This window comes from Falco rusticolus, chromosome 7 (genome assembly GCF_015220075.1).
Source record: "Falco rusticolus isolate bFalRus1 chromosome 7, bFalRus1.pri, whole genome shotgun sequence".
Lineage (NCBI taxonomy): Eukaryota > Metazoa > Chordata > Aves > Falconiformes > Falconidae > Falco > Falco rusticolus.
Window position 1 is genome coordinate 27,005,487 of NC_051193.1, and position 63,581 is coordinate 27,069,067.

At 46.2% G+C, this 63,581-nt stretch overlaps 5 protein-coding genes across 6 annotated transcripts; 2 read left to right on the plus strand and 3 right to left on the minus strand.

Moving 5' to 3' along the window:
- Nucleotides 1-922: 922 nt before the first annotated feature.
- RPS29 (ribosomal protein S29) lies at nucleotides 923-1,505 on the minus strand. Its single transcript, XM_037395186.1, has 3 exons — nucleotides 1,371-1,505; nucleotides 1,123-1,222; nucleotides 923-1,039 (listed from the first exon to the last, which is right to left on the minus strand). Exons 1-3 carry the CDS (start codon nucleotides 1,430-1,432, stop codon nucleotides 1,031-1,033), a joined length of 171 nt encoding a protein of 56 aa, XP_037251083.1. The 5' UTR covers nucleotides 1,433-1,505; the 3' UTR covers nucleotides 923-1,030.
- A 2,900-nt stretch (nucleotides 1,506-4,405) lies between these two features.
- On the plus strand, nucleotides 4,406-13,470 carry LRR1 (leucine rich repeat protein 1). 2 transcript variants are annotated; one of them, XM_037395184.1, is made up of 4 exons: nucleotides 4,408-4,792; nucleotides 4,882-4,980; nucleotides 9,125-9,852; nucleotides 12,457-13,470. In XM_037395184.1, the coding sequence occupies exons 1-4, from the start codon at nucleotides 4,613-4,615 to the stop codon at nucleotides 12,707-12,709; spliced, it is 1,260 nt and encodes a 419-aa protein (XP_037251081.1). In that variant the 5' UTR covers nucleotides 4,408-4,612; the 3' UTR covers nucleotides 12,710-13,470. The 2 variants fall into 2 exon arrangements, with proteins under 2 accessions (XP_037251082.1, XP_037251081.1); XM_037395185.1 differs by lacking the exon at nucleotides 4,882-4,980 and having other exon boundaries at nucleotides 4,406-4,792.
- A 4,519-nt stretch (nucleotides 13,471-17,989) lies between these two features.
- MGAT2 (alpha-1,6-mannosyl-glycoprotein 2-beta-N-acetylglucosaminyltransferase) lies at nucleotides 17,990-19,526 on the plus strand. The gene has a single exon (XM_037393579.1). The coding sequence runs from the start codon at nucleotides 18,034-18,036 to the stop codon at nucleotides 19,396-19,398; it is 1,365 nt and encodes a 454-aa protein (XP_037249476.1). The 5' UTR covers nucleotides 17,990-18,033; the 3' UTR covers nucleotides 19,399-19,526.
- Nucleotides 19,527-21,146: 1,620 nt separating this feature from the next.
- On the minus strand, nucleotides 21,147-37,436 carry DNAAF2 (dynein axonemal assembly factor 2). The gene is made up of 3 exons (XM_037393577.1): nucleotides 34,802-37,436; nucleotides 24,809-24,955; nucleotides 21,147-22,616 (listed from the first exon to the last, which is right to left on the minus strand). The coding sequence occupies exons 1-3, from the start codon at nucleotides 36,437-36,439 to the stop codon at nucleotides 22,044-22,046; spliced, it is 2,358 nt and encodes a 785-aa protein (XP_037249474.1). The 5' UTR covers nucleotides 36,440-37,436; the 3' UTR covers nucleotides 21,147-22,043.
- A 114-nt stretch (nucleotides 37,437-37,550) lies between these two features.
- Nucleotides 37,551-59,381, minus strand: POLE2 (DNA polymerase epsilon 2, accessory subunit). The gene is made up of 19 exons (XM_037393578.1): nucleotides 59,260-59,381; nucleotides 56,673-56,773; nucleotides 54,291-54,366; nucleotides 52,775-52,852; nucleotides 51,455-51,548; nucleotides 49,291-49,365; nucleotides 48,000-48,083; nucleotides 47,385-47,441; nucleotides 46,933-46,981; nucleotides 45,854-45,926; nucleotides 45,096-45,268; nucleotides 42,941-43,030; nucleotides 42,683-42,737; nucleotides 41,425-41,484; nucleotides 41,250-41,327; nucleotides 40,721-40,829; nucleotides 38,751-38,927; nucleotides 38,549-38,616; nucleotides 37,551-37,720 (listed from the first exon to the last, which is right to left on the minus strand). Exons 1-19 carry the CDS (start codon nucleotides 59,325-59,327, stop codon nucleotides 37,702-37,704), a joined length of 1,584 nt encoding a protein of 527 aa, XP_037249475.1. The 5' UTR covers nucleotides 59,328-59,381; the 3' UTR covers nucleotides 37,551-37,701.
- Between the last annotated feature and the right edge of the window lie 4,200 nt (nucleotides 59,382-63,581).

Below are 63,581 nucleotides of genomic sequence, written 5' to 3' on the forward strand. Positions count from 1 at the left end.
ACCCCACAAAAGGCTATTAGGGATTTCCAAACTAGATGCAGAGCACTTAGCTGGAAGGGATCAGCCCATTTGCCATTTCAGGCATCATCAAGACATTCATCTCATCAGTAATCTCACATACAGCAGCAGAGACACTCCAAAAAACAGCCTAAGCAGCAGGACAGCACTGTATGCTTTTAATCCCCTTACAGGGAATTCAAAAGCCTCACCCCAGGTCTTTGGCACAACTGAGAAGTGTTTGCCCAAGTAACTTCAGTCTTATCATACCACAACCTTTATGTGGCTGGAGACCTCAGAAAGTGGCAGATTAAGTGGAAGCGGTGTGTAGCTCCAGCCATATTAATTCACTTCCTTCAGAGGAAGTGAGGAAGTGCAGACAGTACAGCCCATCACACACAGGCTCCAGCAAACATCTGCCCTGTCCGAAGGCTGCCACGGGCTCTGGATGCTGTTACCTTAACTTATTTTGCTATCAGTTGTAACCTTCCCCACAGCTTCCCATACCAAGAAGCACTAGGCATCCTAACAAGTGAAGAAAGCTTGGACACATTTCAGGTAGAGCTCTGTACCCCACACACACTGCAACATCACCGTTTTCTGCATTAGCAAGAGCACAGTTTGCCACCACCTAATGCAAGCACAACCATTACCAGCAGCTACACTCCAGCAGACTGCCTGGCCATTCACCTAGCAGTCATTTGAAGCAGACCATTCTACCACTCTGCTTGCAACCCTGAAGGCTAAAGGGCATCATAAAAGCATCAACACTCCTGAGACCACCTCATTTTGTACGGGAAGACTGTAGACAGCAGGGCAGGCTTGCTTAGGCCTGTCCCCAGGGCAGCACCCCTCTGGCAGGACCACTCTGAGGAAGTGAAAGCCCTATTGCCATTAGGACCTTTACAAAAGGCAAACACACACATTATCAGTCGGGAAGGGAGACTATTTATTGAGTAGGGCTGTGCCACGATGCTACAGATGTGTCAGGGAGGCCCAGGGAGTTCTGGCGACAGCCTCATCCTCCCGGCGCTCAGTCCAGCTGCAAGAGAGCGAGAAAGGAGAGGAGTCAGCGTAAGGCGATCCACCCGCCCCGCCCCGCACGGCTCGGGTACCGGCCTTTACCTTGATGAAGCCGATGTCCTTGGCGTACTGCCGAAAGCACTGCCGGCACATGTTCAGGCCGTACTTGCGAATGAGGCCGTGGCGGTTGGAGCACACGCGGCTGTAGGGGAAGAAAAGAGCAAGGCCGGTCAGGACGGGTAATGGCGGCGCAGGGCGGGGGAAAGGAAGGGGGGGGGGAAGAAGGGTGAGGAAAAAGGCAGCTGCCGCGGGCCAGAGGGAACCCAGGAGCCACACGGCCGCGCACTGACCAGGAGCGGGAGCCCTGGCCGAACTTCCTGGGGTGGCTCCAGTAGAGCTGCTGGTGGCCCATACTGCCCGCTGCGCGCCTGGCGGCTAGAGAAAGATGGCGGGCCGCGCACGCGCTAATCAACCCTACCCCGCCTCCCGGCCTGCACCGCGGCGCGCCCGCCCGGCAGTGCGCAGGCGCGCGGAGGGAGAGGGGCGGGGGGGCGTTGTCTGCGCGGCCCAGGCCCCGCCCCCGCCCCGCCCCCGCGGCGTGACGTCACGGCGCGGCAGCACTAGGGGCGGCGGCGCGGAGCTCGCAGCGCCGGGCGCGGTGGCGCGTGCCTGTAGTCCCAGCTACTCGGGAGGCCGAGCCCGCCGGATCGCTTGAGCCCAGGAGTTCTGGGCTGCAGTGCGCTATGCCGAGCGGGCGTCCGCGCTAAGGCCGGCATCAATATGGTGAGCCCCGGGGAGCCGAGGCACACCAGGTTGACTAAGGAGGGGTGAACCGGCCCAGGTCGGAGACGGAGCAGGTCAAAGCTCCCGTGCCGGTCAGTAGCGGGATCGCGCCTGTGAATAGCCACTGCCGCGTAGCCTGGGCAACACAGAGAGACGCGGGCTCCTTTTCCGACCCCCCGCAACAACGCTTTTGCCCTACGCGCACACCGGCCCCTGCCGCTCGCAGCACCGTGCATGACCCCTGCCGCCCACCCACCGCGCACACCGCCCCCTGCCGGCCGGCTGCAGCACATCTGCCATCTGCGCATGCGCTGACTCCAGAAAAAGAAATTGCTTTGCAAGAATTAAGAGATTAAAAAAAAATAATAATTACAGTTTAAGCCTAAACCTTAAAAAGTTCACGTTGAAAGCAAATATGGAAAAGATTCACTTTTTTTTATTTTGTCTTTTTTGAGGGAATTTTTTATCGTTTAGAATTTTTTTTTGTCCTTTTTTGGGATTTTTTTTTTTATTTTGTCCAATTTGGGGAATTTTTTTGGCATTTTTTCATTGTTTTAAACTTTGTCCTTTTTCGGGATTTTTTTTATTATTATTATTTTTGGCAGCTTGTGCCGGTGCTTGACAACCCCTTTGGCAAAGAAATTTTTTCTCATGTTCTTAAACCTGCCCCAGCACAACTTGAGGCCGTTGCCTCTCGTCCTGTCACTTGTTACCGGGGAGCAGAGGCTGAACACCCCCAGCCCTGTCACATTTGTGCTGGACCCCCTGGCCAGGGCTCCCCTCTGGCAGCCACTCCCCTGAGCCATGACATCACACTTTTTGGAATTTTTTTAGGTTTTGGATTTTTTTAGGTTGTGGGGCTTTTTCTTAAAATTTTTTTTTTGAAGTTTGGGGACTTTGGTTAGTGCAGTGAAAGCTGACTTTTGGCAGGCAGCAGCGAGGCTGGCTATGCCTTCACCCTCTGCATCCCCTTGGCACACAGCCCCCACCCAGCCTGCACCACGGACCCAAGAGTTCTGTTAAGTTCAGCAGTTTTATCCCAATTTCTACTGCAGCCAAGCTGATAGCAACTCTTTCCAGGTGCTGAAATTTCACTGTTGGAGGTTCCCAACCCGCGCTCTCTTCACCAATATGCTTTAATGTTGCAAATTCCTCAGTTTTTCTAATTTTTCACTTTACTGAATTTCTCCCTGTTATTTTGGTAGCACTTCTTCCGTAAGGCCCCGCATTCTCCTATGGCTTAGACAGCCTGAGCTGCCATGAAGAGTAGGCAGATGATAAGGGCTGGCACAGGCATCTAAATCAACCAAACAGCAACTGTACGCCATAGCAGATGAATGTATCTTTTTACCCGGGCTTGGTTTCCAAACACCCACAACTCTCATTCCTGGTGACATTTCCTGAGCCTCTTTTAGCAGCAAACCCAGCCTCAGCCCAGCTGGCCATGCCGGGGCCAGAAGCCACCACAGGGTGATGGCAGTCACTGGCAGTCATTCCTGCTGTCACCACGCTGGGCAAGACTTGGGGCAGCGCTGGGAGCACTGGTACCTTTGCAAATGAACACACAGAAGGATTTATTGTAAATTTATATCTATTTTTTTACAATTAATTCACAGGATCCCGGACTGGTGAGGGGTGGAAGGGGAGCAAAACCTCCCCAGATCTAAACTACAGTGAACCTTTTTTGAAATTGCTTCACAAGAAAGACTCCACTTCTTAGGAACTGATTGTCCATCCCTGGGCACTGGCCAGGCTGCCCGGAGAGGTGGTGGGGTCTCCTGCTCTGGAGACATCCAAACCCACCTGGACGTGGCTCTGTGCAGCCCACTCTGGGAGACCCTCACGGTAAAGACGTTTCTCCTCAGGTTCAGGTGGAACTCCCCGTGTTGCAGCGTGTGCCCGTTGCCCCTTGTCCTGTCGCTGGGCACCGCTGAAAAGAGCCTGGCCCCGTCCTCTTGGCACCCGCCCTTATATATAAATACATATATATGTATAAAAAAGATATTTGTATGAAGCAGTACGATCCCCTCTCAGTCCTCTCCAGGCTCACTCTATTCCTCTGTTACATACAATTGTAGAAATCGCCCAAAAGATTTGCCTGCAGTGTGGACCCAGGGCACTGAGCCGCTCCCTGCGGTGAGGCCAGTCAACCCTTCCGCCCGTTCCCTGTGCCTCACACCCTGGCCTGGGCTCCCCGCTGTGGCCAGCACGGGCGGTGTGCCACTCCCGCTGCCAGCCCCCCGTCACCGAGCCCAGGGGGCACCGGGGACCGGCGTGCCCACAGGGCTGCGCTCCCGTGCCCCTTCAGCTCCCCTGTGTCTGCTCACCCCCGCCACCTCCCTCGACTCTTTCCGCCGAACGAGCCGAGCCGGGCCGAGCGGAGCCGATGAGGGCCGAGCCGATGGGGGCCGAGCCGAGCCGAGCCGAGCCGATGGAAGCCGATGGGAGCCGATGGGAGCCGATGGGAGCCGATGGGAGCCGATGGGAGCCGATGGGAGCCGATGGGAGCCGAGCGAGCAGCGCCGAGCAGAGCCGAGCCCCCTCCAGGGGGCGCCGGCGCAGAGCCCACGCTGAGGGCCCCTGGCCGGGGCTGGCCGCTGCTGCCGGTGCCGCCGCCGGTGCCGCCGCTCTCCCTTCCCGCCGGGCGAGCCCTGACGCCGGGCGGGCGGCCCCCAGCCGGGCTGGCGGCGGCAAGCGGGGTATCGGGGAGACAGGCATGGCGGCGGGCAGCTGTGCGCGGAGAGCGCGGGAGGCCCCCGGGCGGTGCCGCCAGTGAGCGGGCCGTTGGTCGGTGGCGGGGCGGGCGGAGATGCGGCTGCAGTGCGAGGTGGAGGTGGTCAGCCGGCTCCTGCCCACCTGCGGGCTGCGGGGCCGCGGCCGCGCCACCAGGGCTCTCCTCTCGCTCGGCCGCCCGCCCGGACGGGCGCGGGGCGGCGGCGTTTACCTCATGGTGTGCACGGCGCGGGACCGGGTCGGTGCTCGCTACAAGGTGGGGACGGCGGCGGGGAGGGGGGAGACCGGGCCGGGGCGGGTCCCCTCGCCCCGCCGCGGCTGCTGAGCGCCCGCCTTGCCTCGTAGGTGCAGGAGAACATCGAGCGGTTCTTCACCCGGTTCGTGGAGGAAGGCAAGGCCACCGTGCGCCTGCGGGAGCCCGCCGTGGACGTCTGCCTCAGCAAGGTGGGGGGGCGGCCGCGGCTGGCGGCTCGGGACACCGACGAGGGATCGGTGCCGTCCCGAGCTCGGAACCGAGCGGGTGTGGAGGGGCCGGGGTGCGCCCCGCCACCGTGCTGGGGGGAGCCCGGTGGGTGCCCAGGCTGCCGGCTCGAGGTCCGGCCCGCGGACGCCGCACGGCGACTGACAGCGCAGCTTCGGCACCGGAGGCGTGCGGCGGCACGGAGCTTGGCTTTGTGTGTCCTCAGCAGGCTACGGCAAAAAGGAGAATAGGAGGTGCCTTGCTCACTTTGTGCCAGGAAGGCTGAGCCCAGCTTCTTTGCTGGGCTGTGTTCTGATTCTCCCACCTTCTGCTTCCTCTGGGGAAACAGCGGGAGCAGAAAGTCCATTTTTCATGTTGCTGTTCATCGCTTGTGTAGAGAGAAACAACTCTTTTCATCTCTCTGATACGTCATCTTGCTCTTTTGTCCTAAATTCCATGAAACGGTTAGTGCTTACTCTCTTTCTAATGAAGAGAAAAAAAAAAGGAAAAAAAAGGAGAACACTCTTGTCTTAGTGGCCAAGCAGTGTCCCCACTGGTTTTCAAAGCTGGAGACACATAGTAAGGATCAGCGCTACAGGCACTGTCTTGCCTTAATGCTTAGCTGATAGTGGGACTCACCAATGTATTTATTTCCAGTTCATAAGGTATTTGAAAGCTGTAAAGTGTTTTTAATAATGATAAACACACCAAAAAGATCACGTTAACATTCAGTTTTTATGCTGGTTAAGGGTTGGGTTTTTTCTTGCACCTGTTCCAGTAATCTTATGTAGCCTTTCAGAGGAGGAAAGCAGGACAGCTTTTCTAAAACCTTAGAGTTAGGATGTGTAAATAAAAGCCAATAATATTGATCTTTTTATTGGGAAAATAATTTTTACTTTCTGTTGCAACTGATTATTTGGCCTGAAGAAGGAGATCCTTCAGTAATTTCAGTGATGTCGGACTGAGCAGCTGTAACTGTGAGTGGTGAAGCTTATTCCTTCACAAGCAGAATGCTTTCTCAAAGGGTCTGTCTAAGGAGAAATGCACAGGGTGTGTTTAAACTGCAGCTGCAACAGGCACTGACGAGAATCTTTGCCAAAGCAGAGTGGAGCTCAGGGCAGGCTGCAAGGTCTGCTTGAGAAACAAGGTGAATGAATCTGTATTTGGGAGGGTGATTTGCTGAAAAGAAAACAAATGTGACCCAGCAAGGGAAAAAAAAAAACACCAAACACTTTATTGGGAATAAGACTAGTAACTAAACATAAGCCTGAATATAACTGTGATAGGTCAAGATTTTGCAGAATGTGGCACAGTGCTGTGGTGGTCTGGAAATACCTTATCCGTGCAAGAGTGAAAGCTGTAGGTAAGGGAAGTAGCCTTAATATGATGAAGAAAGCAGTTCACCTGTACAGGGTTGAACAGAAAAGAAGCTCTGTATGTCCTGATCCAATTAATTTTTCTCTTGTCAGAAGCAAATGCGCTCTGTATCTTGCAAAACAGAAAACTCATGCACTAGATTCAGAGTATCTTCTTGTTCTGCATCCTTTACTCTGAACAATTCAGCTGAAGCCTGAGAAGTCAAAAAGTTTATCTCAAAGCAAAGGTACAAAAGCAGGCTTGTTGTAAGGGGATCTACTAGTAGTGTAAAATTGGGGAAGAAAGGTCTGTGGCTTAGTGCTACAAGATCTAACTTCGACTGTTCGTAGGGCCTGTAGGAAAACAGTTTGACAGATACTCTTTCAGTGTGGGTAGTAATTTAATTAACACTTACATCCATTGTTTTCTGTATGATAAGATAGCCCAAAACGTTGTTAGACTAAGTCTCAACTGAATCTAATGAAACAGGGCTTAGAATAATGACCAGAGTTTCTCCAAGGAGGCTAGATCCTCACTCCCCATTTTAACATAAGGCTCACCCTTATACTGTCAAGCTCCAGAAACTAATCCACTGAATTCTTCCAAAATCAGTGATATTATATATTTCTTTTAAAAGCTCCAAATCCAGAAACCAAATTTAAGATGCTTGGTAACTCTTCTGTAGTGTTTCTGCTAGTCTTCCATGATTTCTTTACAGAAAGGCTTCTTGACTCTCAAAGGTGGACAAAAGCTTTGTAGAAAAGAGATTTCCAGGTATGACTATAGCAGTTGTATGCAACTACTGTGCAAAATCCATCTTTGAGTTCTGCCAGGCAGTGCAATTTGCTGCATTCAGCCACATCAGAAATTTAAGTTGAGAAACATCGGTCTGGAGCATTCAACCCTGGAACAAAAATAATAAAAGTCACTGTGTTGGGTTGTTGGGTTTGGGTTTTTTCCTTCAGCAAGCCTGTGCCTGCTGCATTGCACACAAGGTCTGAAATCCATGTAATCTCCAATTGCCTTGTCATCATTCATTTAGCTCTGAAACAAGAGACTTGTTAAGGCATCAGCGCAGATTAACCTCTTCTCCTGACATCTATTCTGTGGTTGAGAGTTCAGGCTTGTGGCAGAAAATTGCATCCTGAGTGCTTCCATCTAATTCTTTGGGTTTTTTCTTAGTATTTTTCTCAAGGTATTCAAGGTTCCTCAACAATGGGTTTACAGATACTACGTTGCCTTTATGAAGGTATCGCGGAGGAAATTTGATGCAGAGATATCTGTTGTGCTTCATGCTTTGAGTGCAAAGAAATGTTGCCTGTAACTTCATTATAACATACAGTCATTTCTTTCACTTGGTCTTTACAGATCTGGAGGACTTTTTCTCTTCACTTCCAACTTTAGTTAGCTACTTATTACCCTCAGGAGCATGACAAACCTGCCTGTAGTTAGGGGGAGTTCTATAGCTGAATGCTTTTGTTGGATTGGCTGAGATAACGAATGCTGGTCTTGGATACAAGGACTTTTTATGTGCACCTTCCCCACCTCTGGAGGATATCACATCGGGAGTTAAGAGAATAGATGTGCATTAAATGCTTAAGGAAGGCAATCATTTTAGATTGCTGATGCAGTGAAATATGTTTGACCTTTATGGTCTTTATTTATGTCACCTTAGCATCCAGAAGTCTCCAGGGTGATTGCTTTGGTGTGGTAGGTGCTTATATTATGTTAGCTAGTTCTGGACCCTCTAGAATTTGGTATAAACAAATACATTTAGGAAAAAAAAGTCTTTCAGGTGCGGAAATGGGCATCACTAGGCCTGGGCAAGTTACAGCTGGGAACAAAGTGCAAACCTCTTGACCCTGAGCCATGCCAAAATGCCAAGCTTGTTCTTTCCTGCAATGAGAGGTGACTTTTACTTGTAGGGATGCATTGTGCTTGTTATTTTAGAATTCACTTTATAGCTTAGCGTCTGTCAGCCGCACGTCAGCTTGACTAGGGACTTGCTAGAAAATTTAGAAGATAAATGTTTGGGCACCCCCCTGTTCATAAAAGTTAATTATATCAGTACAAGTGGATCACGGCTTTCTCGACCGTTATTTAAAATACAGGTCATCTGATACTCCATTGATTTGACTCTCTGTCCTTACTGCCATTATATTGTATCCCACTTAAAGCAAAATTGCTCAGTTGTTTACAGAAGGACTGCAAATAATTATCCTCGTTTGATGCTGGCACAACCAAACACAGCTCTGTGTGTGCGACCAGAAGCACTGACTTAACCTGCCTTGAAGCTTTCTACCTACCTTTACGTTGAATTTAGCCTCTGATTTCATCCTCTTCCTTCCTAGCAACTTTCAGAAATTATCACCTCCAGCTTTGGATCTCTGATTTTCCCCCTGTGTGTTTTTATAAACTGTCCCTTTATCCTGTTGCAGGTTAGGAAGATCACAGTGCATCAGGCTTTTTTTCTGTGCTTCAGTTTCAGCTGTGAATTCAGTGCTTTGTTCCTTTTCTGAGTAATGCAGCCTGGTTTGTTTGATCTAGATTATTCAGAGAGGTCGTTATGTCTCATTCAAATTGCATGCCATTTGTTCTTAAATGCTGTAAACAGCACATCAACCTAATAAGCCCGAGTTGTTTCCCTTTCTCATTTCATTGCCCTGCTGAGTTAGTAGCTCCAGATAGGGGTACAAAATAGTTCAGAAAGTGTTAGTACAAATGAGCACAAGAATAATTAACTTTTAATTCCACCTTTGTGTTTTCCTGTAGGCAAATGCCAGCAATTTAAAGAATTTCCTTTCAGCTGTGAGGCTGGCTCACCAAGGGACCGACATAGGAGCTCTCCCTCTCTCAACTTTGGTACCAGCAAAGAACTCGGAGGTGGAAAAACCAAAGACAAAAATGATCATAACCTCAAGAAGGGACTATCCTCTCACCAAAAACTTTCCTTACTCCCTCGAACATCTCCAAGCCTCGTACTGCAAACTTGCTCGGATTGACACGCGTGTACTTTGTTTGAAGAAACTCCGAAAACTAGACCTAAGTCATAATCATATTAAGCAGCTGCCAGCTACTATTGGTGACCTGATCTGTCTTCAGGAGCTTATTTTGCATGACAATCACCTGGAGTCCTTCAGTGGGGCTCTATGCAGCTCCACCCTTCAGAAGTCTCTTCAGTTCTTGGACCTGAGCCAAAACAAAATCAAAGCCCTTCCAATTCAGTTTTGCCAGCTGCAAGAACTCGTTAATTTAAAGCTGGATGACAATGAGTTGATTAGGTTGCCCTTCAAGATTGGCCAGTTATATCATCTGCGCTTTCTGTCAGCAGCTCGAAACAAACTTCCTTTCTTGCCCAATGATTTTAGGAAACTCTGTCTTGAGAACTTGGATCTCTTTGGAAATCCTTTTGAACAGCCTAATCCACTTGTTCCCAATATACAACTGAAAATACCATTGACTTTGTTAGAGTGTGCTGCAAGAGCAACCATAAATTACAGGTAAGAGTAGCATGCTGGGTACGCATTGCACCTATTCAGTTTCAAACCTGTCGAGTTTAAACTTTACTGACTTCTTTTTTCCTGTCAGCAGCTATTGCTCTTCACCTGTTAAAAACTGTAAGGTTAAAGTTGCTTTGAATTCCGCTTGTAAAATCATCCCTTCATTATGCAGGATAACGCAGTAAATTGGTGACGTGGAAGCGTTTAGAGCAAGCTATAGGTTTAAATGCTTTTGTCCACAAAATGGGGGCACCGTAACAGAAGATTCTTGCCCAAAGAGAATCGGTTCTACAACCCAGAACAACTTCTGACATTTTGTATTGAGGGGTTTCCGCTACAGTAGAGTTTGTGGCACTGATCATATTTTGTGTTGGGCTCTTGGACATTGCTTTCAAAAATGGTTCCCCTTCATCTTGTGCTCACATTAAAGTACACTAAAACTGTGTGTAATGCCCATTAGCCTGTGTGAGAGCAGTGTGTTGGCAAACGGTTAACTTCTGCCGTGCAGCTCCTAGTTACAGACATGGACCGGTCTGCCTCTGCTTGAGATGGGACCTCACACAAGCTGAGTAGTGTTGGAAGGGTACTGCAAGGTGGCTTCTCAGAGGGCAAGTGTCACACTGGAGTTGATATGACCTACTGCAGGCTTCTCCCTACCTTAGGTTTTCCCTGATGTTTATTTCCTTTGGTGTTGGAGTAAGGTTACTCTGTCTTATGTGGAGAAGCCCAGTTCTGAGGTAATTTTAAAAAATACTATTTCACCAAGTGAACATCACCCTTGCCAGGCTGCTGTTTGTTGTCAGTTCTCTCTCCTTCTCCAACGCGGCTTGCATAGCTCTGCCTGCGTGCCGCTGCCTCTGATCCTTTGGCACCAGCTGCTGCTACTCCCTCCCTGTTCTGGGTGCAAAGGGAGCAGGAAGATGGAAAAAGAGTCACCAGTACAGAAAGGGGGTGAGAGACAGACTTGAAATGTTCCAAATCTACGTTCTGTGTCCATTCCTGCCTTAGGGGTGGGCAGCGCCCCATAAACCTGGGTTAATTGCTCAGAAGTCTCTGCTAAAGGTGTCCACAGGCATGCAGGGCACACCCTGGAAATGAGCCGAGCAACCAAATGTTCTGGTTCAAATCTTACCCTGATTTTATTAGAGTAATTAAACTCCACATGTCTCCTTTCCCAACTTTATATAGATTGCAGTGGTTTTGTTATAAGTATTATTAAGGCTGGGGTCTTACTTTCCTGGAGAATATAATCCCTCATCACTGGTCAGATTTTGGTGCTCAGTTACATTACCGGAGTACCTAAGGATACCTAGTCATTAACCCAGGCCCCATGCAGCAGGCTTTAAGAAAATGGCACCACACAAAACAAAAAAAACTTTCTGCTCCAGGAGTCTGGTGAGACGAGAGGCAATGAAAACAGTCCCCTTGCCCACAGATCTGTGGTTATTAGGAGACAACTTTGGTCAGAGTGGTCCTGATTATCTTAAGTGTAAAAGAAAAAATAGTCAAGTCTAAGAAGTGGGCAACAGACATTGTCTGACATTCACTGGATGTGAGAATTAACAAAGAATGAGAAACAGGAGTGATGATGGGCTGTAAAAACCTTGAGAATGGAAGAAAACAGGAGGAGGGAAGATGTGAAAGCAAATGTTTGGAAAATCAATCTTCGTAGTAGCAGTCTGGGCAAGTACCAAAGCTGTGATTATGCTTTTCCTGACCGGAAAAAAGGATGTCCTGAAATTGAAGTGGTAAAAAAAAAACAAAACAAACCAACCACAGGAGTCTTAGCTATGTGAATGATGGTATGTAGAAAGAATTGGGAATGTGTAGGTGTAGTCAGGATGTGAGTCAGTGAGACCTATTCTGTGAGTCTCAAATGACAGCTGGGCACTGGTGATACCCACACTTTGAAGTTAACTCAACAAAGTACTTCGGGGAAAATACTTATTTTGTACCCCAAACACAAGGCCACTCTGCTGCGAATTTAAAAAGAAGCAATTCTTGTTCCTGTCTCTGGATGTCGTTATTGCCATGATGGATGAACAGAGTGGTATATCAAAAGAACCTTAATTTATGGCCTGCAATGTAGTACTACTGTAAAAAGGCTCTTTTTGTCCTCTCTTTCCTCTAGATACGGTGTTTTTATGCTACTACCACTTCTTCATATTAGAGAGTGAGAAGTAGATGGTGGGTGCTTTCTCAGGCCAGGATGAAATACAGTGATCTTCCTGGCTAACATGAGGGAAGAGCAGATACGTGCCCAGTTGTTTCATTATTCATAATCTTCTTTTTAATTATCTGTCACTGTGATACAGGCTGTTATGATTTCTGTGAACTCCCTGGTTCTTGCTGCAGTGTCTTCTGGAGTTCAGGCCCTTTGTACTTAGGGGTCAGTAACATGGTTGCATGTGTTTAGCGACTGTCTTGGAAGGTGGTGTTTAATTACTAACTGGTTCAATATTGCAGGTGGCAAAATTTCAGATTTGCCTTGTCTGTGATTTCAGAATGGTGTTTCTTCCAGCTGGTGCATATGGCATGTCGCTGCGTTTGAGTGACACTGGTTAATTTTGACGTGAATTCACACTTACTCCTCTTGTTCAACAGAATCCCTTATGGTTGTCATCTTCTTCCTTCTCACCTCTGCAAAGATCTGGAAGTGGCTAAAACGTGCCAGTGCGGAAGTGCCTGTCTGAGCAGCTTCATTCAGATCACGGTGACCATGAATCTCCACCACGTAGCTCACACCGTGGTCCTTGTGGATAATATGGGAGGTACAGAAGCACCCATCATCTGCTACTTCTGTTCTCTAGACTGCTATTCCCAGTTTCTGGATAGGTGCCTGCAGAGTAACGGGTGACCATTACCAGGTGCAAAAGCTCTGCCTGAAGTTCTGTCCAGTGACGGAGGAGCCTGAAATTGTTTTCTGCGTGTTACCCACACGTGCTGCAACAGAGCATTTGCTGCAGATAGCAAACGTCAGTCTTGCAGTGAGGGGGCTCTGTCAGCCTGATCCGGTTGCCTGACTCTTCCTCCACCGCTAGCATCTCCCTTTGGTTTGAATAAAAATCAATGCTTGGCTTGAATGAACCTTCCTTAGAATGTATTTTGCTTTCCCCTATTACTGTGATTCTGTTTGGAGTATCACGACAGTTTTCTTTGTTTTGTGGAGTAAGTCGTTTCTTCTCACTAGGGGAAGGAAGGTGAGCTTATATTGAACTGCTTTGCTTACTTACGCTTGAGGCTCTGAACGCTGCCTACAGAAGATGGCTGCATTGGCTTTTATCACTGGACTGGGCTCTTCCCGACCTGTTTACTGTAGAGCAACTTGGCAGGCTGTTATGAGAAGTAATTACAGTGGGAGCAGTTCCAAAACTGGTCATGTAATTCCAGGTGCTTCTTTTTTAAAAGTTCTGTTACAGCATTCTCACTTCAAGTGGGGACCAGCATTGCTGGTTGTTTTTTTACCAGAACAAATGGGTTTAGTTTTATCTCTTTGTGATACAAGAAATTACTTTTTCTAAATATGTGACCTAAACTTTGTTTTTTAACTCTCATGTTTTAAAGGTTCTAGAGTTGTTCACTGTGTCAACTTATTAAATTTTGAAACCCTTCTATGTACATGTGAATTGTGTTTTCTCTAATGAGTGTCTCATCCAGTGTATTCTAGGGATTAGCTCCTGGCCTTTTTCCTGATGAAGGTACCGAAATACTTGAGAGTATCCACACACCCTTATTTCACATCTTGTCAGCTGGTCCATGGCTGGGGTATTGAAACAGCACGGAACAAAAGTCCCTTGAGAAGTCTTTAGGCATCCCGTGCCCTGAGACATGTGATGGCTTGGAGCGAGAGGGAGCACGTCACACTGTTATTTTTGAAGCGGTATTGAAGCAGGAGCAGCAAATTACACACTTTGCATGTCTTCGGGTTATAGATAAGTACCCTGCTGTGGCAGTCATGTCGTTTCAATGGGAAAACAGGATATCTGTACTTCCTGAGCACAGAACTGATCTAGACTGGGCTTCAAGTGACAGCTCGATGCGATGTACAGCACAAGGAGCAGCCTGGAAGGCAACAGCAGGCTTTGGAAGAAGGTACTGGCTTGCAGGTATAGCTTAATGTCTCCTGTGCGAGCACAACCTTTGTCCACGTTCTAAAAATCGGCAGTTTCAAACTCTTTACTAATCCAATTAGTAGCATTCACATTCATAGTAGAAATAAATATTGAAGCACACCTATGAAAGGGCTTTGCTCAGACAAGGGCAAAAGACACATCTTCCTGAGGAAGAGGATCCCTTATTCTAGAAGTATCGAGTGTCATTAAAACTTTCTGTGAAGGTCAGGATAACTTGACCATGTTCTTTTGATACAGTATTCATAAAACCGTAACTCTTAAGCAACTACAGGAAGAATTGGATGAATCATTCCTTATATGTTGCTCTTCAACTAGAGAGAACTTGTGAAGGAGGGAGGCAAGTGTGCCTGTTTACCTCAACAGCAGCCTTTGGAAAGCACTGCAGAGCTCACCCTGGGAGTTTTTGAATAGTTGTATGCTAATGCTGTTGTAAAGGGAGAGAGATCTTGTCCTAATTGCAGCAGCGTAAAGATTACTCATTTGGAAAAATACCTTTTAGGTGGAGTGCATGATTAAGGGGAGGGGAAGAGAGTACATGCAGAAATTTGGCCTCCTGTGGGACTGGGGAATTTCAGATGCAGATGTGTGGGTGTCTGCATGGCTGAGGGCCTGCCAGGGGGGCCAGCTGTGCTGGGCGGAGGAGGGAACTGCACCTGCATGGCCCAGGGCGTGAGCAGCCGGGCTGTGAAGTCAGGTCCAAGCCCTGCTGTGCTGGGAGAAGGGATCAGCTGGGGGGCCAAAGGCCAAGGTGAACAGGGCTGCAGACCCCCCTTGGCGGGGAAAGGAGACTGTGGGAAAGGGCTTTTTGTACACAAATAGTTTGCTGTCAGCTCTCCGTGTGCGCTGGGTTGGTTGTTTTTTTAAACCCCATGTGTGTGCACTGGGCTGCCATTACCTCTGAAGCGAATGCCATCCCCAGAACTTGACTTGGCTTCCCTTAATCCTCTGAAACTACGGCAGCTGACACGGCGTGGAGGAGGGTGGTAGGGTGCTGGAGCCCTGTGCTGCAGAGGTCACTGCATTAGCACCAGGGCACCTTCTAGCAACGCAGCAACGTCCCCAGTGTGCTGTGATCTTGCCGTCTCCACAGAGGTCAAATGTGAGGAGGAGCTTTCTGAACTCCCTGCTTTCCCACCACCCAGCAAAAGACAAAGAAAAGGGAAGTCTTGTGCAGCCAAGCAGAGGGGTCGGAGGGATGTACGATGTCCCCAAGTTCCCTTGGGAGTCTGTTCCAGCCAGCTCCATTTTCTGTGTCTCACAATCCCTGCAAACAAGCTCTTTCCGTGCTGCAGAGCGTTTGTCTCGGTAGGGTGAAGTTCCCCGATGGCAGCTTCATCCCAGAGGTGCGAGGTGCGCGGGGAGGTAGCTGGGCTCTGAGCCGGGGGGCTGCAGAGGGGTGAGCAGCCGGGGCAGCTGCTGCAGCGCTCCGTGCCTGCGCTCCCGGCCCGGCGCTGCCGGCTGCCAGCCAGCCAGGAGGTGGCGGGGGAGCCAGAGCCGAGGCCGCTCTTCCGAGTTAGATAGAGGGCAAAGCAGAAATCGCTTCTTTCAGGAGCATCTTCTCCGGCGGTTTCCCTGGCGTGCCAGCAAGACGGACGCGGTGCCCGACATCTCCTCCAGCTCGCTCGTCTGGGGAAGAGGCCGACTGGCAGGTGCGGACGCCGGTGTAGATGGCAAAAGACGGGCACAGTTCTGCTGGCTGACAATGCAAGCACAGGAGCGTGTGTGGCCCGACTGCTGTGCCCAGGGCTTTTCGCAGACAAAATGGGACCAGGCAAAAATTGTTCTCATGAGAAACTATTCTACCTCATTTATTGTACTTGTGGGGAACTGTTGGGCCGGTTACATGGTGTTTCCTATTTGTAGCAACACAATTTGATTGAATCAAACCAACTTTGCTGCAGAGTCCAGCCTCTGTCTTTTAAGCAATGCTCTTTTTTAATGCCTCGCTTGAAAACCACCAGTTGTGCCTGCATGATTCGGAGAAACTTGCTGAGTTACACGAAGCTCAGCAAAGGTCAGGCTGTGAAACTGTCATTAAAAATGCGTCCTAAACATAGAAGCATCACTGTGGTCACTTCTCGTTAACCTTGTACCCAAGAAGTTTTGTGTTTGCCTTGGATGTTGTAGAGTCAAGTCCTGCAGGGTTACTCTCATGGGGTTAAAGCAACCGATGGCTCTCACTCAGAATTTGAGGACACTGTCTGATGTGAGACGCTGTTAAATGCAGTTGAAACCTGTATTTACCTGTCTCGTCTTGGGGAAAAAGCCTTGATGGCAGATCTCGAGTTGATGCTCATGAATGCTGCTGCAAGCGGGGCTGGTGGCAGGCGGGGTCATTCTTTAATTGGCCTGGGTTTGCTGTGCTGATGCCACTTGGCGTTATCTGAGTGCTTTGCAATCCTTCATGTGTTTATCTGTGTGCTGCCTGTGTGATAGGGAAACTCTGTTATCCCAGTGGGACAGCATTGCAGTTGCTGAAGTTTTACCCACAGCCGTGGCAAGATCGTAAATCTGGCTCTGTGGGAGTTGCCTTCTTGGGACAAGGAATGCTTAAAATTAGGAAAATGAGTATTGATGCTAACCCAGACTAAAAAATAAACAGCCCCCGAACCTGCATGTATCAGTAACATCCTGCGCGGGAGGAGGTGGTAGCAGCCTCCTGAAAACAGTATTGTAGTGCCGTAAGGGATGAGGCGCAGCGGAGACCCTCATGGCGGGGGTGCTTGTGAAATGCGGGGCCACTGCTGCGGGCAGGCGGACAGAGTCAGAAATTCCTGCTGGACAGAGTGGGACATGCCGGCACTGCCGTTCGCTCCATGGCCAGGCTGGGGGCTTGGTGGAACGCTGCGCTGTTGCTGCTCACCGCCACCACCCCCACACACGGCACGGGGACGGCTGGCAGGTTTGGAAAGCTTCTCGAAGGCAAACTGGTGCGGTTCCGCAAGCACCAGTGTCCTGCTGCCACCCGTCCCAAGGACATGCATGGGCACCGTGCCTGGCCCTCGGAGCACACCGTGCCCTGGCCACGTCACCACGTCTCACAGCTGGGACTGTTCAGGATCCCCAGAGTAACCCCTGCCATTATTTGTAACTGTAGGATTATTTCATTCTAGATTACTCTTGTAGTTTTAGAATGACCGTCATCTTACATTCCAATTCTAAAATTATTGTCTTATGTTCTTGTAATTCTAGGATTATGTATTATTCTTGTAGCTTGATTTTATTATGTGTTATTTTTGGAATTGTTGCATTGTTTTATTATGTATTATTCTTGCAATTTGAACATGATTTTATTACGCATTGTTCTTGCCACTCTAGAATTATTTTCTTGTATTCATGCAATTCTGGAGTGATTTTTGAATGTATTAGTCTGGCAATTCTAGAAATTTAGTACTCTTGCCATTCTGGAATTTTCTTCTTATACATTAATCTTGCAAATCTCGACTAAATTTATCCTTGCAGTTCTAGAATTAATGCGTCTTATTCTTCTTGTGTTTCAGGAAGGAATGTCTTGTCTCGCTTTGTCAAGCCTGGCATGGTTTTTCTTTCCTTCTTGCAGCTCTAGGGTGAGTCTCTCACGCGTTGCTCGGGCACATCTGGGCCGGTTTCACCGCTCGCTCCCAGCGGGGCAGCTCCACACCCGGCTCCCGCAGCGACTTTCTCTCGCCCCCGCACCCTCAGGGGCTGGGGGCCCGGCCCGGAGGTGCCGCCGAGACCCCAGCCCCGCTTCGCGCTCCCGCTCGGTCCCGCAATTACCGGCGGCCAATGGCAGCGCGGCGCGGCCGAGCGCCCGGGGCAGCAGCCGCCCCCGGGCCGGCCCGATGTGGGGGGCGGGAGCGGCTGCGCGGCCCCCAGCCGGCGGAAGCGGCGGGGAGTGACGGCGCTGGCGGCCAATAGGAGCGCGGCGGCGGGGGGGCCGTTGGCCTATGGCGTGCGGCGACGTGTGCGGGAGGGGGCGGCGGCGGCGCGCGCGCGCTGCCTGCGGGAGCGGCGGCGGCGGCGGCGGCGGGAGGGTGGCGGGGAGCGGCGGCCGCCGCCGCCGGGAAGGATGCGGCTGCGGATCTACAAGCGGAAGGTGTTGCTGCTGGCGCTGGCGCTGGCGGTCTGCGCGCTGGCGCTGTGGGGCAGCGGCGGCGGCGGCGGGCGGAGGCGGCAGCAGCAGCAGCAGCAACAGCAGCAGCACCAGCAGCAGCAGCAGCAGCAGCGGGGCGGTACCGGTACCACCGGGGAAGCACCGCGGGTCAGCGAGCCGCCGCCGCGCCGGCCCGGTGCTGCTAACGCCTCGGCTGCGTCTGCAGCGCCGCCGGTGCTGGCCGAGAACGGGACGCTGAGCTACCGCTCCCTCGTTTACCGGCTGAACTTCGACCAGCCGGTGCGGAACGCCGGGCGCTTCCCGGCGCGGGCCGCCGCCGCCGACGTGGTGCTGGTGGTGCAGGTGCACGATCGAGCCGAGCACCTGCGGCTGCTGCTGGAGTCGCTGCGGCGGGCGGCGGGAGTGGAGAACGTGCTGCTGGTGCTGAGCCACGACCTGTGGGCCGAGGAGCTGAACCGGCTGGCGGCACGCGTGGACTTCTGCCCCGTCCTGCAGGTCTTCTTCCCCTTCAGCATCCAGCTCTACCCCCGCGAGTTCCCCGGCCACGACCCCCGCGATTGCCCCCGCGACGTGGGCAAGGCGGCGGCCCTGCGCCTGGGCTGCATCAACGCCGAGTACCCCGACTCCTTCGGGCACTACCGCGAAGCCCGCTTCTCCCAGACCAAGCACCACTGGTGGTGGAAGCTGCACTTCGTCTGGGAGCGGGTGCGGGCGCTGCGGGAGCACACCGGGCCTGTCCTCTTCTTGGAGGAGGACCACTACCTGGCACCCGACTTCTACCACGTCCTCAAGAAGCTCTGGGCCCTACGCGAGCGGGAGTGCCCCGAGTGCCAGATCGTTTCCCTGGGTACCTACAGCCCCATCCGCGGCAGCTTCGCCGGCCGTGCCGACAAAGTGGAGATGAAGACGTGGAAGTCCACCGAGCACAACATGGGCATGGCCTTCGGTAGAGACACCTACCAGAAGCTCATCGAGTGCACGGACGCCTTCTGCACCTATGACGACTACAACTGGGACTGGACTCTGCAGCACTTGACTGTCTCATGTCTTCCAAAGTTCTGGAAGGTGCTGGTTCCCGAAATCCCCAGGATTTTTCACACGGGGGACTGCGGCATGCACCACAAGAAATCCTGCAGACCATCCACCCAGAGTGCCAAAATCGACTCTCTCTTGAACAGCAACCAACAGTACCTGTTTCCCGAAACGATGAGTGTCAGTAAAAGGTACTCCATGGCACCCCTTTCCCCTCATGTGAAAAACGGAGGGTGGGGAGACATTAGGGACCACGAACTCTGTAAAAGTTACCGCAGACTTCAGTGAGGATCGCTCTCGCAGCCTTTTTCTTTTTGAGTTGTTCCATACTGTCTTTTACAGACAACACACGTGTATAAAAAGCATTTATGAGTTGGTTTCTGCTTTAATATGAATAAACATTCTTGTAAAAGGTGTCCCAAAATAGTAATCTTTCATATTCGGCAACCACATTTTGGAAACAGGTTACTTGCTGCTGCCAGGCCGCTCAGAGCAGTGTCACAGCCCCTACGCAAAAACTGACCGCTGCTGCATTCACCGGGAGGAGGAGGAGGAGAAAACTTGTATGTAAGTGCATCTTTCCTGGTGCTTATAGCTGCCCTGGTGAGGGGTGTTTTCCCCCAGCCGTGGCAGAGCGCTGGTGCCCGTGGCGCCATGCTGGGGGTGGTCAGCCGGTCTTTGCACGCCGCCTGCACCAGTGGCACTGGCACTACTGGCCATCCTGCCTGGGTCACCTCATGCCCGTCCTGGTTGGTTGCGATGTGTTGATGAATATATGAAGGAAAAAAAAAATCATTGTTTTTACTACAATGTAGATAAATACACGATTTTTTTAGTTCTGCCGAAATAAAATTCAGTTGTTTTGTAATACCAGAGAAGTTCTTGATTCTCACAAAAAGATGATGTCATCTTGTGTCGCTTGAAAGTCAGGACCTGGGGGGGAGGGGGGCGGCAGACAGGGGGTGTCTTTGCTTTAATCCAGAGGGCTGAACGCATGCCGTCACCCATTCTAGTAGTCTGCATTTAACTTCATTAAATTTTTAACGATACTCACTAATTGAGGCATAATAGAGTAACAAAGTGTGGCACGACACCTCTTTTGTTTGGATTAAAAAAAAAAAAAAAAAAGTTGGCTTTCAAATCCGTCAGCTGTGTAAAGCGACCAGTAAAAAATACTGCTGTGTAATGGAAACAGGCTGACCTGGCGCTGCAAGCCGTGATCGGGTGAGAGCAGAGCTGGTCATTAACATCCAGCACTTCCACGCCTGTTTTAAGTCTAATGGCACAACAGCTTTAACGGCACTCCACTTTGAAGCACAAGTGGTAGCAGTAGCACAGAAGCAGCTTTTTGCAACACTGAGAAAGAAAATGCTATGCTAAGGGGACAGACCTACGATATTTAGAGGTGGATTTATACCAAGAGATTTGGGGGGGGGGGAATAAAACCTAAAAGTTTCATTTTTTTTAATTAGAGGAAAATAGGGTTGGTGCTCTTAGGACTCTGGCTACAACAGTTGGTTATGAATGGAAGGGCATGTAACAAGGCTTTCCTTTTACCACCGTTTGTCACCTACTTTATGGGTTGTGAATACATCAGTTAAATGTTACTTTGAGAGAGCGCCAAGTTTTGTGAAATACTCTTAAGTAGTACGCAGATGTTTATTTTGACCGTGATAAGATGCTCTGGTTTTTTCCAGGGGTAATTTAACTACTGTGATTTTGTACCAGCTTTGGTACTTGCTCCGTTTCCACAGCTTCACAAAGCCAGGGCTGATGCTGAAGAAGCCGTGCCTGTGCCTCAGCCCTTCGACACCTCCCACCAGGAGTTGCACGACTGCGACGGAGCTGATCAGGGTAAAAAGCCCAGGAAACCACTTACCCCCTGCAGCTGCGCTGCCGTAGAGGGTCAGGCAGATGCTTTTGGCAGCTGTGGCTTCCGCTGAACTTAGAAAAGTAAAACTTGCACCATGTACACCCCCGCCCTTCTGCAAGCACTCGCATTCCACAGAGAAATGTAAAGAGTAATTCCAGAGCAGTTGTGAAACAAGTCAAATTTAATTTTTGTCAAAGCACATTCGTGTCTTGTACAACTCAAAAGAAAACATAAGTTATTTTGGAAGCAGTGAGAAAGGGAACCGAAAGTTTATTAATAGGCTCTTTTGGTTATCACACTTGAGAGCAATACAGGGAACAGCACACTGCGGCTTGTGGGGAACTTTTCAAAAAGTAAATTCGATCTGGATGAAGTCAATCCATTTTACAAATTGCATATACACATAGCAGCCGTACAACAGAGAGGGTGTTTTTGTTGTGCAATCAAATGTGTTCAATTGACGGACTGGGGTCTGTCTGGGTGCTGCAGATCTAAATAACGTACTAGGATGGAATACATGGCATGAATGTTGACTATTTCTAAGAAACTAATTAGAACTTCTCTGTGTAATTAGAAATTTCATTTGATTGCTAAAAATCACTGCAAGTCTAATCCTGCAGTTACCCCAAATGAAAGGTTTGAAAAAATGATGAATAATGCTTATTTCTAGGTGGACTAAAACCAGCAGTTCCTGAGGAAGCCGTTAGAAGGAGGGTATATAGAAACACTCCCTGTAATGTAGCAAGAGACCAAGAAAGTAATGTAAACAATAAAGATGCATTTTCTTCCACAAGCTCAGATTCACCTTCAACTGTATCCTCCTTGTCAGTAAAACTATTTCGGCCCATACATGTGATGAGAAAACTCAGACCTATTAACTTCAAAAACTAACAAAAAAAAGTATTAGATTTATAGAATTATTGTAAGTATTCTACATTGACATGTAAACAAAACGGTTTCAGTAGGAACCCGTTGTCCTACTCTTAGCCCTGAAGTCAAACCAGCTTGTGGAAGTTGCAGTAAGTATCAAACAACAGAAGGAAATCCTACAATAATTAAACTAGTCCAACTCATACAGCAAAGGGTTCTGAAACACGACTGGGCAGCGCGTTACGTGATCCCTAACAATGTGCACGCTCCCATCCTGTGTGTTCACTTCTCGCAGGAGCGGGGAGACTGGTCTGCTGTTTGAGCTGTGCTGGTTCCCCCGCGCCAGCCCTGTGGGCGCAGCCCCTTCGCCCCCTTCCGCTTTTGCCTGCCCCCCCAGCAGAAGGCCTGCTTGTTTTTCAGAGTCTGCGGCCACCGCCGTTTCTCCTACTACGACAGCACTTTCTAAATCTGGTTCCTTTATCCTAGATTCACTGGGAATTGCTGAACTGGTGTCAGAAAGTTCATGCTGCAAACAATGGTGTGAACTACAACCTACTTTTCCTATTGTTTCAGCTGTTGCAAAAGATGTGGAAGTTTTGTTGGTTTCTGTACCACGTTCTCCTTCGACTGTGTCAGCTGCAGTACAGTTTGTTTCTGCCTTTGTTTGAGGGTACTCGCTGTTTGTCTTTTCAGCGAGATCTCCTCCTGAGCTGTTAAGCATTTCTTCTTTTCCATCACATTCAGAAGGGACTGCTTCCTGCGGCTGTCAAGAAAATAAATTAATTGTTTTTTAATTGGAACAGACTGGACACACAAAACTGCTGTAAAGACAAGCCAAGACACTTGTTTCTCCAAAGTCGACTTCCAGAAAGCCAAGCCAGTACGGTGCTGAGGTTTTCCTGATTTTTGTACCGCACGTGGGAATGAGTGGCAGGGAGGCCGTTTGCCTCCCGAGGGTTTCCTCTGCGATAGGAAATGCTGCTGGGCAGCTGCCAACTGGCCACAGCCTCCAGCGCAATTAACAGCGGGGAAGGCTGGAGAGCCACCACACCCAGGCTGTTTTCAACATCTCGGGCCACAGAATCAGGGAAGGGATCTAAACTTTTCGTGGCAAGAAGTGTGTTTTAACCTCACAATTAGGGAAATTACTGTCCTGCCTTATGTGAAAGGGGTAACTGGTAAGCAAGCTGTCTTTCTCAATCAGACCGAGTAAATTAATCCAGTGATTGCTGCGGTTTGCCTCGGGAGAGTGTGAACCGAGAGACCCGGTGCTGCCTAAATAGCAGTTAGCCAATTTCACCATCAGCTGTTGACAGTTTTAGCAAAAAACAGCTGGTAACTCATACATCCCTCTCAGTGGGCAGGCAGGATCAGGCAGACATCTGTCCAGGAGCAGCTGGATTCATCAATTCAATGCTCTCTCACACACCCAGCCCCCTCTGACCCCAAAGCCACTGCTCACTCCAGCAAGAAACGAAAGAAACACTAGTAAGTCCTCCCCAGCTCTGGATGATTCTCCCACATGAAAGTGTGATGATCTAAGATACCTCAGCTTCCCTTTCTTAGATACCAAACCATCTGCTCTCTAACAATTTGAATTTTAAACTTTAATGTACAATCCACACTAGCTACAAAAGTTAAGCCTGTCAAATAATGCTGTAGCCACTATCTTTAGGGTAAACTCCTCAGTCCTCCAGCTTAGTTCCAGAGGTTGCATGCTTTGTCTGAACTTGCTTTCCAAGAAGCCATCTGCACATTAACTATATCTGCAGTCTCCAGTTCATGGCCAGAGAACTAATCTAATTGTCCCTGCACATTATCATTCCTTTACGAAAAGTTTTAAATGAATTTCTGATACAGTGTCTACCAAGAAATACCAGTTGATTGTGGGGGTTTTGCCTTCACATTTTCCTCTTTACAAAACTAATATTTTGTTTTCTTTTTCTCTCCATCTCCTCTTTTGCAAAGGGAGGTTGTTTTAATCCTGCGGCAGACTTCAGAAACAGACTACCTTGCATCCTTTATATAGTCAGGGTGACTGAGAAAGAAGGGTAGCCTGAATGAGGCCTCATGCATTACAAAGAGTGAAATTGAGACCAGCTTTTACAGTGAATAGTCCCATATTTAATTATCTAAACAGGAAACCACCACATATTCAAACATTTGGACCGCATAAAGATAATGAGACCTGGTTCTTCAGAAACAAAATCCTCACGGTTTTCCCACCTGTGCTACATGGCAGACAGCATGAAGCAGTGGCCGTGACCAAGCACCCTCTGTCCATCTTAAAGAGCCCTTTCCGTTCCACGTCCCCAGCAGCCAGGTTCTCTGCCTCTCCACTCCCCTCCTGGCCTCAGGTCCCTGGGGTAAGTTCACTTCTTTTTCATCCAGAAAGGTGTCTGTGCAGAAGCTGGCATTCTTTAACCATGGGCTCAGTACATGAGCCCAAACTCTTGGGCATTTGAAGGACGTGGATTATTTACCTCTTTATTTCCATTTTAAGAACATTCTGGGTTTTATTCTGATGACATCTTCCATGATTTGTTTGCAGCATGTTGTCATCAGCTCTGACCTGGAAGCACTTGGGGTCCCTTTGAAGGAGGGCTACAAGCCAGTTACTTAGTCATTCTTTTACTGTAATACCAGTGAGAAATTTAGCATGTGCAAGCCATGCTGTATTCCTGCAAGGAGAAAGCTCTGTCTTTAATGACTGTATTGCAGTTCTCCATCTCCCAAATTAAATACGGGAGGTTTCAATCCCTTGATCACATTAAACGGCACAAACGTGAACCTATGCTTCTAAAAACTGACATTTACACTTGCAAATACACCCTACTCCAGGGTCTTCCCTGCTATATCAAGACAAAACAGGAATGTTTCAGTCAGATTTGATATGATCTTGCTGAAGTACACAAATCAGTCAGCAATATGTACCACTGCCAGGGAGATCCTTACCTTCAACCTGATTTGAATTCTGTCCTCAGTAACATCAAGCACTTCAATTAATGGCTGACTTTCCAGCGCTGATTGGGAGCAAAAGGAAGGGCATAAAACAGTGCCTAGAAATTCATCAACGTTTTCTTCACTGACAAACAATCTCTCCTAAAGAAAAGAAAGAGCAGGTTACGTTCTTCCCATACTACAGTGATATCAGAGCAAGAAACTCACTCCAAACAATGCCAGGACCCCAATTCACAACACAAGCTTCACAGCACACTCATATCTCGGTAGAGAAATTCTAAGTCAGACATTTAGAAGTAACAAGGTGAAATTAATTGAAGACCAGTGCATAGCTGGTTTTGATTTAAAGTATGGATTGGCATCATACACAAAGATAAAAGAAACATATGTCTTGTCTCTTTCGATAATGTGACTAATATATAGATTTAGTCTCCCTGTGAGGAATGATTTGGACCAACACTGTTCCACTGCCCTCGCCTGCCTTAACATCAGGAAGACATTATGCTTTTATGGATGTTTCAGTGTCTTACTTCAGGAAAATGCAAACACCTCCTTGGACAGTCACTGCGGGATCTTTGAACCCTCAGCCTTCAAGATCAGACCTTCTAAAGCACAAGCTATGAAACATGCATGGCTAGATCCGTTACACATCTATCTATGGAGGCTTCTCAGGTCTCCGTTTAGGCAAGCATAAACACCAGTTGGAAGAAACAGGGAGGTACACAGAAACAACAGTCTGGGACATGTTTTGAGGCTGTTAATACGCAGTTCACAAACAATGTGAAACATGTTACTACAGGTTTAAAGATTTAAATCAGGTACAGGTAATTAAAGGTCCTAAAATATGTCCTGGAAGGGCTGTTTCATAAGAACTGGAGAGCTTCCCCTGTCCTCATATTCTTCCTAAATCATCTGCTGTAGGCTGCGAGACAGGACAGATGTTGGCACAATAAAAGTGATCTAACCTAGAGGACTATTCTCATATTCTGTCAATTACCTTTCCTGTTTAACAACAAACCATTTAATTGGAAATAGCAGGGAAAAGTTGCAAACCTTTTACTTTGAGTCGTACTTTTAAATTTCTCGGTCCAGTTCTACTCTCTTGTCATCCCAATGAAAATTAAATTCCATTATCACTGACATCTTGTGGACTAGGGCACAAAAAGGCATTTCTGCACATTTTTGGCCCCCTGTGGATGTAGCCTTATGCACAGCCAGATGCCACACGTGTTTAAGGTACAAAATCTAACTGTCATCTTGGGAAAAAAAACATTCTGTATGGGAAAAATAAAACAGCATCCCATTTTTTCACTATTTAAATTAGAAATCACAATATGGAAAGTCGTAAAATACCTATTGCTGGTTTTCAGCGCCAGAGGATTGAATTAGTTTTCTATCCAGAAAGACTACAATCCAGGCAAACATCCAACATTGGATGCTGAAACAATTTGTGGAAAGATTAAACTACAGCAGGGTTGCCCTGACAGAAAACCCTCTAGTAACATACCTACTTCTTGCATATTTTTTAAATAGAAATCCTAAAGTACTTATTCCATCGTCTTGCCTGCCAGAGAGGGACCCTGCCAGTGCTTTAGGCTTATAGAAATATTCTGCAAAGTTCAAGAGGAGGTGTCACAGTAAAGAAACAAGGCAGGGAGTACAGACACAAAAATCTGTGCAGCACCAAAACTCCCACAAGGTCATGAACTAGATCGCTGGCAAGGCCTTGGGCAGCCCAGGAGATACATTTCCATCTCCACCAAGGATCGGTTTGCCCATGCATCACAGACAGAACAGCTTGGCTTCCCTTCTGTGGGGTTTTCGGCACAGTGCCGAGCGCAACGGCAGTGCAGCCTGTCCTGGTATCGTGCCTTGGCTTTAAAGGGAGGAGCAGCAAAGCACCCTCTGCTCCAGCGCGACTCTCCACACCCAGCTCAGAAACCAAAGTCACCTGCCCATAATTCACCTTTAGATGACACCTCAACTCCTTTGCACTCCATGTTTTCATTTTAAGAGCAAGAACTCTTTCCTAATAGCTGGACACTCACAGTTTGAGTTCAGTTTTATTTATTTATTTATTTATTTATTTATTGAGAGAGAGAGAGAGAGCAAGAGAGAGCAGTTTGTTACTGTTTTTCTTCCAAAATCTCTGCTACAAAATCTCCACATCCCAACACCCCTTTAGGAAAAGAATCACCATGGGGTTTGGGTCTCAGCAATCTTGCTTCAATTCTCTGCTTTCTCCCAAACTGCTATGACTGTGAGCAAATCTCTTTGCCTCCATTTTTCCTATCTAAAATGGGGAAAACAATCTTTTTCCCCCCCTCTGAGCCTGCATTTGTCTTGTCTAGTGAGACCATAAGCCTTTTGTGAAAAGACTGTCTTACTGTGCGTTTGTGCTCTTAACAAAGTTGGTGCCTGACCTCACTCATGTCTGTAAGCAGCGTAACAATAAGAAGAAATCCCAGGTACAAAAATCAGGAGATGCTTGAAAAGCCAACAGGTAATGAAAAGCTTTGTTATGTCAAAATATAGCAAATCACATCCTTAGATCGCTTTATCTGAAGCAACTTTAACTACAGGGTCGCTTGCAGACTCTGCAGATGTGTTGCCTCTGAAGTCAGTGCTGTGGAAAAAGAGCTGCAGCAGCAAAGGGAGTGTTCTGCCACAGGGCTCAGCACCTAGCACCCCATGAAATGCGGGAATGGTTTCACAGAAGCATTTCTGAAATAGCAGGAGACCATTTACACCCACCAAAGTAGAGATGCAATGAAGAAGACCGGGAGGACCCTTACAAGTAAACACAAGGTAGAAAGATCCGTACAGAGAGTGCCCGTGCTGCCCGTGAACCATGGCTACAGAAGTGACGGTTGTTCATCCTCATCCCAAATACAACTTCACCCTTTGGCAACAAACCCAATAAATCTTTCTGAAGGTTTTCTCCCTGATTAAAAGCAAAATGATTTGTTTTCTTCACAGAAAATGCTGTTAAAAAAGAAAAACTGAATGGAATGTCTATTAATCAGTACACAAGGATAAAAAGTAACTGCTTGTGACAATGTTCCTATCATTTTGACTAATTACTATAAACCAATTTTACCAGGTTTCATACCAGCTCAACACCGTATTCCCAGAGCACTACACTTACATTTCAAATAAGTATTTAAAATTTTATCACAGCACTACCCAGTGGTCTGCCATAAATCATGGTACTTCATGCTGTACGCGCAAGCAATGCTGTTTGTTATCAATATAATGATTATCATTAGCCTGTTCAGACAGCCAGTGACTGTAATTCAGACTTTGCATTCACTGTGAGTATACACTGAGGCACTTATATTACTGCAGATGTTATCAAAGCACAGACCTTGAAAAAAATGATTCAGGAATTTATTTTAAAGCCTGTTTGCTCTGGCTTGGAAGAGCAGCAAAGGACAACCACCTGCAGATGATTTCAATGACCCTGTAAAATAATTCTTCAGTTTAAACTGTTTATTTTCTGATATTTATGACACTCTCTTAGCAACTTAGAATTACATTTGTTTTTCCCTGCACATACTGTCATCTGCTGTTTGGTACACATTCGTTTTTCCCTGTGACTAAACTGAGACCAAATTAACATAAACGTTAGCAGGAATGACTCTGGTTTCTAGAACACTTCATCATTTGAAATTGTCCTCATATTGCACAGCACTGAGAGTGCATAGCAGCAGCGGCTGCAACACCGGCAGACACAGCACAAAGCCAGTCCCCCCACTGTTGCCCTTAGGCACTCGCATAGTTTGTTCTGCATTATTTTATTCAAACCCGCAGCCAGTTACCATCCAGAGTTACCTCCCATGCAGGCTGCAACAGTTTTAAAAGCGGGACAGATTTCAGGCTTAAATTATTCATGTCTTCTGTAATGAGAGGCTCATGCCAATATGAAAAGGGACTTGGATCTATGGACCTCCTGGCCTCTCGGTTTGGAGGGTCCCACTGCAAACCAGCTCGACACAAGAATTTGAAGCTCAAAGTTATGGCAAATGAAAGTACCTGTACTGGGGGTGGGTGAAATATGGTATACGTTATATGGTATTCGTGACTGCAAAGATTAAACAGCTCAAAAGAAGCTTTCATGAGCTTAATCAGTAGGTTAATAATGTTTCCTGACATAACTGTTTTATTTGAGTACGTTATTCCCATAATGCATCTACCAATTAAAGGCTATTCAGAAATCAGTTTGGTTTATAGCAGAAGCAAACTAATTACGTTTCTTAATGTAGTTTGGGAAAGAGATTCCTTTGCAAAAAAAAGTATAATCAAACAATAAGTTTGTTCTGTTCTCCTTTTCTGTCCTGCTCTGACCTCCCAAAAACTTGCCAAGAGTCCTGAAACGCTGAGCACAGAATTAACTGAACCAAAAATAAATTGTTGTAGGATTAAGCACAACAGTCCTAGTTTCTAGCATCATCTTCTAAGAAGTGACCCCTATCATAATTAACTCTTTGTAGTAACTTGGAATTGAAAATTATAACCCTGATTTTCAAAGAAAGCATGTAACACAACTCAAAATAGCTTGGGAACAAGGGTGAAACCTAGATGCAGCAGTTCAGCCAGCTGGCCTGCCCCAGCCAGCTGAGATCCAGCACCTCTGTTGGGACTTGTGGGAATATTGCAGCACCCATTCAGCTCTCCAGTACAAATTTCTCCCTGAAAGGTGGCCTAGGCTTGAAACATCGATGTATCTTATACCTGCCAACACGGCCCTCTAGGTTTCATGCTTGGTTGACTCTCAAACCAAGCAATACATTTATCCACAGGAGCCCTAATTCTGAGATGACCGTGTACAAGAACAGCCCCAGCATGGCCACGGGATCACGTCTAGCCCACGGCCTTTTCCACATGCTCCCAGTTCTGGGAGCAACACAGCTCTGCTGCCTGCAGCCGCATGTTGATGACTTCTTTTCCAGGGAATACGTGGCCTCTTGGCAGCCCCATGCCAGGCTCATGTCCAGCACAGCTGGAGAGCAGGGGATCTGCCTGGGCACAACAGATCTGACAGCACATACAAGACAAATACCATACTTGATGAGATAACAGAAGATTAGTTTCTAAGACTGACAGTCCCTCTGTTGTAAAGGCAACCAAAAGTAATATTATTCCCATGGGGTTTTTTGTGTAAACAGGTCATAGCGGCTATTTGTCTTGGAGGAGCTGCACCACAGCATACCTGTTGCCAAAGCAGAAGACAGAAGCCCAGGGATTAGAAAACAACCCATGACAGTAGGTAGGTGTGAGCAGAGGTCATGGGGCTTCCATGTTATTTACCAACTGCTTCTCAAAGGAAAAAACAGCAAAGGCTTCAAAAAGATCTCCTTCACAAGGCGCTGGTGGCTGTACCAGCAGAAAAATCACATCTCTTTATTCCATGCTCAGTAACATACCCATCTAAGACATTCTCCACGAAAGCATCAACATTCACACAGAAGTTAAAGAAAGCTCTCATATCACTATGCAATTCCCTTTCAGACATGTACGTTAAGTAAGCCTCATAAACAGCATAACTCATGCTTAGTTCAAACCATGAACTAATCAGGAATGTTCAGTATATTTTTCATACTGTAAATATTAAAAAGCCACAATCTCAATGCATAGTAAAGCAGAGAAAACTTTTCTCCCTGCTGTTCTCTGGAGCCCAGGGAGGGGGTTTACGTGAGTTAAATCTTAATATTCTCCATAACAGAACATGGGCTTTTATTACAAAAGGGAAGCACTGACCAGGAGAGTGAGCACACATCCTCTGAACAAACTCATTTCAGTCCATCAAGCAGGTCAGGAAGGGTGTTGATCAGCATGAAAGGGAATTATACTTTAACCCAACTTTTTCTAATCACATGAAAATGAGCACACATGACCCAAAAACTGCAGGCAGAATTAATTATCTGTTTCACATGCTAGTATAACTGAGCCTCCAAGTTGCAGTAATTCAGATACACCCACCAGAACACCAGGCTTTGTTTCTAAGTATTGAGCATTTAACCCCAGGAGACCAAACATTAAAAGACAGTGCTTTACAAAGGCATGATTTCTGTAATTGCCCAACTCCAGCTCTGCTGTACACCAGGACGTTCTGGGACAAGCTGTTCTCAGAAACCTTGCCTGGCAGGCTTACAAATTTTATTAATGGTTATTTAACTATCAACCATTCTTTTTTCATCATTTACTCCTCAAGCTCTGTTGTCTTAAAAAGAAGGCGAACTCTCTGAGGCAGGAGTTTCCTAGGCCTGAGCTCTCAGGATCTGAACAAATGGGAGCAAGAGATGTAGAAGGTATTGCAGTTCATCCACTAATAAAGAGTAACGGAGGGAGCACCGTCCACAGCTGGTCCTTCGAGGAAAAAAGCAGATGGTGACTCTGGCAACAGGGCAGCTGGGCAACTCCTCAGGTCATGAGTCTCTATTCCCCTGGAAAAATAGGGCCTGGAGGAAGCCCTGCAGAAAGACCAACGCTGTGTGGTCTCTGGCACAGTGATGGAGCACAAAGCCGCTGACAAAAGATAATTTTTGAACTCCTGAAACACATAACCCCAGTCCATGAAGTCCAAACTTACGGAATCTTTCTTTTTACAGGATGTAACAAGCATGTGGACATTATGGTTTAGCCAAGGAGCGAAACTACTCAGAGAGAGAGAGAAGCAATGGCTGCAACCGCTGATAAGAAGTTAGAGCTCAGTCAGCAGAGAGCCGACTATCTATTGTACGGGAAAGCAGTAAAACCAAAGCAACATCAACAGCTATCAAAGGAGGGAACACTTGCAATGACACAGTTAAAGTCCAGGGAGAACTGTTGCACTGCAAAGACTTGCTGAAAATAAGCACTTGCTGGGGTGGGAATTCAGACTGCTCAGCATCTATGGAAACGGAGCTCTAAATATATCGCCTTTCAGCACAGGGATTCAAACATATCTGACTACAAAAGCAAAACCAGTCCTTGAAATTCTGTTTCAAGAATGGCATCCTAAGGACAAGCTCAACTCATTCTTCTACCAGTATCTGGATCAAACCAATTCCCAACAAGAAAAGAGGCCGGTGCACTAACAGGAACATCACAGGCATACAAGGCAGGGCTGTGCAATTACCGGCACTGTTACTGCACGTGTTGATCTGGGCAGAGGTGCACAGGCAATCAAAATCAAGCGATTATGCACTGAGCTACATCATAGTCCAGGGACGAGGCTGCTGACGAGATGCATTCTGCTTATGTGGTGAACAATTACTGTCACATTTTCCTGGCTGTTTGGCAGCTTAACGGGAGATAATTGCACAGGCAGCCTAACAGGGTACTCTTAACAGCCACTGGGACACAAGCTCTCGCTGAGTTGGGCAGATTTCTGAAGTAACTAACCCAGCAAGGAATCTGTTCCATGAAAAAACACAGAAACCCTTAGTCTCCAGAAAGAAGCAACTTCCCAGAAGACAGTGGAGTAGGAATTTCATAGCTGTAAAGAACACTGGCCTCCTCTTTCGCTGTGCATTATCCTCTGGCAACACTACTGTGGGAGAAGAGAGTACAAACAAGCAGACACCAGCGTGACTGGGAGATGCAGGACAAAACTCCTACTCACCTAGGCCACCAAAAGCTCCCTGAAGTGATTAAACAGGGTGCTGATACCGCGTGCGTTCCTAAAACACTCTGCTATGACTGATGCAACTCACTGCAGATCTCAATGCAAGAACCATAACTCTAATTTATGGAAAGAGATTCAAAGTAGAAAACCACCAGAGATGACAGCAGACAAATTGAAGAAATCAACGTAAGTAGAAGAGAAGCTACCACAAGCAAATAGTTAATGGACAGAAGACAGCATGTAATAGTAGCTCTAATTAAATATTAATTTTTCTCACTTCACTCTGAGTGAATGCAGCTATTGGCACTGGCACAGGCACTTTTGGGAAACAGCACAGCTAAAAAAGGCAAACAGAACAAATTACTTCAGATTATTTCAGCTGCTTCAATCTGCAGGCCCGGTATCCAAAAGGACTGCATGCCAGAAAAAATCAATCTTTTTTAGTCTGCTACATGAATGAATGGCTGGGAAGCCTGTGACTAATGCCCAGTCTCCACCTCCTGCTACTCCACCCAAAATATTTTGCAATATATAATAAATTCAGCATAAATGTTTCTTTAACTCACAAAATGGTAATACTGACCAAAATCTCGTTACTGGATGGCCTTTTAACAACTTTCAATCAAAAGATGTTCCCCCACTCATAATAATGAATGCAATACCAAACACTTTCAGTCATTAGACTGAGATCAAAGCATGCAGAAACATCTGTCAATCACAGTACTAAAGAGATAATGCAGCAGAACTTCCTGTTCCCAGACAATTCTCAGCTACATCCCCACACGGAGTCACAGAAAGCTTCCCTTAAAAACTGCTTTTAGGCCTGCATGCCGTAAAATAACAAGGAAGCACACAGATGGACACACCACACACAGCACATGATGAAAGATATTCAGACTATCTGGAAAAGCGGCTAAAATGCCTGTAGTTTCTACCCCACGACTTTAGTATCTATACAGAAAAGGGGTGATAGTTTGCTCAACAGCTTATTTGACATCGCATCAGCACCTAGTACTTGATCACACCAGTTAACAGTAATGCCAAATGTTTCACGGCCCCATGTGCACAGACTTGCAGGCTCCCACTCCAGTAAAAGCAAAGGAAATGCACTGCCAACAGTTCAGCATAAGTGGTTCTCAATAAACTCATCATCTTTGATACTTACCCAAAATGATCAGCTCCTCCTTCAAAGAAGTTGCTGTTAAAGAAAAGGTATGCAGCCTGCTAAATGGGAAATAAAATGTGAAGATTCAGCTGCACATATACTAATTGGATCTCTTTCAGAAGCACTCAGTATTTTCTATTTGTAGGGATGGAGCAATTAAGATACTCCAAGCCACCATCCTGGTGGATATACTTTAAGCCTGCCAGTTTTCTGGACTTGCACTCCCATGGTACACAATCCAAACCGCAAAGGATTTTATTGCTCTAAAATAGAAGACAAACTCCAAATCACAAGGCTGAAAGGTTACACAAGAATTGTTCAGTCTTAATCCCTGCTCATGATAAGTTGTTTGAAACTCTGAGCTTACAGAATAACATTAGTTCTCCACAAAACTTGTGTGGATGCTCCTTGACAGCAAGTGGCGCAAAGTGAGCATCCCTTTGCAGGGACGCTGCCACTTCTCCGCAGGCACTGTCAGCCAGATGCAGCAAGCGTGCCAACTGCCTCCTGCCACAGGGAACATTGCTACCTAACAACCCATAAAATAATAAAACATCTAAACTAGGCTCATATTCAGACTGGTAAGAAGATGAAGAACTAGCCCAGCAAAACAGCAATTGACAGCAGTTCACAGCTGCTGTTTGCTGTACTGCTCTTGAACTAATGAGTGTTCCTGCGGCTGTAGATGGGAACTCTGGCCTTTAACAGCCACACAGCTACACTCCCCTCACATGGCTGCATTTCGTGATGCTGTACACATGTGTGTTTACAGCTGGTGTATTATAAACATCTCCTTTCTTCGCGTGAATAGTCTGCATGAGCAATTTACCCAGCTTTAAAAGCCAACGCTAAGGACATTGGGCAGGCTTTGTTTTCACTCATCATCAAAATTTCCCTTAGAAAAAAAAAAAAACAGCACAGGAGGCAGAAGTCACTTCAGTTCCAAGGACAAAGATGTCAGCTTTGTGATGTGACCTTTGTACTGCTGGTACAAGACCAGCACTAATTAGGTCATTCCACTTACATCCGGTAACAGCTCTGTCAGAAAGGCAGTTTCCGTCACTACCAGCTTCTTCTGAACTCAAACCATTCACCTAACACCTCCCTGAGACACAGTTCACAGACAAATCCAAAGAGAAGTCGCACACCGCAGCAAAGCGGTCGTGCTCTGGGGATCGTGATGCATCAAACCCTGCCATTCTGAAGCCATTACCTGCAGAGCGGAGGTGTCAAGGCCGAAGCAGAACTTCTCCCAGGGCCCGGTGCTGCCGGGGGCCTTGGCGAGCCCAATGGCAGCATTGTGGGCAGACACGCTAACGCTGGTCTCGGGGGATGCCAGCCTGTTTGAGGGAGGAAACTGTAAGAAGAGGGCATAGGCACCACTGTCACTTGAGAAGCAGAGGCTGTAGTGGTTCGGGCCCACGTCCCCGCTGAGGCTCTGGGGCTGGATGCCAGGCACATGCAGGAGCAGCGTGAGGGAGGCCTCATCCTGCCTGCACTGGAAGGGAGGGCACACGGCGGCCTCGAGGCTGCCGGCGCCCCGGGGAAGAGCCATCTCGCTGGGGCTGCCCTCTGCGGCCTGCGGGGCCGGGCCCTCGGGAGGGCACGGAGGGGCGGCCCCGCCGAGGCCGGCACCCGCGGCGGGGAAGGCGGCGCCGGAGCAGGGCGGCGTTGGGTCGGGGCCCGCGGGTGGCTCGGCGGGCTGCCCGTCGCCGGGGCCCGCGGGAGAGGCCGCCGCGCCGCCCGCCTTTGCCGCCGACGGCTGGCCCAGCGCCTCCGCCCCGGGCTCGGCCTCCTCCAGCCGCTCGGCGGCCGGGCCTGGCGGCTCCTGCGGGGCGGGTGGCGGCAGCACGGGCAGCGTGACCAGCAGCTGCCGCTGGGCCCTGTTGAAGGTGGCCCGCCCGCCGCTCTCGTCCACGTCGTAGGGGAGGCGGAGGCGCAGGCGGTAGGCGGGACGCTGCGAGTCGAGCCGCAGCTCCCGGCCGCGGATCTCCAGCGTGGCCTGGGCGGCCGAGCGCAGCAGCGGCAGCTCCACCGTCACCACCAGCTCCCGCGGCACGGGGCTGGGCGCCGAGTCCCGGCAGCAGCGGTAGTCCTGCAGGTCCACGTAGGAGCGGTGGCGGATGCTCCAGCGCGGCGCGGTGGGGCCGGGGGGCTGGGCCGCCGGCGGGGCGGTGGCGGGCGGCGGCGGGGCGGCGGGCGGCGGGAGGGGGAAGGGCGGCAGCGGGGAGGCGGCGGCGGCGGGCGGCGGGGCGGCGCCGGGCAGCGGGGTGCGGATGACGGGCGCTTGCGGGACGCCCTTGTACTTGGTGCCGCGGAGGACGGCGGCGTTGGCGCGGTCGAGCTGCACGGCGCAGTGGCGCTCCACGGCCTCCAGCGCCGTGTCGCTGAGCAGGCGGCGGAACCGGGCGCTGCGGGCGGCCAGGCGGAGGGCCGCCGGGTGGAAAACCACGTCGTAGACCAGGCGGCGGCGGCCGCCGCGGTCCAGCTCCTCACGGCCCGGGGCCAGGCTGTAGGGAAGGGCCCAGCGATGGCCGCCGGGCTCGGCGCGGGCCTGCGGCGCCCCGACGTGCGGGTTGCTGCAGACGTTGAGGTAGCAGCGGCGGGAGCCGGCCTGGCTGGTGCGCAGCACGTAGCCTGCCTCGGGGTGGACGAAGCGCACCTCCATGCCGCGCTCCCGCTCCAGGGCCGCCACCTCCTCCTCGTACAGCCGGCGCTGCTCCGGGTCGGCTAGCTCCGCCGCGTACTCGGCGAACAGCGCCTGGAACTGCTTGTCGCGGAAAGCCCGCTGGAGCCGCTCCGTCTCCTCGGCGCTGAGCTCCAGCTCCTCCAACCGCCCCCTGCCCGCCATGGCTCCGGCCCGGCCGCTCTCGTTGCTGTGGAGACACCAAACAAGATGGCGCCTCCGGCCCGGGCGGGCTCGTTGCTATGGTGATAGTAAACAAGATGGCGGCGCCCGCCTGCCAGTTGCTATGGAGACACCAAACATGGCGGGCTCTCCCCCAGAGGTCTTCAGCAGAGTGGGTTCCTCTCCACTCCTGAACCCGCCGTCGCTGAGCCTTTCCCCTCCTTTCACCTCAGTGGCGGCTCTTAGCCCTCACCGCTGACTTCCACAGGGGTGGCTCTCCAGCTTCGCCTCCTCATCCCTCTGCAAGTCCTGGCCGATGGTCAGCCAGTGCATTCAGAAGTGCTGGTGCACTCCCTCCTGCGTTTGGGTTTACACCCTCAGCAGTTCAGCTCCCACCTCTTGTACCCGGTTTCCATCCCCACCCCGATGTACTTGTCCTGCTCCTGCCCCCAAGCCATGCTCATGGTGATGCCAGCACAGCACCAAGGGTCCCCTGTCTGTTCCACACCTGATGCAGGTGCTTTGGGGTAGCACCAGTCTGCTCAACTGGTCCCAATGCCCATGAGTGGCTGCAGCAGGTTTTTGCTCAGTTTCATTGAAAAGGGGCTGGGTTCATGTGCCAACAGGCTGCTCTGTGCTGTAAGCCAAACCAGCTGCTCCTGCAGAAGTCTGTGCTGCCAGGCCCTGACTCTTTCCCACCTTTCTGACTGCTCCCTCAGTAAGATTTCCACCTCCCAGCCTTCTCAGAGTTTCAAAGGACCATGTCCTTGTTCCTCCTACCTCGCCTCGCCCAGTCTGCATAACGCTGTCTGCAAACAGATTGTATACTGCCATCAGTAGGTAACACCTCACAAATCTCCTCCAGACCTTTCCTGTCCAAAGAAAAAACCTCACCCACATTTCCAGTATCTTCTGTAGATAACTACCTGTCAGTTCAATTCAGCATGGTGAAAGACCAAGTTCTCCTTATCTTTAACTTCTTTTTTTGAAAGACAGATATTCCCTTTGATATAGCTGCCTCTGGTTCCCCCAGTTGCCTTCTTTTATTATGCTTTGCCAATTAATGTTCACTGTGACTCTATACTATATCTAAACTAAGACCAGTATCTTTTCCTGTAGAAGTTTATTTCTGTACAAAATACACCATTTTTGGCTTTGACATTTATTATAAACAGTCTGCAATAACATAAAAATTTATCCATCTAAAATGTACGCTACAGTTGGCTTCACAAAGGCTCACTCCCATTTTGCAGGCTTGCAGAAATTCAGAGACCCTGAAGCTTGCTGAAAATATCAAAGGAAAACAGTATTTAGTGGGATTTTTTTAGAAGGTGATTTACAATACTATCCTATTTCTTGATCTGTGAAAGACTTGGTAATGCTTTCAACTATTTAAAGACTTAAAGCATCTCATGGTATGAGATTTTCTATGTTCAAGTAAAAGTTACATGGGTCGATCTATTATTATCAGTTCCCTTGGGAAGGTGGGGGGTGTTACACACTCCGATTTGAAAAAACACAGCTTCTGCAACAAGGCACGAAACTGAATCAGTCAAGGTAAGTTTATACTTTTCCCATTGGGTTATACTGTCATTATTTCAAAAAGGCAAATAATCATCACAGTTGTAAGCCCTTTGATATGTTCTAACATTTTTTGGTGTTGCAGCTGGCCCTTTTTCCACTCATTTGAAGACCACAGTTGGAATTAATAGGTACAGGTTTAAATTATGTGAAATCAAAGCACCCAAATGGCTTCTGGGCTGGATGATGATCATAAAATGAACCAAGAATTAACCTATGTAACAAGCATCATTTCTGGAAATGAATCTGTTTCTCAGTTGGGTCCCAATTACTGAAAATCACGTAGTAGTCTATCTTTCCTTTGGGATCATGCTTCTCATCATTGTTATTTGACTGTAATTTCTAAATTTAATATTTTAGTTCTAGGCATTTGGATTTCTTACACTGCTGAAGTATGAAGCTTAAGTCTATGTTCAACTGCTAGAACATTCACTCTATTTATGTAATTGATTTTCTGTGTTCCTCCTGATAATTGGGAAGTCAGCAAATAAGAACATATATCCTTTTAAATGAGAAAGTGAATGTATTTACCTGTCTTCAACTGCCTTGTTGGAGGGGTAGAATACCTTAAACGAAAATCCACTTCTTGGAAATGAACCCTGTAAAAAAAAATCCATATACCACACTTGCGTAAGTAAAACACTGTACAAATAGTAACAGACATACTTGAATGTGACTGCACACCCCCCCCCCCCCCCCCTTCTTATTTTGGTAAAGCATAAGGCAATCTTACAGGATTTATGCAAAGACAGTCAGCGTTGGTGACAGTGAATGGGTCATATTTATCTGCAATGACGAGCATATCTGGCACAGGATACACCCTCAGGGTGTAGTCATAGGCCCAGTACACTGGGCTAACGTACAGTGGAAGTGGCGTCAGATGTCCTTGTGACAATATAGTCTTTACAAACTGCAACATAAACATACATAGTTAGTTTGGACCATTTTCTACAAGTCAAATTCATTCCTGCAGATGCTAATGCCCTGTTAATAAAGAAGCTTTGAACCTGGAAATGGTTTTTTGTGTATCTCTCTCCCTCTGATTATTAACAATTTCTAGAGTAAAGCTGCAACTCCCCTACAACAGGCAGCTGTTGTTTTGTTTGTTGTGTTGTGGGGTTTTTTTAATACACAAAGTCCTTTCTAAAGCATATCAACCAGTATTTAAGGATGTCAAAACTATTTCATCGATCAGACTCTCCAACACAGAGAATCTGCTTACCTGTTCCTCCAATCCAGGAAGTTCCAACGCTGCCACAACTTTAATTTTATGGGTGTTTTTTTTTCTTCAAGGCTTTCCTCGCAGTACTAGTTAACCACAAGACCCACACTTAAACAGAGTCTTTCCCTGAACTGAGGAAATCATTTGGTCCAAATGATTTCAATTCCTTTGGCTGTTCTGGGAGCTGCCCTGCTCCACACACCAGCTGCCCTGTAAAATCCCCTTTTTCATCTGGCAAATTCCAACCAAGTTATTTTGGTTCCTGAGACTCTCTCCTCAAGCCCCTTGAAAGCTTTTATTCTTTCTAATTGATTATGTAGCTGCCGTTAGGCTCTGTTTTCCCCAAAGGGCCAAAATCACTACAGCAACTTGGTGGAAGGGTCTGCTATTGAAAGAAAATTATGTACCAAGCATAGGCTCGGTTATTCCACTAATAGGGTACAAGGCCTAAAGATACTAATAATTGAATCTAATGTTACAAAATTTCCCTCTCTCATTCATCTTTTTACACTGATGGCTGCATTAAAAAAACCCCTAATGACAGGCAGAAAAGGCAGAGGAAAACTGAAGTATGCAAAAGCAATTCAATACTATTATCTGCAGAAGTGTTACAATATATAATTCTACATTCTTCAAGATTCCTTTCTTTCCAAGCATGAGAAAGCCCTGTATGAGTACAGGGAAGTGACAGCTTGCAGCATACACATATGTGTATGCAAACATGCACGCTAAAAACACATTGTCCACAATGGGTTCGCTGTGTTCACAAAGAAACTGAGCACTGTTGTGATGGAGCAAAACAAGAAAGAGCTAAAACAAGTTTCTGAGTCAAGCAAACAAACAAAACCCTATAAAATAAACAGAAACAGACTCCATCCATCACTGCAATAAGCCAGTATTGCCTGGTTCATTCTCATTCAGTTATATCAGTAAGTCACATCAACTCCTGCTGTGCATTCATTAACTAGAATCATAACTCAAGAGTGCTGTGGCAATGTATCAAAAAGCAGGATTAAGACTTCAAGTGGGAAGGCAGAAGAAGCAGGTGACCTTTCAGAAAAGTGACGTGCTGCTTTACTGCAAATGTCACTGGATAATTGATCCAATTTTTTTTTTTAAAAAAAAAGGTAATTTATATTAAACTTTGCCCTTAGGAATCAATGTTTCTTGGTAGGACATTCATTGGTGGTGTACATACACTAACAGTCAGCTGCTATGAAGTTCTGCGTTCAAGGGCACCTGCAGTGGGACAGTCAGAATGACTCAATGCCATCTATCAGTATCGGGGTTTCAGTCCTTTTACTGTCAAGAAGGAAAGAAAGGTAATAATACTATGTGTATAGATCCTTCTTACCATCCCTCTTGGTTACTTTTGCAATGTGTCATGAGAATGCGGATCAGAGCATCCTAGCAGATGCAGACTTGCTGATCAAAAAAGAAGTCAAGATCTCAGCAAGAAGTGCAGAACACAACTCACTCACGTGGTTAGGAATGTCCATGTTGCTGCTAGGGAAGCGGACACAGTTTCTGCACATTTTGTTTACCAAATCTTCACGAAAGATAATGATTTCTTGGGTGCAATATTGAATCCTAAGTGGAAAACATTAATGAAATCAAATACATTAAGATGAAACTAAAAGATAGGAAGCTGCGTTATAAAGCTGATCTCCTTCTAATAGAGCAAAATGAAAAAGCACACTTGAATTAAAACACTTTCCCATCTTCCCTTCATTCCCTCCAGATTCAGAAAAAACGTAATCCTTTTGAACAGGATTTTTACACTTGCTATCAAACTTCTAGCATTACTTCCCTTCATCACTAATTTATTTATGTCTTAATGTATTTAAAACTACTTACAACTAATGCAAGTGAAGAACTCCATTAATTTGAGAAATTTGGGACAAATTTTTCCAAAATTTTAGTTTTTGAAAATTACATCTGCACATAAATTAGACGTTCAGTAAAAAAAAAAACAACACCATGAAAACTAGCAGTAAGTTACACTGTTACCGGCAAGGATTTGTGGTGAAAACTGAAAATGGCACCAGCTGTCTGAATTCCTCAGTAATATTTTTAGGCAGGGGAGGTCTAAAATAAATAGCAACAGATTTATCAATGAATATTCTTACTTTCTTTAACAATTTAACTCAAAATTACAAAATTTGAGGAAGTGAAGCAAACTGACCTTGGTAAAATAGAACCAGGACCAGGGTCTTCAGGGCCAGGGACAAACACAAATCGACTACTGTAAAAAGTTCAACGTACCACGTTTATGCAAAATGATCCTAGAAGTATCTAAACATTGGTTATATATTGCCATTACTCCACAGATGCATGCAAATAACCTATTTCAGGGCAGAGATGACAGCTCTTCCTGGCCTTAAGAACCACGGAAATCACAGCTAAGGCATAAGGTACCTATCCACTGCTCACTGAAGCAGAAGAAATCTTAAGAACTGTTCATCGTGCAAGGGGGACTGACTGTGGGAAGGGGGAGAGACCAGGTTTGCAGCCTGGCTCAGACTCAGTGTAATGGGCACCACAGTCCCATACAGGGACCCCAGATAATCCAGCAGCAGCACACCATGAGAACCCCACCGGGACACAGGACAGAGGATCAGTACAGGAGATATCCTTGCTTATATCCCACACATCTCAAGAGCTGCAGGCTGTGGCCATTCCAGCTTTTGGGGCCCATTCTAGGAACCAGAGCTACTTAGGTGCTACTGTTACAAATTCAAAGATAGAAAGGAAAAGCCTGGCTACCTCCCTGGCTTACTTGCCTTTGTATATTCCAGTGTCTGTAGAAGGGATTTAGTTCTCCAGGCCCAAAATGGGGCTCCCACAGAGCAGGGACACAAGAAGGGATAAATAAAAGATTCCTTTCCAGGTTTGCATTGCTTTGGTTAGTTCTCAAACTAGTGGCCGTGGAGAACCATGTATGCCAGAATGCAAAAGATAGCAATGAGGTGCCTCCATGTAGGCAGCTGTCAGCGTTTCAGATGACATTTTCCGGGGCTGGTACAGAAAGCCTGTAGGTGCTCATAGCAGCATTAAGACTTCATCAGTTTATAAAGCAGCACTGCTGAGGCAGAACCCTGCTGATTTCAAGGGAATTCCAGGGGAAAACGACTCACCCAAATAGCACTTTTGGGGAATCATGGGCTATGTTTAATCCATGTGGAAAATGTTCCAGGCAGAGGCAGTTTCACTTTTGATTACTGAACAGCAGCTTCCATGCCCAAGCTATTTTAGATAAAATCAAAACCTTACACTGCTCCCAAAACAAACTTAAGAGTCCTGTCACAAGACTAGCTTGCCATCTGATCATAGCTGGCTCACAGTAATGAGAAAACATGGTATCTGCTAGTTTCTTCAATTAAGTAAAGCAAAGGTTTCACAAAAGAAACAAATTTCCCTTTTTGTAGCAATTCGCTGGGTACCTTTTATGAATACTGGGATATTCACATATAATATCTGCAAGAGCCTTCAAAGAACCTAGAGTAAGAAGAAAAGAAATCTATGATACAACAGCTGGTTAGACAATAAATACACATTATATGAATCACCCCTATATGTCAGTACATTAGAAAATGTGTCACTTAGAAACTGAGGGTTTCTTTTCTGCTCTCCTAATTTGTTTTGCCATCATTATTTTAATTTAATGTACATGTCTGAGTGTATAACAGAGTCTTCCCTACCTTTTAGTGACTGGATTTGATTTTTTCCATATGGTGCAGATGAAAAATTTCCACAAAAGAAAAAGCAGGTTGGAGGTGCAGAGGAATAACCTGGAAAATAGAGTATCTGTGAGTATACCCATTCGCTTCAGTATCTTTCCACATTCAGCCTCCATTCCATTCCATGAAAGGCAGAAACTGAAGCAGCACTTCAAGCTCTGCTGCTATTAATACACCTGAACTATTTTCTTGATACAGGCTTTTGTTTGCTTAAAAAGAATGATGGCAATGTACAAGTGTCACTTCAAGGGAGCCCTCTGTTATTTACAGGCCCAGTTCCAACAACATTGTTTGTGTGTATCCAGCTAACTACTGACCCAGGTCATATAATTAAACAAAGTATAATTAAAATAGATAATACAATTTTAAAATGGATTATTTCCTTAAAAGACAAAAATAGTGGGTAGGTAGCAACGGATTACTATTAAACCCCATGCATCATTCCAATTCAAGGTCTCTACCAACATCTAAGTCGCCATTTGGCACTACAAAGCAACAGTAACTGGAATTGTCTGAGCATTTCAAGAACCTGACGAATCCTCACAATATCACTAAATACCCAGAAACACATGCTTTATAGCAAAGAGTGGAAAAAGAAACCCAATTCTCATCCCTAAAATAAAAATAAAAACATCTACTCAGGCATTCATCTCACGTTCCAGGTTACTCTCAATTTTCCCAACGTGCAGTACCAGACATGGATTTACTTCACTATTTTTCTAGTTGGTAAATAGGGCAGAATTATTTATACCAGAGAAATGGCTCATCAATGTTTTTTTCCTTGCTATTCCACTCAGCCATCATTTTTAGTTTATAATTATGAAGCTTATTACTTGCCCATTAAAAAAAAAAAGTCTCAAAATAGTAAATGCTATGTAGGCATCTTTGCCAGTTGAGTTCAGTATATCAACCTCACTGACCAAAGCCCCTTTATTTCTTCAGCATATGCATCTTGGGTCAAGTTCAGTCTGCTTCAAGGATCTTGCCAACTTTGATCAAGATAGCAAACTGGTTTTGTAACTTCTGGATGAGTGTCATAATTTGTGTCCAATTTTCTTTAGGTGAGTAACAGCTCCCACCCGTAATTTTATGTTGCTTATTTTTAAAGCAGCCACCCTCTCACACTTCCATTCTACCTAAGACAGACAGGACAAGCTGTTCCAAAACTGCTCTGGAATACAAAGAAGCAATTCACAGATCTCACACATGCTTGCTATCCAAATGTTGTCAACATTACTAATGTAATGAAGTGTGGAAGAAACAGTTCATATTTTAAGAGTAACTGACATTTTTTCATTGGTAGAACCAGAAAGTATTCAAGGGATTGCTGATCTCTGATCAAGTAAGGAGCTTTCTTTAAAACAAGCCTAGAAGAACTTTCACAAGCAAGGGAAGTGTTCTTGTCACAGCACATAAAACGGCTACTGTCCAAAAAACTATTAGTACTAAGTGATTCATGAAAAGGAAGTCTCAGCTTGCAAAAGTATAATACAATACAATTTTTAAAACTGTTAGAGAAAGATCCAAAACAAATGCAACAGCAACCATGAAATGCAAATAGCTGACACTAAAATTAGAGTGAGACTGCACTGGCTTTGGGCTTGGGTTCAGTGGGATCCTACAAAAAATAATACAGTTGGGCTTTTTCTAGCGTTCTCAAAATGGAAGTTCATCAAAAATGCACAATACAGTAATAACAGGACTCTTGAAAATTGTTGCCTTTTTTGTTTACAAGTATACTTTTGAAGAAAGGTACACAAACCACTGTCTTGCTGTCAGCTCTACACTGTCAAGTTTCCCCTGCCTGACAGGGATGCCCACTCAAACGATCACACGATGGAAGAATTCACAAAGCTAAACCAGCATAGAACCGATTCTCCAACAAAGACAATTAGTTTCCTGCTGAGGTGTTCCCTGAATTAGCTCACCATGGGGTCAAACTTCCCAGCCAATGCCAAGGAGGGGACGCAGCCACAGCTGAGGACCAAGGACCAGCTAGGCATCAGACTGCCTTGCTGCACTTGTCAGCTCCACCCATCAAAACTGCTAAGGGCTAAGGAAAACGGTAAAAAAAATCTCTAAAACATGGCTCAAAGTCAAAGCAGTTCTCACCTACCTGAAAACATTGTGTGAAGCTTTTCCAGTACTTCTGCTTGGTCCAGCCACACATCAGAAAGAAATACAAACATGGCGTCTTCGTTTTCATCCTCCAGCTGCTTTAGTTTGGCAGAAGCCTTTACTGAAGCTGAAGAAGGCCCTCCAAAGAAGTTCACATTCCCATAGAAGGCCCTACATCAGTAAAATATTCAGGTTAGTTCTGTTTTCTTCCCAGATTGTTAGTAGTTTTGATTATGACTCACTTAATCCATTTTAATTATTATCATTATGATAGGTAGCTCAGATGGTATCAAGAATCATTTAGTACCTCACAAAGAAATCAAGGAAGAGAAACGGCAGTCACCTAGACATAAGGCTGGAGCACTGCCTTGCTGTAACTCAGCAGATCATCTCAGCGTAATATTTATCCTGGGTTCTTTCCCACATCCATTCTTTAAGCAAGTAGGAATTTCTTATTCCCATGTAATAGTTACCTGGTTTTGCAATTGAGAAGGGCTTAGATCCCAATTATCATTAATATGCAGAACCCAATGGCCTTTGGAAGGGTTTTTCTGCTAGCACTACAGGCTTTAGCACTGATCCAAGTGGACCAGCAAGTCCCAAAATTGCTTCCTTAGAATTGCATTTATTTTGGAGCATTTGGGGATGGGGAAGGATAGCATACTTTAATGTCACAGAAATTATAAAATAATAATGCGCTTACTTAGAAACCCATAACAAAATATGGAGTGAGGCTGCCAAAAGTCAGTTTTATACCTAGTGGTAGCAGAAGGCTCTGTAGGCGGAAATCCAAAAGCGTTCACATGAAAAACTTCATCTTCATACCAGCCTAAGAAATTTTTGAACAACAAAATAACCTTTCTTTTTTTGAACAACATCATGTCCTAGACATTAGTCAGACAGTTGGCAGCTGCGCTACATAGCTAGACCCAGCCTCCATCAATCCCTCTCTTGTGATTGCACCAGTCCCTGTGCTGTTCAGTGGTGAACCAGACCAGGGAACTATCTGGCTGGAAAACAGGCTGAGCAAGAAACCAACTATTTTTTACCCCAGATGCTTATTTGAATGGATTCGCTGCACAGCCACATGAACAACCATCTCAACCCAACTGAGTAAGAATGTAGGGGAACCAGAAGCATTTTCGCTGGCCCTGTCCTGGAAGAGTCTCTGTCCAACTGCACCCTTTCTCAAGAACTCTCCCACCCATTAGAGGCCCAGAAGTAATAGGGAACTACTTGTCCCCACTATCATTCGTGCTCCTAACTTCTATTTACTTTATAAAATTGAAGCATAAAATACATTATTAGAAAATAGACTGGGATTATGTATATTGCACAGAATAATATCCTACAAACAGAAATGTCCATTATTTTGCTAAAGCAAGGCTCCAAAACTGCAAGCCCTTACATCATCTTAATGAGAAGACTCATTAAAGTCTCTGAAGGACTAAAGCTTTTCCAACAGAAAGCAGGATTTTCAGATTGTTAAATCATACTGTTCAGTTATTCTAGTACGTCTTCCTAATCTAGTCATATGTCCTCCAAGCATGCTGGAGCCAGGCTAACTAAGGCAAATCTTCAAAGCTGCTGCAGATGCTCACATCCCACCGGCATCGCTGAAAACCACAAATTTTGCAGAGCTCTCTTCTCTGTCTCCAGAGCCCACAAGGTAACAGGAAAAGCTTTTGGCCAAAAATCTCAGTCACCAACTGCTTATGGTCAAGCCTTGTCAACATGAGACTTGTCTGTTCAGCCACATCTGGCAGACATGTAACTACAGCAACAGCCATTAACAGAGTAACTTATTACAAGCTAAGAAAAATAGTCTGCTTTACCTTCTGCCAAAACAAAGCATGATTCAGTATATAAACCACTGTGGAACTGGTGCAGAAAGGTTAAGAAATGTATTTTTCTTAGATCAGGAATCTTAAACTAGCTTTTTAGCCGAAGTTTGCTTTCCAGCTGGTGTAATACATTTGGACACTATTGAAAGTTCACTGCCTTAAGAGCCAGACAGTTACCTGGTAACTGAGCAGGTAAGTTCATAAACAGCCTGCAAACAGGAACACACTCTGCTTCCACTGGGAGGAATACTAACCTTTTCCTAACAGTCTCTGTGCAAGGGCACTGAGCTGCAGCAACCAAGTAATTTGAAAAGAAGGAAAAAGACAGAGCTGCAATTCGCGATACATTATTTTTTAACAGTCAGTACTGATTTATTATTCAATTTAAAATTTTCCAGGTCTATAGGAAATTCTTCAACTCTTACATCACAGGAAAAGGATATTGCTTTACTAAGGTCTAGCTGGACGACTCCTGTAGGGTCTTCGAGGAAAAATTTCCCCTAAAAAACAGTATTAATTAATAAAGCAAAATACATCCAAACACATAAATGCTTCAATCAGAATCATCGATCAGTCAGAAATAATGTAGTTGTCTTTAACATCATGATCTTAGAACACACTGGCAGAACTGGAAACGATGCTGCTTATAGCAAGTGTATCTTAGCACCTCCCCTTTGAGCTGCTGCAGTCTGGATTGCTGGTGCACCCCTCCCCTACAGTCACAGTCCAATGCAATGGCAAGTCCAAACACAGTCACTGTGAGCTCCAGTGTTTCAAGAAAGGGCACACCTGAAAAACGTAACTGGTTCTGGTTGCTGACTCAAAGCATTACAAAATTCTGCGGTGAGAAGACATTTTCCCTCACACACCAGAACCACCTGCTTGTGGAAAAGTCTCTTCTTAGGAAATGGATCTTGCACCACTGATGTTGATAGGAGTTCTGCCCCTGACATATATGATGAATAAAGTGGTGAGATATTTAAGTCTTCTCATTTTCTAATATATTACAATGTTGAATGACTGGTGACCTAGATACTCTACAATGAAAAGCAACCTACCTCCTTAAGCTGAGTTATCATCCCAAGCACAATCACTTCTCCCACTTTAGCTGTATTGCCCAATAGAGTTTCTATTGTTTTAAGCTGGAACCAAAGGTGAAGAATCAAATAAGAATTAAATCAAACTCTCCATGTATCTATTCTTAAGCAAGCAAGACAACGCACCACATAGCACTCATTTTTACATAAATACACTAAAGAGCTATGAGAAAATACAGGCTCATTAGAAAAATCAGGGACATATTTTTGAATGTCAAATGTAGCACAGTTTAGGAAAAGATTTCCAATAACTGATGCTAGCATAAAGAACTGCTTAGCAAGTAAATATTTATTGTGATTATTTTCCTTAAAACTGAATTAAAGCTGAAAAGAACAAGTGGCAATTTCTGCTCTTGCCTAAGAATGTCAGTTGCAGTTATTGGATCCTCAGCAGGAGGATCCAACCCGAGCCACAGGGCCAGCCTGCACCCATGCAGGAACAGTGGTGACTTTTATCGAGGAACCTTGGATGACAGAGAACACTCTAGAGTGATGCAGGTGACATTGCACAGCATGCTGTCTGCAGTTTCTGGACAAACTTATTTTTATCAAACTGCAGTTAGGAGAGACAATCATCCTACAACACCAACATAAGCAATGCATTTGCCAGTGCTGACAGGGAGGATAGGAAGCAGTCAAGGGAGAAAGATGTCTATAAAGCCTAGATGGAGATAAAGGCTCCACTCAGCTAAGGTCAGTTGCTTTTTTCTACATGATGGCATGCTCTGAAAAGGGACAAGCAGGGAAGCTGAGCAAAGCAAAAGCTGTTATTTGGTACCCAGTGACACACACACCCTTTCTCATCTTTTTTCCAGAATACGCAGTAACTGTATAATATAGTAGAGAGGGTTTAATATGAGAAAGCTGAGATGGGAACAGAACAGACTAAAGTTATGACCTTATTCAACTATAGGTTTGTGAATTTAGTGCTTATGAAAGAAAGAAGCAGGGAAAATATTCCCAAGCAGAGGGAAGCAAAGTGTACTAAGCTGAACAGCTAATGTTCTTCCACCGCAGGAAGCCATGCTTCTCTTGCACTTCATAGCTGCTTTTCAGTGGTTTGGTCATCATGCTGATCTGAGACAAATAACTGCATTTTTGACAAACAGGCTAAAAATGATCAAAAATAACTTGTTTGCATTGATTACTCATACTGGAGGCAAAACTAAGATGTCAGTGGAGAACTATTACTGCATTAAAATGTAACATAAGCACCATTTCCTTTGCAAGAAAAAATCTTTTTTTTTTTTACCTGGAATTTGCTCCTACTGTCATCAGGATGAGCAACGATCACTGAAGGAGTAAACAACTCATGTCTATGAGTCCTCTGCAGAAACCAAAATTGAAGTAATTCAGTTTAAAAATAAATGAGCACTTTCGAAAAGCCAGTTCATTACAACCGCTATCCAAAATACTTTTTAAAGTTCTCTTACCCTATTTCATCCAGAAACATTTAATTTGTTGAGCATAATCAGTTCTTTTGACAAGAATTTGCTTCTAAGAAACAGATGATCAGTAATACCGGACAAAAAACCTAAGCCCAAAAAATTAACATCAAAGCGCCTGTAATGCTTCCAAAAGAAGTTATTTCTGACTACCTGGAAAGAAGGGGTGAGAGGCCAAGGGAAGATAAACTGTATTAAATGGTAACTATGTGGAAAAGAGCAGATTTCTCTTCAGGGCAGGGCCTATTAAAAGTAAACACTTTTTTTTTTTTTTTTAACAGGACCAAGTACACTAACAGATTGTCCTGGTTTTGGCTGGGATAGAGTTAATTTTCTTTTCAGTAGCTGGTACAATGCTGTGTTTTGGATTTAATATGAGAATAATACTGATAACACACTGATATTTTTAGTTGTTGCTAAGTAATAGTTAGCCTAAGTCAGGGACTTTTCAGTTCCTTAGGCCTTGCCAGTGAGAAGGCTGCAGGGGCACAAGAAATTGGGAGGGGACAAAGCCAGGACAGCTGACCCCAACTGGCCAAAGGGATATTCCATACCACAGAACATCATGCTGAGGACATAAATGGGGGGAGTTGGCTGGGGTGGGCCAGTTGCTGCTTGGGGACAGGCAGGGCATCAGTAGTGGGTGGTGAGCAACTGTGTGCTGCATCATTTGGGGTTTTTTACCTTTTGGATTTTATTCCTCTCTGTCCTTCTCATCACAATTGTTGTTGTTGTTACTATTATTGTATTTTATTTTAATTATTAAACTGTTCTTATCTCAACCCACCAGTTTTACCTTTTTCCTGATTCTCCTCCCCTTCCCACTGGGAGGAGGAGTAGTGAGTGAGTGGCTGTGTGGTATTTATTTGCCAGCTGTGGTAAAACAACGAAAACAGCTGTGTAAAAAAACCCAGCCAAACTGCAGAGAGCTTGATGAAAATGCATTGTAGAAATTTTCACTTCTTTCACCGTTTTTCATGCGGTCTGAAAGCCACCCCTTGGAACAAACCCACCGCTACCAGCCCATGTAATACACACAGTAATTCCTACCACCAGCCCTCACCCACGTATTGACCTGAACCTTCACTTTTCTGGAGGTCAGAAAGGAGTACATACCATAAGCAAACACAAAACTTGCACAACAGAGAGTCTATGTGAAACCAGCAGGCAAAGAGGTGCAATAACACAATACAGTGGAGGACAAGAAGGCTTCAGGATATACACCCTATGGACACCTCCAGCTGCTGTTCACAGAAACCAACTGGTTTGCACGAGCATGCAATTCCAGCAGGTTTCACTAATCCTGATTTGTATGAACTAAAGCTTCTTCAGTTAATGGCTAACTTGTCTTCCAGGGCAGAGGTTCCCAAATTGCAGTACAGATACTCCTAGTGCCAGTAAATTCCCTGGCAGACAAGAGTTGTTGCTGCCCTGGAGTAGCTGACGCTGTGCATGCAACTACCACACGGTCCAAAGGACAAGCAGTTCGTGCAGGCAGCTGAGTATGTCCGTGCTGCCCACGGGGCAGCGCAGACAAAAAGCTGTGCTCACTGCCTGTGGCCAGGCGCTTCGCTCACACTTCGGGCCAGGGTTGCACACAGGCAGTAAGGTCTGCTAAGCACCTGCCAGCACCAAGCAGGATCTGTGCTGTGGATAGCCTGCTGCAGTTAGTGCAGACACCTGAAAACCGACTACCAAGTCATCCGTTAGCAACCTGCTCCCCATCCCCTCAAGGGCCATCGCTGGGCTGCCCGACAGAGACAGGGCAGAGCACAGCACTGAGCAGACAAGTGACAGTCCCAGCTCATGAGGTGAGTGGAAGAAAAGGAAGAACAGGGTTGTGACCCTGTTCTGAGGGATAATCAGACAGAAAATGCCGAGAGACTGACAAAGTCCTGTTGTACATGTAGGAATGTAAAAAACAGCGTTCTGTTTGTGTATTTTGTTAAACAAAGCAAAATTTCTTCTGACCTGTTGCAAGATGGAGTAGCGTTCTCGAAACAACTCCGCTTTATCTCTGGCAGTTCCAAATAAATTTGGTACAGGAAAGTTGGTCATTGACAGACTGCAAGAAGTTTAACATAATCAAGATTAAAAAAGGTATGTTCCACACACAAAAATGACTTACTGATCTAAAAGTTGTAGGAGGCTGCTGTAACACTACTGCATAATTTATTTACTCAATGACAAAGATTTCTGCTACGGATCCTGCGTTTCTGCATTTTGAAGGCTACATCCATTTAATTTCCCTCTACCTCACAGGCCTTGAGATTTATCTTTCCACCTGAATGGGACCCTGCAGAAATAATTTTTTTAAGAAGCAGTTATGTCTTTAAGTGGCCATGAGCAAGAGTATTTTCTTCCTCTTGGTTAGCAGATTGCATTCAAGCAGCTCTCTGCTTCCAATAGCCCGGAAAGCCAGAAAGTGGCACTGGAATAAAACTCCTACTGCAAACTTGCTTTTGCTGGACTGACAGAATCATGAACCAAGGCTAGAATATGATCACATATAACATGAAGGTCGCTGCAACCCCTCACAATGAACACCACTATCCATTCCTCAGCTAACACCACTTTAAGATTTTTAAAAGCACAGCCTCTTTTTGGCTTAGCAGTCTGGGCTACTTGCTATTAAAGGTGAATTCTTTACCTAGCAAAATATTTACAACCAATTCCTCCAATTACTTCTTCCTTTCTCCAACCTCCAGAATCACCAGTTGCTCCTAATTTTTTCTTTTTTAGTTTCTGTAGCTCTCCTTAGAAGTCCTCCAGGGCTTCAGGGAGTTGCAAGCTACAGTCAAAGAAGTAAATACATGCAACAGACAGGCTAGTTTTGTTTTTTTTTAATTAAACAGCCAACTGTGGAAAAAAAACCAACCCAAACTACATTTTGTGATGGATATCCTTAGCCTTACTGTCTCTTTTATTCATTAGATGGCATAAACATGGTTGGACATTTTACTATCTAATAAACACCCTAAAGTTTCAGAGCCAGTAACATCATAGGCAGCACAGAATACACTGCCACAGGAGATACAGGTCCCCATTTCAGTTGCATCCTACTGGACTAGGAAAAAATTCAATGCCACATTTATTTATAAGCCAGCATTTATCATGCAGTCTGACTGGCTCTTTAGAGACTAAGAAAAAAATTATCTCACTTTCTCACTCAGCCTTGAGATGAGCAGACCCAAGAGGGAAAGATTACAAAGCAGACTTTTAATCATACAGAAACAGAGGCTTTTTTCTTAAAACAAGATATGGTTGAAATTTAAAATATGCAAGACTTACGGTAGAAACTTCTTTCCTTCTGAATTATAAATATAACGTGGAATATCAAAGGCTCCAATAATGTTGAAAACATTTTCTCTGAAATAAGAATACATTTACAACATTATCTGAACTGCATGAAACAAACAGCAACAAAGCATGCCAAATAAAATTATATTCATTTTGTTCACTATCACCCTGCATTATCACCATTTTTCCTGCGTCACTCACTTTACCTATTGGATACTCCTGCATCTTCCAATTCAAAAAAAGAAAGTCTTCAGAAATTCATTTAGAAATGAGAGCAGGATACATCTCCTCTTAACCATCCTCCGCTATCTTTTTTGACAACAGAACAGCCTTGGCACGGTTAACGTAAGTTTAAACAACAGACATGCACAACTCTTCAGACCATTAATTGAGTTGATACATCCCATTATATTTACAGGCTCAGCTCCCTCCTCCGATGCCTCTCATTCCCCTCTTACTGTAAGCGGATCAAATTCATCAGAGTAGATAAAATTATCCCATGAACCTTCACGAAAGCTTACAGGCACAGGAGAACCATCACTGCCTATCAGACACTGATGTCTGAGGCTTCAGAGTGCATTTCGTACAACACTTTGCCTTCAAGCTTTCTGCAGCGTAATTCAAGAGAGTTGTACAGGCTGGCCCTGCGATCTGTAGAGCTTTTCCCTTCAGGACTCTGTACTGAGGATCTCTGCATAGAGATTTCTCTTCTTTTCTGGAGCTAAAATTATATTAAGTATATGAAGTGACACAAAGAAATGTCACACTCAAACCATCCACATCATAAAAGTTCCAATGACAAGAAGAAAACTAAAAAGCAAATTTGCTTCATATTGAGAAACTGTGGGGTCACAGTGTCTAATTGGCATACCTAGCAAACCATTTATTTTCATGCTTTGCATTAATATTCAATATACAACGTAAACACTAAAGAAACACATTCATCACAATCACAAATAAAGTTCTCAGAAACTCAAGTAATTGCTCTCCACTTTGTTATCAGAGAGTGAAAATCAATCATGGTTTTAAAAAAACCTGCCCTGCTATACAAAAAACAGAAACAAGCACCACGGAGGAAAATTTTTCCAAGTGCATTCAGAAAAGAAGTATCTTATGAAAGGCACAAAAATAACCTTAGATAATTCTGATCTAGAGAATAGGAAATAAAGACAGGAACAGAAGTGACAAGTTCTCCCTGGATTGTAACTACTGGTTTACTTTGTTGGTTAATATTCAACCTGTATCACACGTAACACATAACCAGAGCATTTTAATTCCAGAATGTCAGCATTATATTTAGAATCCCCTAGAGGCCTATCCATGAGAACAAATTTTCTAAGAAGGAACATTACTAACCTTCAAAGACAGTACCAGGAAGACAAAAGCACAAAGCAATTACTGCATGTGTAGCACTAGAGAAAATGCCTGACATTTATTTCCTAAGAAGAAATAAGGGAATGAATACCAACTCCCGTAAACATCAAATAAAAAAATAATGTCACCGTACATAGTTTCATCTGATGCCTGGCTACATTCTTGGACAGCTGCTTCCACTGTGGATTGTTCAATCATATTAGATGACACTGAAAAGAAAATTTCAAAGGATTAAAACTGCACGCTATGGAAAGTAGTAAGAAAGAGAGTTAGGAGGTCTTAAATATTTTACAAAAAATGGTTTGGTCTTCTCAGAGGAATATATTGCACAAATAAGCATATTTTCGGTAAGCTAATGACACATGCTGTTTTCTCTTTACAAATTGATCACTTAATATTCTTACCAGAAGGATACATCTCTGGTGAAAAAATAATCCACACGCATACCGTGCCCACCATTAATTCACTAAACATGGAGAACAACACAATTATAGTTGATGCAAAGCTGCCAAATATACTACAAATGTGTTAGATCTGAGCCTTCACATTCTGGAGGATAATTTTGTTTCAGAACATTATCACACAGACTGTTGTCATAAATAAGTATTCCAACAGTTTAACACAATTTTGAAGATAAGCACATTGTTGTCTTCATGGGTTTAAACTGATAATTAAAATTTTAAAATATTTCTAGACACTAGTGTTTTGCTGAATTTGAATGGAAAACCATTGATGCAGATTCACAAAAGGACTTGGCCAGCATTGCCAAGCCTAACTGCTGGGCTTCTGGAACAGAAATCAATACATGAAAACCTGCCCTTGAGCTCCCTGTTCAGGGTATGGGACTTAAAATCACAATTCCTGTAAGACAGTGATGAATAGCAGAGCAAAAGGAGTACTAAGGGAGCTAGCAGGAATCACATGAGAGACCAGCATTCTGAATTGCACCTCTACCTCTAACTTCAAACAATTCATGGATATTAACTGGACAATATTGGAATTTGTAGCACAAAATTACACCCTGGACAAAGACCAGTGTTGGCGAATGCACTGACTGCATGCACTACATTGGCCCTAGAGTTTCTTGTACCAATTCATGTTTGTTCAAAAATGTGGATGCATTAATTTGTATCAGCAGACTTTATGCTAGACCAGGACCAGTTCTTCAAACTGCTTTTACTCCCTGTTTGATCAGCTATGATCTGTTATCCCATAACCAGTGAAAGGATATAAAGTCATAGATTCTGTAATCCACGCTGCAGTAAAACTATAGAACAAGCATATACCCACTCTTGATTTCATCAGGTTTAAATGAAAGGCTGGGAAGGTTTCCTGAACTCACCTAAGGCTAGTACTTATTGTAGAACACATTTATATGAATTTGAATTCAGCCAAGAACTGGAAGTGAGCCCAAGTTTCCTAGTTCTCATGAGCTCTGATCAGTAAACACACATATATGTCAAGCATCAGGTGCTACGTCTGCAAGACACATTCTTCAACTAAAGGTTCTACAACTCCTATATTTTGTGCTGTCAGTGCCAGGTACATCTTGAGCTACTACCCCATGCCTTTCATGACACTTAGGAGCAAGGACACTGGAACTGTGTACCTCAGGACATACTGTCCCAGCTAAGCAGGAGGCAGTCCCCAGACAAAATACTCCTGGCCAAGACAATGGACTTTCAGGCATGCTCAGAACCAAGTGGGTCATGAGAACTCTACCAACAAAAGCTCAGCTCTTTGAGTGTCTCACGTTTTTATGGGATTTTCCAGGAGTTTTCTGGATTGCACTTTTGGATTTAATAATTTATAGAATTCTACGTACTTTCACATGCCAAGCTGGACAGCTTCTCCAGTGCTACAGTGCCCCAACCGTTACCAGCATCTTCTGCCCAATGTTACTATCCTGAGATAACATCAGCATCTGCCTTGCTGCTTCAGAGCATATCCAGGTGATGGTTAAACTCCATCCACAGTTGGTTCACATTAATAAGCTGGACCACTATACTGGTGTACTTCCATCTCCCGGCTCCACCTGGCTGCAAAGGCAGTGATCTCTGAACAAAGGAATCTATCTGCTTCCTTCCTGCAATCACAGCTAGGCTCCTCAGATTATAGCTGTCAACAACCCTAACCCTTTTCTGGACCTGGACTATGAATAAAAAGTGAATTACTTTCTCATTATTTCTTTGGTTTATTTTAATATTTCAAATTATAGTTTCAGATGCAAAGATGTCCATAGAAACTCAGCTAGGTGCTTTTAGTAACTAGCACTGAAAAAACTCACTACTCTTGGAAAAGTCAGGAGGTTGCCAACTTTTAAAATGGCATACCTTTTGCAGATATTAAGAAATTCAGTATTCAACTAAATGTCAACAAACACATTTATCTTGATCAACCCCATAGACTAGAATGATACCTTAGTGCATATGTTGCCAATAGCTCTGTTGTCTAAATAACATCGTAAGTGCAAGATAAACTCAGCAAGCTTAAGAAAAATAAATTGTTTACTTACAAGGCTGTTTTTCAACGGCATCAATGACATTTTCAATTACATTGTCGAGTTCCACTTCACTGATGGACTCAAAGGCTTCGGCAAGATACTTTAGAGCATCCCTAATTCCAATGAAGATAGTCAGCTCAAAAAGCAATTAATTTTCAATGGTTTACATAAACTATGCCAATTTTGGCAGATGTGCACATAATCACTAAATGGGTTGTGATTAAAAAAGTAGAAATAATTAGTACTGCATAATACTGCACTGGTTTAAGTCAAAGAAAAAATATCATCAGGATTGAAAACACTGGGGATAAGAAGCAGACACAGAGAACCTCATCTTCATACAATCATAGAAAGACTAATGTCAGAAGGGACCCCTAAGGTGGCCTGGTCCAGCTTTCTGCTCTAACAGCACGGGCTGGTCACATTGCTCACAGCGCTGTTCAGTGAAATTCTGAACGTCTCCAAGGATGGAGTTCCCACAGTTTCTCTTGGTCCTGTCCCGGTGCTCAACTACTCTCCTTGGGAACAATTTTTTCATAGGATTGTAGAGAAGCCCACGTGGACGGGACCTCTGAAGACCATCTGGTCCAACTTTCTACTGAAAGGAAGGCCTTACATTATGCTATCCAGGGCCCCCAACAAGACAGGTCTTGGAAAACTTCCAGCGAGGGAGTCTCCACCACTTCTCTAGTCAACTACTCCGAAGTTTAATTGTTCTTACAGCGAAGATTTTATTTTAAGCTTGTGCCCAATGCCTTTTGCCCTGTCATTGTGCAAAACAGAGAATAAAGTACCTCCATCTTTCTATAACCACCTTGTAGGAAGACAGATTAGATCCTCCTGAGCCCTCCCTTCTGGAGGTTCAATAAACCCAAATCCTTCACATTTTTTCCATGTCCAGTTCTCCAGCCTTCTAATCACAGAATCATAGAATGATTTGGGTTGGAAGGAAGCTTTAAAGGCTGTCTAGTCCAACACCCTGCAGTGAGCAGGGACACCTTCAACTCCACCAGGTGGCTCAGAGCCCTGTCCAACCTGGCCTTGAATGTTTCCAGGGATGGGGCATCCATCACCTCTCTGGGCAACCTGTGCCAGTGTCTCATTGCTCTCACTGTAAAAAATTCTCCTTTATACCTAGTCTGAATCAACTCTCTTTTAGTTTAAATCCATTGCCCCTTGTGCTACCGCAACAGGCCCTGCTAAAAAGTCTGTCCCATCTTTCCTACACGCCCCCTTTCACGTACTAGAAAGCTGCTGTAAGGTCTCCCCAAAGCCTTCTCCAGGCTGAGCAATCCCAACTCTCTCAGCCTTTCCTCAATGAGATGTTCCAGCCCTCCAATCATTTTTGTGGCCCTCCTCTGGACACACTCCAACAGGTCCATGTCTTTCCTGCACTGATGACCCCAGAGCTGGATTATATCTTGGTGGCCTTCTGCTACACCCTCTCCATTTCTTTAATGTCTCTCCTGAAGCAAGGTGACTAGACCTGGACAAGTGGGATTTCTTCTGTTGCAGTCTGTGCTTCCTGCCTCTCACCCCTTCTCTGTGTGCCGGCTCCTTCTCGCCAAGTTGGATCATCTTTACCCTCTTTTCCACAGACTGAGCAAACCCAGCTCCTCCCACTTCCCTTACACACCGCAAGCTCAAGCCCATGGCCACCTTAACAGCCCCCTGTAGGACCCACTCCAGGTTACCAGTATCTCTGAGATTGGAATTATTTTCATTCTAAATAACACAAGAATCAGAAATTAGCTTCTTGCCTCATCCTTAGGCTACAGTCTCACAGTTAAAGATAACAATTTTCTTATCAACATCACCTGTTGGCCAATCAAACCTGGCATTTTGGTTAACAGCCTGACCTTCAAAATGTCTCAGTTCATTTAACTGTGGCAGTCGGGAGCACTGAACTTGGGCTCCTCACTAATGAAATTGTCAGGACATTGTCCAAAATAATCACATCCCATCCACGTCGGAAACAAAATGGAACTAATATTAACACAGGATCTTGAAAGGGAAAATACGAGCAACAGAGCCCCAGGCACCCTTATAAATCATGACACCTTCCACTGCAAGTAGAAATCACTTTTATTTGACCTCGCAATCTCTAACTAATACACACTATTATGTACCTTAGGACATACCCTTTTTTTCCTCCAGTACAGAACTGGCAAGTGTAACTCAGGAAAGAGATCCCAAAGTTGTCAGAGCTAGCTGCGGACAAAAAAGCCCAACAAAACCCCCAGCACCACGGCGGGGGGGCCCACGGGGAGAGCAGGGGCAGCTTCTGGTGCTACCTAACCCCGCGGCGGGCACGTCCTGGGTGAGGATGGATGGAAGTGGCCCACAGGACAGGGCTTCGGAGGAGACTCCAACGGCCGCTGGGCAGCGCAGGGGAAAGGAGGGGAAGGAGGGAAAGGCATCGCCACCTCCCCGAGGAGGCGACGGGGGGTGCGGACCTGTCCCTGACCACATCCCACGACTCTAGGCCCTGCGGCGCGCCCCGAAAGCAGAAGGCGGCCTTGAGGGAGGCATGAAGGACCACCGCCACCCCCCGCCCGGGCGGCGCGCATCCCCCCGCCCCAATCCCGGCGCTACTCACGCCCGCAGCAGCAGCCCGCGCAGCCGGAACGCGGAGCCCAGGCGCCGCCGCAGCCGCTCCGGCTCCATGACGGCCGCTTGGCGCCAAACGGCACCGCGCCGCCGCCGCCCGGCCCGGCCCGGCCCTGCCCTGCCCCGCCCCGCGGCGGGCGGAGGCTTCGCCGCGGCCCCGCCACCGCCCGCGGGGCTCGGCCTGCAGGAGCTGGGGCACCCGGCCCGGCGGGCGGCCCCCTCCCCCGGCGCAGGGCGGGCGGTCGCGGTGCCTCGTGTTTTCCGACGTCCTGGAACTTCTCCCCGGGAACGGCACCGCTCCGTGCCGAGCTGCCCAGCAGCCTGAAGGCACCGTTGTTCTGTAGTGAAATGTCACAACAAAGCAAGGGAACAGTAAGGACGCCAAACACAAATTGCTGCGGCTGACACGAGTTGCCCAACAACATCTCCCACCTTATTAGTTTGTTGCTTCACAGGCAACGTAGCTTGCAATACCGCTGACCCCTCGTCACTGCTTGTAGGCCCTGGTACAGGTTGTGCTGCATCGCCAGTAATCTGCAGTCTCTCCGGCTTCAGTTTTACCTGCCATAACACATCCATCAAACACGGCTGGCTGTGAATAGATCCTGCTTGCACTCCTGTGGCCCAGCTTTGTTCTCACCCGTTGACGCCTTTAGTCCGTTAGCATGGGATGTTTCTCTCCCATACTTCATTTCTCCTCACTGGTTGATCAGTCTCTCCCAGGGTTCACCAGCTGTGGATCGGGGCTGTTAGCAGCCTGCTGTAGTTCTGCACTTGGTTGGTTGGCTGTATAATATCTGTCATAACTCTGCCTTGCCTTTAACTACCACTTTGTAGGGCTCTTTCCTAGTGGAAGGGTGCCCTGGGACCCTGGTCCTTTCTCTTACGCTCTTACACACAGACAGTAACTGTCCTGCCTGGCTGCCAAGTTTCCTAGCACAGCTCTTTGGTCGCCTGAGAGTTTGGTATATGGTAAACTCTTAGTTCTTCAGTTCATCACTACTCATGTGCCTGCACTGCCAGAGATCCCTCCCAGCTGGTTCTGTCTTGGCCAACAAGTACATGATGGTCTCCAAGGCTGTTTTTATGCATAACTGGGGGAACTGCTGTTGTACATGATTTTTCCTTTGGCCCTGAAGCAGCTGAAGTCTGTTGCAACATACTGAGTCCTGGTATAAAGCATGACCAAGAATCACAGAATGGTCGGGGTTGGAAGGGACTGGAGTCCAACCCCCTGCTCAAGCAGGGTCTCCCAGAGCGGGCTGCAGAGCCACGTCCAGGCGGGTGTGGATGTCTCCAGAGCAGGAGACCCCACCGCCTCTCTGGGCAGCCCGTCCCAGCGCTCCGGCACCCTCACGGTAAAGACGTTTCTCCTCACGTTCAGGTGGAACTCCCCGTGTTGCAGCGTGTGCCCGTTGCCCCTTGTCCTGTCGCTGGGCACCGCTGAAAAGAGCCTGGCCCTGTCCTCTTGACACTCACCCTTAAGATATTTGTAAACATTGATAAGATCCCTCTCAGCCTTCTCCAGGCTGAACAGGCCCAGTGCTCTGTCTGTCCTCACAGGGAAGATGCCCCAGTCCCCTCATCATCTGTGCAGCCCTCCGCTGGCCCCTCTCCAGCAGTTCCCTGTCTCCCTGGAACCAGGGAGCCCAGCACTGGGCACAGCACTGCAGATGTGCCTCACCAGGGCAGAGCAGAGGGGGAGAATCACCTCCCTCGACCTGCTGGCCATGCTCCTTCTCACGCACCCCAGGATCCTATTGGCCCCTTTGCCACACAGGCACACAGCTGGCCCATGGGCAACTTGCTGCCTACCAGCACTCCCAGGTTCTTCTCCGCAGAGCTGCCTTCCAGCAGGCCAGTCCCAGCCTGTACTGGTGCAGGGGGTTGCTTCTCCCCAGGTGCAGGACCTGACACTTGCCCTTATTGAACTTCATCAGGCTCCTCTCTGCCCAGCTCTGCAGCATAACCAAGTCTCACTGAATGGCAATGTAGACTTCTGGGGTATCAGCCGCTCCTCTCAGTTTGTATCATCATCAGACCTGCTGAGGGCACACTCTGTCCCTTCATCCAGGTCACTTACAAATAGGCTGAACAAGACTGGACCCAGTACTGGCCCCTGGGGAACACCAGCTAGACTCTGCATTGCTGATCACAGCCCTCTGAGCTCTGCCATTCAGCCAGTTCTCAGTCCGTCTCAATGTCTTCACTCATCAAACCCACCCTTCCTGAGCTTACCTATGAGGATGTTACGGGCGACAGTGTCAAAAGCCTTGCTGAGGTCAAGGTAGATAACATCCACTGCTCTCCCCTCATCTACCCAGTCAGTCATTCCATCAGAGAAGCCTGTGAGGTTGGTCAGGCATGATTTCCCCTTGGTGACTCCATGTTGACTATTCCTGATAACCTTCTTCTCTTCCACATGCTTAAGAGATGACCTCCAGGATGAGCTGTTCCATCAGCTTTCCATGGATGGAGGTGAGGCCAACCGGCCTGTGGTTTCCTGGGTCTTCCTCCTTGCCCTTTTTGAAGACTGGAGTGACATTGGCTTAGGTCCAGTTCTCAGGCACCTCTCCTGTCCTCCATGACCTTTCAAAGATGATGATGAGTGGCTTAGCAATAACATCTGCCAGCTCCCTCAGCACTCAGGGGTGCATCCCACTGGGACAATAAATACGACAAACACCCTCCGCATCACACAGTTCCAGTCTTGTGGGAGAGCTGCCTTCTCTCCAGATGAAAAATGCATGACATTCTGTTCAAACACTCTGAACCCTGTTCCTCAAAGTACAGCTTTATTCCACAGAAGGCTCACAAAGCAACTCTGAAAGAAAGTTCCTTGATCAAAAGATTGTAGTGATATAAAGACAGATAAAAAATATCAGCCTGTTTTCTACAGTCCATTCTCAACTGCATAATTTATAATCACTCCTCACCTGGGACCAAGCTAATGGGTGAAGCTGTATCTACTCTCTTTAGACGAAACACTACCATCTGACAGGTCTCAGCTATTTTGGCAGGAAATATGATCCACTTTTCATCTCAGGCATGCAGCTAGGTGCAAATTATGAACCCAATCCTTACATAAGTTCTTGTATTTGCTAAGATTACTGCTTATTCTCATTTCAAGAAAATCTGATTTTGACATTCAGCTCATGTCTCACCTGACAAAGGAAGACGCACCTGCAAAAGGAATATACCCCTCATCTAAAAAGAAACTAATTTTTTTTTAAGGTATGACCAAACCAGGAATATAAAGCATACTCCTACAGCATCCTGTTGTATTTGGGGTTCTGTTAGGTTGCCTGGAGCCTCCCACCAGAGATATAAAAGTATTCCAGCATGAGCTGTAGACTTCTGTTACACTGAGCCATCTGTCTTGAGCTCTGGAAGCCATGTCCAGCTCTTTGTCTCTGCCCACTGCCATGGCTTTGTGGAACATCACGGTGCCATGGTCGCAGCACTTGTGGCCTTAGAGTCAAGCGCCAGCTGAGACAGCCTAATGGTTTATGGTCAGATAGCACATCTACCTCATGCCGAAGGTAAATTGTATTGTTACACCAAGCATGACAAATATCTCATTTTCATGTCTGTCACTGCTCCACCAGCAAAACCACGGGCTGATGACTGCACACCTCATAAGCTTCTTCCTGAGACATCACACTGTAGCTCTACCTGACACACAGATCACTTGCCTGTTACCCATGTTTTTCTTAACTCTTCCAAATGCTTATTCCTGTGTTTTAACCATCATCACATTTCTTCATTTTAATATTAGCAGTTATTGACAGGAATAATTCATGTTTTCCCTCCTAGATCCAACAGAAGAAGTGTATGTCCCACTTTCACAAGAAAATCTTTACAAATACTTTTCAGTGTTCTTTTACAATATGGTAAAGTGCTTGTTTCTCACAAGCTCTACTACACTTTCTGAAGAACTGTATCTGTTTTATTTTGAATTCTGTTCACTCCAGCTGTGTCCACTGTCCAGCTGGAATACACTGGGTTGTTGATCTAACAATGTAAGAGGTGGAAGGGCAGCATAAGAGGCTACTGCTTTTCCTAGCCTGCTGTTTAAAGGGCAGGCCAACATACAGGAAAGACTGTACAGTAGTGGGGATCACAGGGAGTTGAGATCTCTCAAATAAGTGAAAAATGTGTAGCTTGGGACCTGATGGCACGTGACTCACTGAGATCCCAACATCATCTTTATTCTGTTAGTTACCTCTAGCTCAGCACTGGCCCAAATGCACAAGGCCCTGCAGAGCACCTCTGGTATTCTCCTCAAGCAACTCCACCACACACAGCACG

Bases quoted from the DNA above. Each gene is read 5' to 3' on its own strand.
- RPS29 (XM_037395186.1), bottom strand. From the start codon at position 1,432: ATGGGCCACCAGCAGCTCTACTGGAGCCACCCCAGGAAGTTCGGCCAG. The intron at 1,223-1,370 runs GTCAGTGCGCGG...CTTCCCCTACAG, and splicing joins GGCCAGGGCTCCCGCTCCTG to CCGCGTGTGCTCCAACCGCC.
- LRR1 (XM_037395184.1), top strand. From the start codon at position 4,613: ATGCGGCTGCAGTGCGAGGTGGAGGTGGTCAGCCGGCTCCTGCCCACC. The intron at 4,793-4,881 runs GTGGGGACGGCG...CTTGCCTCGTAG, and splicing joins GGGTCGGTGCTCGCTACAAG to GTGCAGGAGAACATCGAGCG. The intron at 9,853-12,456 runs GTAAGAGTAGCA...CTTGTTCAACAG, and splicing joins AGAGCAACCATAAATTACAG to AATCCCTTATGGTTGTCATC.
- MGAT2 (XM_037393579.1), top strand. From the start codon at position 18,034: ATGCGGCTGCGGATCTACAAGCGGAAGGTGTTGCTGCTGGCGCTGGCG.
- DNAAF2 (XM_037393577.1), bottom strand. From the start codon at position 36,439: ATGGCGGGCAGGGGGCGGTTGGAGGAGCTGGAGCTCAGCGCCGAGGAG. The intron at 24,956-34,801 runs GTAATGGCTTCA...TCTTTTCTTTAG, and splicing joins TTGACACCTCCGCTCTGCAG to GAGAGATTGTTTGTCAGTGA. The intron at 22,617-24,808 runs GTAAGGATCTCC...TTTTCTTGACAG, and splicing joins GAATTCAAATCAGGTTGAAG to CCGCAGGAAGCAGTCCCTTC.
- POLE2 (XM_037393578.1), bottom strand. From the start codon at position 59,327: ATGGAGCCGGAGCGGCTGCGGCGGCGCCTGGGCTCCGCGTTCCGGCTG. The intron at 51,549-52,774 runs GTAAGTCTTGCA...AACTTCTTGCAG, and splicing joins GAAGGAAAGAAGTTTCTACC to TCTGTCAATGACCAACTTTC. The intron at 42,738-42,940 runs GTAGGGAAGACT...TTCTTACTCTAG, and splicing joins TCAAATCCAGTCACTAAAAG to GTTCTTTGAAGGCTCTTGCA.